This window comes from Muntiacus reevesi, chromosome 4 (genome assembly GCF_963930625.1).
Source record: "Muntiacus reevesi chromosome 4, mMunRee1.1, whole genome shotgun sequence".
NCBI lineage: Eukaryota > Metazoa > Chordata > Mammalia > Artiodactyla > Cervidae > Muntiacus > Muntiacus reevesi.
In genome coordinates this window covers 159849270-159912675 of record NC_089252.1, presented here as the reverse complement: position 1 = coordinate 159912675, position 63406 = coordinate 159849270, and the positions used below count along the sequence as shown (strand labels likewise).

The 63406-nt window shown below is 37.9% G+C and overlaps 2 protein-coding genes and 1 non-coding gene across 4 annotated transcripts in view; all 3 read left to right on the top strand.

Moving 5' to 3' along the window:
- Nucleotides 1-2680: 2680 nt before the first annotated feature.
- NUP107 (nucleoporin 107) lies at nucleotides 2681-52488 on the top strand. The gene is made up of 28 exons (XM_065934673.1): nucleotides 2681-2786; nucleotides 4669-4760; nucleotides 5280-5366; nucleotides 6217-6332; nucleotides 8192-8336; nucleotides 13301-13404; nucleotides 18270-18397; nucleotides 21171-21219; nucleotides 27257-27328; nucleotides 27730-27818; nucleotides 29989-30067; nucleotides 31570-31683; nucleotides 34096-34186; nucleotides 34331-34407; nucleotides 36270-36329; nucleotides 37095-37240; nucleotides 37367-37415; nucleotides 41008-41077; nucleotides 41384-41502; nucleotides 42203-42241; nucleotides 42559-42709; nucleotides 43027-43139; nucleotides 43756-43858; nucleotides 44447-44607; nucleotides 45202-45327; nucleotides 45710-45823; nucleotides 51545-51712; nucleotides 52305-52488. The coding sequence occupies exons 1-28, from the start codon at nucleotides 2779-2781 to the stop codon at nucleotides 52410-52412; spliced, it is 2778 nt and encodes a 925-aa protein (XP_065790745.1). The 5' UTR covers nucleotides 2681-2778; the 3' UTR covers nucleotides 52413-52488.
- LOC136168113 (small nucleolar RNA SNORA38) lies at nucleotides 40129-40260 on the top strand. The gene has a single exon (XR_010663263.1). It is a non-coding gene; the product is annotated as a small nucleolar RNA SNORA38 (small nucleolar RNA).
- Nucleotides 52489-58145: 5657 nt separating the features above from the next.
- The window catches only part of SLC35E3 (solute carrier family 35 member E3), a 17079-nt gene continuing 11818 nt past the window's right edge, over nucleotides 58146-63406 (top strand). Inside the window, exons 1-2 of one of the 2 annotated variants that reach the window (XM_065934670.1) lie at nucleotides 58146-58765; nucleotides 59597-59707. In XM_065934670.1, coding sequence (XP_065790742.1) covers nucleotides 58364-58765; nucleotides 59597-59707 — 513 coding nt within the window. In that variant the 5' untranslated portion in view covers nucleotides 58146-58363. The remainder of the gene's footprint in view (nucleotides 58766-59596; nucleotides 59708-63406) is intronic. The other variant, XM_065934672.1, reaches the window with a different exon arrangement.

Genomic DNA, 63406 nt, shown 5'->3' with positions numbered 1-63406 from the left:
TATGTAACAAGCAAGTCCCAAATGTCGTGGTGTAAAACTGAAACAGAACAGAATGGGGCAGGGTACAACCTTTTAAAAAATGAAATCGACTTTGAACTTCCCTGGTGGCTCAGTGGTAAAGAATCTACCTGCCAATGCAGGATACCTGGGTTCCATCCCTGGTCTGAGAAGATCCCAAATGAATAACTAGGCCCATGCATCACAACAACCGAGCCTGTGCTTTAGAGCCCAGGAGCCCCAACTGCTGAAGCCAGCGTGCTCCAGAGCCTGTGCTCCTCAACGAAAGAAGCCACTGCAATGAAGAGCCTGCACGCCACAACTAGAGAGCAGTCCCTGCACGCCACAAGGAGGGAAAATCCCACTCGGCAACGAAGACCCAGCATAGCCAAAAATAAATACATAAAATTATTATTTTAAAAAATGACACAGCCTTTGCGAATATGACATAAACTGTTAGAACCAGTTAGGTCCAAGATGACAGACGATTCAACTTCCAGTAGACCCTGAGCCTCATAAAGTGAAGTGAAAGTTGCTCAGTTGTTTCTGACTCTTTGTGACCCCATGAACTATACAGTCTATGAAATTCTCCAGGCCAGAATACTGGAGTGGGTAGCCTTTCCCTTCTCCAGGGCATCTTCCCAGCCCAGGGATCAAACCCAGGTCTCCCACATTGCAGGTGGATCTTTGCCAGCTGAGCCACAAGGGAAGCCTGAGCCTCATAAGCTCATTGTAATATAGTAGCATCTAAATAACAGTTGCCATGACAGTTCTGAGGCCCACCCACCATAAAAGGCCATCAAGTGGTGGTGGCCCAATTCCTCGAAATCCTCTCACTTTCCCCAAAATAGTTGAAATAATTCTTCCATTTGTTAGCCAATGAAATTACTGCGGCTGATTAGTTACTAAATCAAGTCTGAATCTTCTGGGACCTCATAGACTACAGCCCTACAGGCTCCTCTGTCCACGGATTCTCCAAGCAAGAATACTGGAGCGGGCTGCCATTTCCTTCGCCATGGTATCTTCCTGACCCAGGGATCGAACCCACGTCTCCTGCTTGGCGGGCAGATTCTTCACACTGAGCCACCTGGGAAGCCCCAGTCTATGAAATTACCCAGCCCATAAAAGTCATTCCTTGGGGGAAAAAAAAAAAAAATCATTCCTTTTTTCTGGGCTTGCCTTTCGGATGGGGCACTTTTAATTTTTTTTTTTTTTTTTTTTTTTGGATGTGGACCATTTTTAAAGTCTTTATTGAATTTGTTACAATGCTGCTTCTGTTGTTTATTTATGGGCTTTTTTTGTTTTTTCCTTTTTGGCTCTGAGGCATGTGGGTTCTTAGCTCCCTGACCAGGGATGAAAACTACACCCATTTCAGTGGAAGGCAACCTCTTAACAATTGGACCTCCAGGGTAGTGTCCTGGTACACTTTTTAAACAAATGTTCCCTCTTTACATATGAACTGAACCTTGGAGATAATCTTTTGCTCCAAACTGCTCTTCCCTTTTACTGTGTGCCTTATCACTGCAAATACATTTTATGAATAAACCACTTTACAGTTCATTTGCCAGGGGACACATGGCAAGAACCTGAAACACTGGCTCCTACTTTGAATAAATCTGATTCCAGTACTGACAAAAAAACGTTAAGACCACATTTCATTTTCCATTAAGAGACAAGTACTCTTTTGTACAAGAAAAATTAGAATATGGGAAAAAACGAGGGTACTAGGGTGAGATGATTCAAATAGTTATTGAAGGAGGAGAAAATTAACATTTCGGTGACTACTGTGTGCAATGCACATTTGACATCTCGTTTTAATCCTCCCAAGAACTCGGTGATGAACGCGTTATCTCCATTTTACAGGCGAGGAATCTGCAGCGCCGGGGTTTCTAACCTACACGGAGCTCAAAGCCACGTTTTTTCAAAACCCCACGCTGTCTCAGTGGGAATTAGGTATGAAGAAGTCCTCCTGGAACGACGTTTCCCAGGATTAGGGTGGAATATATCAACAAATGCCTACGGAAAATGTAAACCTATTCCTTTAGGGCTAGGATATACAGCTTTTTGACTGCTGCACTTTGAAATAGAGGGCGATACCAACACCTTTTATACTTTTTAAGACAGGTGATCACTCCAACTAATAAAATTAAAAAAAAAAAAAAGGTGATCATTTTCTCCTTAATAGGAAAATATACCAAGTAAAGAATAATTAGCCACTATGGAAAACAGTTTCAAAAACTGTAAGGGGTTTACACCACAGCTCAAACAAGGTGAGTATAGTCAGAGACATACAAGCAGACATATGAGGGCAGAGCCGGCACGTCTGAATTCAACGTCCAGGCTGTTTCTCACGGACTATGAGGAAATGGCTTCACGTTTTTCTACACCATCAACATACATCTGGACCTCCAGCGGAACCCCGGCGCCTGGACCACGCCCACAAATGTCAGTCAAGAAAGTGGCGGCCGCGCAGCACGGCCAAACGGTCAGGCCCCGCCTCCTACCGCTCCTGCCCCGCCCCTGGTCCGGCCCTGCCCAGCCCGGCGCCTTCAATCCCCGACACAGCTTTGCGCCTGCGCAGACCGCACGTGCGGTTTCCGGCGAAAGAATTTGTGCATGCGCCTAGAGGGAAAGTTGGTTCTTTTTCCCTCCTACCCCTCGCGAGAACTTGAGGACTTGCTTCCGGGTCGGAGGGTTTACTTCCGGAGAGCGGGAAGGCCGAAACGCGGTGGCTAAACTGTAGCTGAGTTTGCACCGTTCTCGGTGGAGGAGGCTGTAGCCATGGACAGGTGAGTTCTGGTGGAGACGGCTGAGCTCGGACGCTTTCCTCTTCAGCGTGTTGGAGGAATGAAACAGGTGAAACCCGACTCAGGAAGCAGAGGAGGGCCTGGGTGCTGACCCTAGGCCTCCTTTTCCGGCTGGGAGACTGCAGCTAAGGGAGAAAGGCCACTTGGGCCGGGGACGGGTATGGTTAATGATAATCTTCTGGTTCCCATGGCAACTCTGCCATCTACTCACTTTCGCGCTCCAGGGGTGGGCGAGGTTGGAGGTGGCCCGGCATTCGAGATGTTGAGTTACTGCCCGGGATCACAAAGCCAGACAGTGACGGAAACGGGCTCTCACCCCAGACTTCCTGATTACAGGTTTCAGCACCAGGTAGTTAATCTTTCTGTGACCTCGGAACGATGGTAGGCCCTGCATAAAGAAGAGTTATTCAGGGTTCTTGGCCTAATGACAAGTGTTTTGTACTACTTTGTTAGAAAACAAACGGAGCAATGAAGTCTCCTTGTCATGGAAAGTATCAGGAAGACCTCTCAAAGGAGGATACATTCTAGGTGGTCTTTGAATAGTGGCAGTAGCCTACATCCACTGCCTTAACCGCTTTAAATGTATTATTGTTGTTCATCGCTAAGTGGTGTCCGATTTTTGCGACTCCGTGAACTGCAGCTGGCGAGGCTGCTCTGTCCCTGGGATTCTCCATGCAAGAATACTGGAGTGGGTTGCCATGCCCTCCTCCAGAGGATCTTCCCAACACAGAGATCGAACTCGCGTCTCTTACTTTGCCGGCGGATTTGTGTGTGTGTGTGTGTGTGTTTGTGTGTGTGTGTGTGGAAGCATTTGTGATGGTATATTAGCTATTTTAATCCTTCTAACAATCCTATGAGGGTAGCTACTGTGATCCTCTTTTCACACATAACATTGAGGCTAAAAGAGGTTAAGGAACTTGATCAGTTAGGCAGCTAACAAAGGAAGCTAAGAAACAAGGTGCCAACCTGGATATGTTTTTCTAGACTCCAGGAGACTGTTTGATGAGTAAGTATTCACCAGATAGACCAAAGAGGTGAATGTAGGCCTCTGAAAAGAAGCATGGGTACAGAGGTGTAAGGATATGAAAGTGTAGCTGAGTGGTCACATGCAGTGTGTGTTTGTATGGAAGTGACGTTTGTGGCTGAACTGGTAAGCTGGGGTAAGATTATAAAAACCAAAACCATGGTAGGAAATTTGGACTTGATTCGGTAGGCCAGAGATATCGATCTGAAGATTTTAAGTGGAGGAAATACACATTAGATTCTTAAGATACAGGTCTCATAATACACACAATTTATTTTCTAGACGTTGGACTGAGAATGTCTGGGACTATAATAGTGCTGAGACAGGAGACACCCTTAGTGTACTCTGGGAAGAAAAGCTTGAAGGATCATTTCTTTCCAATTTATTAGGTTTATTTTTTACTTAGCCTCCCAAGTCACCAGCTTACACAATAGTATCCATGGTTTGAAGTACTTTGGAGACTACAGAATATCCTTTTAAGAGTTCCTGCAACTTTAGGAACCTCCTCAATTCAACGGAGAAAGCTTTATCTTCATGAAGCAATTATTTAAAGCAATGTTAGAATACAGATTTAGATTCCAAGTGTTAAAGTAATTCCAGAGGAGGAAAACATTAACAAGTCAGAGAAGACTTTATGCAGGTAAAATTAGAGCAGGACTTTGAGAGATAAGCTGGATTTGGAGCCAGAGAAGTATTAGCAACAAGAAAACAAAGACTTGGCAGTTGGGATGATCCGTGCCTTGACTGACTTAGGATCCTTTGCTCCAGTTGTAATGATAAAGGTTTTGCAAATGGTCCGTTCTCATTTCATTCACGGGAATTTGATTATTGCCATTTTAGGAGTGGCTTTGGAGAGATGTCATCTCCTGTGATCCGGGAGGCAGAGGTGACTCGGACTGCACGCAAGCAGAGTGCCCAAAAAAGAGCTTTGAGTATCCTTTGCATTTTAAGCATCAGTGTAAAAATTGTAACATGTTTGGAATTAGCATTACAGCCTTTTCATGAGCGATTTTAAACACTAGCTGTAATAATAAAATACTGTGGAAATTAATTTTTTTTAACTCTCCTGATGTGTTATTTGGCAAATATAATGTTGAAATTCAGTGAGATTCATATTTCCCTGAAAATAAGGATGTTCCATTTTAATGCTATCATATTGTGGTTAGCTTTTGCTGAGATTAGATTTTCTTTATTATTTGAGATCTAAGAACTCTTAGTTCAGTGTGTGGTAACCTAAGACTTGAGCTCTTAGTTCAGGACTGTAGTAACTGATAACTAGAATTTAAAGGGGAAAGGGAATTATTTACTCCTCGCATAGAAAATATGGTAGCTATGAAATACCTTGTCCTTGAAAAACGTATTCACGTATTTTGTATAGTATAAATATGGTTCATTCTAACTTTAATGATGTTTTTTTCTATACGAAAAACTTTCCTTAACATTTCCTGTAGTTCGGGCATCCCAAGATGAAATTTTTTCTAATACCACTCCAAGAAACCAGGTTATGCCCCGAACTCCCAGCTCATTTCGACAACTTTGTAAGATTTTGTTGCTTTTAAAGCATTTAATAATGATAACAGTAATAGTAGCTAATACTATAATATATATTATATTTTATAAGTTTTTTTTTTTTTTTTAAATATTATTTTATTAGTTGGAGGTCAATCACTTCACAACATTTCAGTGGGTTTTGTCATACATTGACATGAATCAGCCATATAGTTACACGTATTCCCCATCTCGATCCCCCCTCCCACTATATTTTATAAGTTGTTTTTAATTAAGAGCAAATAATAGGGATTGCACTTACTGTTTGTTGAACTCTTACCATGTGTAAGGCTTTACATAATTGCGTAATAGCTGTGAAGTAGATATTGTCTCTATTTTGCTGAAACTGTACTTGAGACCTAGAGAAGTTGATTAATGCAGATAAAATAGCTAGATAAGTATGTAAGTATGTATGAATTTTGGCAGTTGGGATGATCTGTGCCTTGACTGACTTAGGATCCTTTGCTCAAAATTCAAATCATAATCTACTTACTTTAGAGCCCATGTCCTCTATACTATAGTATGCTTTATAAAATTAGAATTTGATAAGTTCATGAACTCATGAGTGTCTTTTTTTTTTTTTATGTTCAGTTATGTTATAATGAAAACATCTCTTGTTTGCAGTAAAGTTTTTTTGGTGGGCTCAGTAGTACCAAAAGTTCGTATTTAGAAAAATAAGTTAAATCTTCATACTATAGAAATGTTAATATTGAAAGTATTTATTTGGTTAGAATCTAAATAATTGAAAAGTGAAAATTATTTGTTTTTATTTGCTTGTTTCATTTTCATGATCAATGCTCATGCGCTTCAAATTCTTTTTTACTAACTTCTTGCTTGTAGTTACTCCACCAAGCCGGAGCCTACTGAGGCAGCCAGATGTATCCTGCATTCTTGGAACTGGAGGGAGGTCTCCCCGGCTTACACAGTCTTCAGGGTTCTTGGGAAATCTGTCTATGGTATGTAGAAAAATGGGGCTGAAATTTTCTCCCTTTTTTAATTATGGTATGATATTTAGCTTAAAAACTTTAATTGAAGTCTTATTCTTAGTAAAAGTAGCTCAGTTATGTAGGTTGAAATCATTTTTTGGTTAGACTTCCAGAAAACTGAGACCCGTAAGCATCTCACGTCATAGGTGGAAACTGTGACACCAGCAGCAGTTAGATGCAGAGAAAATGTGTTAATCTGACAGTTTACTGATCAGAATAAATAAATTCTGATTGGTTGCTACCTTCTGTAAAAACTGAGCCCTGTTTTGAAGCATAGAAGAGGAGGCCAAGAGTAATCAATGAAGACTGTCATAAGGAAGAAGAACAAAGCATTAAAGGCATTAAAGGAGAGAAAAGAGAAAATTTGAGGAAAAGTAAGTTAGACACTCTTTAGGAATCATTATGGTACAGTATTTAAAATAGCAAAAGAAATGTCATATAGACTATAAATGCAGAATGACCTGACCTAGGTGCTTAAAATACCCTATAGAGAAAGAAAGAATTGTGTCTAACTGAGAAGATTAAAACAGAATAGTTTTGTTGGACTAATAAAGTATTATGGCTCATTTAGTTCCAAGAACAAGATGAAAAGGGCTCTTTATTTGACTCTGTGGTTATTGAAAAAACAGAGTTTTACACACACCAGAAATTGTCTAAATTATGTGTTTTCAAAGGAATGGTTTTGCATATTAAACCTCTCCTTGTCTTAGAAGGTTAAATCAATCTTTGAAATATTTTAGAGTGTTAGTATCTAACAGTGATCTAGTCATTGAACAGTTTTACTCTGGTTATGAAGCTGGTTTATTTTGGCAACGTTTATTCGTATTCTACTTAGAAACATGAGTGAATTGACTGCTTCTAGGTTTCAGCATAAGATGATGACTTTTATTATTTAGTGCTTCAGAACTGCAAATTTAATGGTAAAATTATTACTCTTCCAAAGGTCAGGATAGAGTAAATATGTATTGATTATTACAGAATGTTTGGAAATTACTTTGTAGTCAGAAATGTTTTCTTGATTTTGTTTTGCCGATTTTAGTATCAGTTGTGAGAGGTGGTTGAAGGAAGTACAATTATTTGTTACGTTGGTTGATTTTATCATGTGTTAACCTACAAAACATTTTTCTGAATGCAGAATATCACTACTGTGTAAGATTTTCAGTTTGATCTGGGTGCTAATGATGATGAGTACCCAGAAGGAAATCAGTCTTTTGGTAGCTGAAGCTAAACTCTTCTCACCCATAGTTACTATCTCATTAATATACAGGGTCCCAGCACCCATCTTTAGCATTTTCCCTTGGGGAGACTAATTTTAAATTAGTACATTTTTATTGTTGCTCATGCCTGGATTTTTTAACACATTGTATTTGCTTGGTATGTCCCAAGTATTTGAATCTGTAATTTTCTAAATCATCCTTTTTTTTCATTATCATTTATTTGTTTAAGAAGCTGAGTCATTTATCCCATAATAGTTCCCAAAATTAAAAATTTGATTTGAAGTAGTCCTAGAGCAGTAAAATGCAGAAACAGAGGAGTCCGGTGGGCTACAGTCTATGGGGTCAGAAGAACTGGACACAACTGAGTGATTAACACTTTCACTAGAGCAAAAAGGTATGGAGTGGGGCAAAGAAGAAAACAAAGCCATAATATCCTTAACAAAATAGTCACATGGCTATCTTTTCAGTATATTGCTGCCGAAGCGAGCACTTGTGGCTATCTTGTAAAAGTGAAAAGCACATGTTTTTTTAAAAAAATGTTAATAGTACTGAAGTCTTTATTCACTCAATGGCAATAACCACATTACTTTTCTGTATCTCCTTTATCTTTAGGTGACTAACCTGGATGACAGTAACTGGGCCACTGCTTTCTCATCACAGCGTACAGGGCTCTTCACAAACGCAGAGCCCCACAGTGTAACGGAGGACGTGACCCTCAGTGCTGTAATGTTACGTGAGGATGATCCTGGAGAAGCTGGTAAGATAGCTTTGGACTTTGTTTGTAGCACAATAGTTTGTCATTTTACTGAGATCAATCAAGGAAATTATCTCCTATTCCTGAATATTAAAAAATATTTTTTGTTATGCTTATTTGTTCTGGTAATGGCTCTGCCACTTGATGATAATGGGTTAGCTGAAAGTTTGTTTGGGTTTTTCAGTGGAATTTTTGGCCAACCCAGTAGTAACTCTAGAAAGTTGAGAACCTCACCTTCGTTCTCAGTTGGAGCAGCATCTTGCCATTTAATCTTTTCAGTGTAAATAGCTGCCTCTCAGGTTATTAGACTAGTCACTGATGCTTTTATTCTTTCCAAACTTGTGCTGTTGAGAGAGCTTCTCTTTTTGTTTCATTTTTATCTGACATTGTTGACATGTTTTATTTTGGCCTGAATGCTAATGCTGTTTCTTCAAATAGTATTGTGACCATTCTGACTTTAGGCTGGTTATTACCATTCCCTTTTGGGAAAAAGCATTTGCTTTTAATGTGCTTGTACCTGCATATTATAACATAGAGTCTCATTAATTTATCATCATAGACTAACAAGCTAGTCAGTATGCTTACCACTGTATGCACGTTAACTCATTTCATGGTCCATTAAATAGATACAATAACTATTTCATTTTTGTGGAAAGGGAACAGCTGCTCAAAAAAATTCAGTAACCTGTTTGAGCTCACCTGGCTAGGAAGTGATGGCACCAGGATTTGAAACTCAGCAGTTTCATTTCAGCACCCTTCTCCTTAACACTGGGGTGACCACTACTTTGTAGTATATGCCAGTGGTAAGCATTCAAATGAGTAACTCAAAAATACTTTGTACTTAATATATAAAATATAAGAATTTCATGTTTAGTATGAAGCATGGCTGAGGCCTTAGATATTATACAGTGTTATAGTAGGGTGTATATATTTCCCTGAATAAAGCATGTCATTTTAGAACCTGCTACAACTTTCCCAGTTACTTTGTTATGGTGTACTTACAATGTAATTCAGGTGTTTTAAAATGTGGCTCATGTTTTTGTAGTAATTGTTGACAGACTAATAACTAATATATCTTTGGAATCTTAAAAGACTTGTAGGTGACAGAAGACTAAATAGATAAATTGGACTACATCAAAATATGGGTCAGAAAATCTAGTCAGTAGAATCAAAAGGTAACAGAATGTGAGGATATATTTGCAAGTCATATATCTCAAAAAATTAATATTCAGAATATAAAAAGAACTACAACTCAACAGTAGCAGAAGACAGTCCAACTAAAAAGTGGGCAGAGAACGTGTATAGATATTTCTCCAAAGAAGGTACAAAAGTAGCTATTATGCACATGAAAATTTGCTCAGTATAGCTCGAGTGGTAAAGAATCCCCCTGCAGTGCAGGAGATGGAGATGCAGTCCCTGGTCAGGAGGGTGCCCTGGAGAAGGAGATGGCAACCACTCCAGGATTCTTGCCCGGGAAATCCCGAGGACAGAGGAGCCTGGTGGGCTGCAGTCCAGGGAATCACAAGGAGTCGGACACGACTGAGCACTGGATGGATGTAGTAATCATTAAGGAAATGCACATCAAATCCACAGTGAGGCAGCATCTCACACCCATTCAGATGGCTACTATCAAAAACAAAAAAATCCCCAAATAAACTGGAAATGGTAAGTGTTGGCAAGGATATGGGAAAATTGGAACTCTTATATGTTGTTGGTGGGAATGCGAAATGGTGCAGCACTGTGGCAAACAGTATGGTCGTTCCTCAAAAAATTAAAAATAGAATTACCTTATGACTTAGTTCTACCTCTGGGTATATTCCAAAAGAAGTGAAAACCATATTTTAAAGAGATTTGTATTTCCTTGTTCATAGCCCTGTGAACAAAAGATAGAAGGAACCCAAATCCCATTGATGGGTAAAGGATTAAAATATGATTAATAACTTTTTAGTGGGATATAATTTAGACACATGCTACAACATGAATGAACTTTGAGGACTTTATGCTTGATGAAATAAGCCAGTGGCATAGGGACCAGGTACTGTATGATTTCACTTATATGAGACACCTAGAGTAGTCAAACTCATAGAAAGTGGAATAATGTTTGCAAAGGTCTAGGGACAGGGGAGAATGGAGAGTTATAGTGTTAGGGTTTTTTGTTTTTGTTTTTTATTTAAATCGACATAACATTCTGTAAGTTTAAAGTGTTATGACATATTGCTTTGATACACTTGCATATTGTAATACTATTATTAGTGTTAGCTAACACCTCCATGGTACTTTTGCATTATATAATTGTCATTTCTGTGATAAGAACATTTAAGATCTCATCTCTTAGCAACTTTGAACTATGTAGTGCAGATTTATTGACTATAACAATGCTGTGCGTTGGATTTTCAGAATTTACTCATCTTCTTACTGCACGTTTGTGCACTTTAACCAACATCTCTCAGTTCTTATCCTCCAGACCCTGGAAACCACCGTTCCAGGCTCTGGTTCTTTGAGTTTAGCTTTTTTAGATTCCTCATGAGTGATACAGTACAGTATTTGTCTGTCTGTTAAATTTATTTTACTTAATGCCTTCAGGCTTTATCCAGGATCTATCATGTTGCAAATAGCAGATCACTTTTCCATGGTTGAAAAATATTCTGGTTTTGTATGTGTGTGTTTATGTATGTATTAATATGTTGTTGTTTAGTTGCTAAGTCATGCCCAACTCTTTTTGTGACATCATAGACTGTAGCCCGCCCGGCTCCTCTGTTCGGGCAATTTCCCAGGCAAGAATACTGGAGTGGGTTGCCATTTCTTTCTCCAGGGGATCTTCCTGAATCAGGGATCGAACCCACTTTTCCTGCATCAGCAGGCAGATTCTTTACCTCTCAGTCACCAGGGCAGGCCTATATAGATAGATAGATAGATAGATAGATAGATAGATAGATAGATAGATAGGTGTATATACACACAAACCCCACTTTTCTATCTGTTTATCTGGTGGTGGACACTTGGGTTTTTTCCCTATCTTGGCTGTGGTGAGCAATGCCGCAGTGAGAATGAGCGTACCGCTGCCTTTTCCTTTTATTTATTATTTTTGGCTGCACTGGGTCTTCATTGCTGTGTGCAGTCTCTCTCTGCTTGGGTTCTTTCTCTGGTTGGGTTAAGGGAGTTGGGACGACTGTTCACTGCAGTGCACGGGCTTCTCGTTGCGACGGCTTCTCTTGTTGTGGAGCGCAGGCTCTAGGTACATGGGCTTCAGTAGTCGTGGCCCACAGGTTTAGTTGCTCCATGACATGTGGAATCTTCCCAAACAAGGGATCAACCTGTGTCTCCTTCATTGGCAGGCAGGTTCCCATCCACTGTCTCTATAGGGAAGTTCCTGTAGATACCTTTTTGTTAGCCAGTTTTCATTTCTTTTGAATATATTCCCAGAAGTGGTATTGCTAGATCATTTGGTAGTTTTATTTTTAATTTTTTAAGAAACCTTCATACTGTTTGCCATAGTGGCTAAACTCATTTACGTTCTCACCAGTAGCGCACAAATGTTCCCTTTTCTCCGCGTCTTCACCAACACTTGCCATTTCTTGTCTTATTGATTGATGATAGTTCTTATAGATGTGTGGTGATATCTCACTGTGGTTTTGATTTGTATTTCCCTGCTGATTAGTGATGTTGAGCATCTTTTCATGTACGTGTTAGCTATTTGTATGTCATCTTTGGAGAAATGTCTGTTCAGTTCCTCTGCCTATTTTTAAGTCGCATTTGTTTTTGAGTTTTATGAATATTTTGAAGATTAATTTTTTATAAGATACATGGTTTGCAAATATTTTCTCCCATTCCATAGGTTGCCATTTCATTTTGTTGATTGTATCTTTTGCTGTTGATATAGAGCTTTTTAGTTGATATAGTCCCATTTGTTGATTTTTGGCTTTTGTTGCTTGTGCTTTTGGTGTCATATCCAGAAATTATTCTCAAGACAGGTGTCAAAAAGCTTTTTCCCTATATTTTTTTCTAAGTGTTATACAATTTCAGATTTCATGTAAGTCTTTCTTTTTTCCTCCAAGTTTTGGCTGTGCTTGGTCTTCATTGCTGCTCGTGGGCTTTCTCTACTTGTGGGAAGCTGGGGCTGCAGTCTAGTTGCGACGCATGGGCTTCGCATTTCGATGGCTTTGCTTGTTGCAGAGCATGGGTTCTAGGGCCCAAGGGCTCAATCGTTGCGGCACATGGCCTTCAGAGTGCAGACTCTGAAGCTGTAGCTGTGATGCACAGGCTTAGTTGCCCCGAGGCATGTGGATTCTTCCCAGACCAGGGATTGAATCCCTATCCCCTTCATTGGCAGGCAGATTCTTAACCACTTGACCACCAGGAAAGTCATCATTTAAGTCTTTAATCCATTTAAAGTTCACTTTTATGAGTTGTGTAAGATAGAGATCCAGTTTTGGTTTTCTGCATGTGATTTTCCAGTTTCTTTGGCACTGTTTATTAAAGAAACTACCCTTTCTCCATTCAGTACTCATGGCTCCCTTGTCAAATATTTCTTGACTATATATGTAGGAATTTGCTTCTGGATTCTCTATTCTGTTCCATTGATTTGTGTGTCTGTTTTTATGCCAGTACTGTTTTGAATACTAGCCTTTGTTGTATAGTGTGAAATCAGGAAGTGTGATGCCTCCAGCTTTGTTCTTTCTCAGGATTGCCTTGTTTCTCCAGGGTTTTAGGTTTGCAAAAAGCAAAGAGTTCTGTGGTTGGATGGTGGTTATGGGGGCACAGCTCTGTGAATGTACTTTCTGCCACTGAATGCTTAAAAATGGGTAAAATGATAAATTTGGTTACGTGTATTTTATCACAATTATGTACTTTTAAAAACACAGTAGTTTCAAAAAAGGATTTAGAGCTATGTTTTACGTTTTCAAACAAACAGAATAACTTGGAAACATGTCACTTAATTTGTTCCTCTTCTGCTTATTGTGTTCTAGCATCCATGAGTATGTTTTCCGATTTCCTGCAATCTTTTTTGAAGCACTCTTCAACTACTGTTTTTGACCTTGTAGAAGAGTATGAGAACATTTGTAGTAGTCAGGTAAGTTATTTCACTTCATTGTTGGTCAGACTTGAGTAATCAAGTTTTTTCTGAACAACATTAGCTTGTGAATTTCCTTCCTGTATTTGAGGAGGATGTCTTAGAGATGTAGCAGCAGGCATGGAATAGTTAGAAAGTCAGCCAGAGCAGATCTACTTTTTACACATTGAGAGTCTTTATAGTATTTCTTTTAAGGACAAAAGGGTTCTGCAACTTTGAGAAAGGAAAACCCAAAGTATACAAAGAACTTAAAACTCAACCATAAGAAAGTGAACAATCCAATTAAAAAATGGACAAAACATGTAAACAGACACCTCATCAGAGGAGATCTGCAGATGGCAAATAAGTGTATGAAAACATGTTTAATATCAACACAACATTGTAAATCAACTGATATAAAGTGAAGATTGAAAAAAAATTTTTAAAACACATCATGTGTCATTAGGGAGTTGCAAATTAAAACAAGATGCTACTATACACCTATTAGAATGATTAAAATCTGAAACAGTAACAATACCAAATGCTAACAAAGATATGGAACATGAATTCTCATTTATTATTTTTGGGAATGTAAAATGATAGCACTTTGGACCATAATCTCTCAGTTTCTTAGAAAACTAAACATACTCTTGCCATATAATCCAGCATTCATACTCTATGATATTTACCCCAAAGATTAAAAAATTTATGTCCACATAAAAGCTTACACATAGATGTTTATAGCAGCTTTATTCATAGTAACCTGAATTTGGAAGCAATCAAGATGTCCTTTAGTAAGATAATGGGTAAATCAACTGTGGTTCATCCAGTCTGTGGAATCTTACTCAGCCCTTGAAAGTAATGAGCTATCAAGCCATAAAGAGTTGAGGATGGACCCTGAATGTATATCTCTAAGTGAAAAAAGCCGCTATGCAAAGGAACATATGGCGTGATTCCAACTGTATGATATTCTGGCAAAGGGAGAACTTAAAGAGAATAGAAAGATTGGCAGTTGCCAGAATTCAGGGAGAGATAAGGATAGAAAGTGAAGCACAGTAGAGTTTTAGGGGAGTGATATTTAATGAGTAGAAGTAGGATAGGTAGGAGATGGTAACCCGTTCCAGTATTCTTGCCTGGGAAATTCCAGGGGTAGAAGAGCCTGGTGGTCTACAGTCCGTTGTGTTGCAAAGAGTCATATGAGACTGAGCGCATTATAATGATATTATATGGTGGGTACATCATTACACGTTTCTCAAACCCAGAGGATGTACAGCACCAAGAGCGACCCCTTCTGTGAATTATGGACATTGGGTAATGATGATATGTCAGTGTAGTTTTATTGATTGTAACAGATGTACCACTCAGGTACTGGATATTGATAGTTGGGATTAGAGTGTGTGTATATGGGGCAGAAAGCATTGAGAAGTCGCTGTACTTTATTCAGTTTGCTGTGAATCTAAAACTGCACAAAAAGTTGTCTATTTTAAAGAAAAGGAAAACAGCTTCAAGAATAATTGAAATAATAGTAATAGCCAACCTTTTTTGAGCATTTAAATCAAGAAACACCTGGAGTAATAGGCAAATTTGGTCTTGCAGTACAGAATGAAGCAGGGCAAAGGCTAATAGAGTTTTGCCAAGAGAATGCACTGGTCATAGCAAACACCCTCTTTCCAACAACCCAAGCGAAGACTCTACACCACCATGGACATCACCAGATGATCAACAGTGAAATCAAATTGATTATATTCTTTGCAGCCAAAGATGGAGAAGGTATATACAATCAGTAAAGACAAGACCGGGAGGTGGCTGATCTGGCTGTGGCTCAGATCATGAACTCATTATTGCCAAATTCAGACTTAAATTGAGATAAGTAGGGAAAACCACTAGACCATTAAGATATGACCTGAATCAAATCCCTTAAGATTATACATTGGAAGTGAGAAATAGATTTAAGGGACTAGATCTGATTGACAGAGCGCCTGATGAACTATGGACAGAGGTTTGTGACATTGTATAGGAAACAGGGATCAAGACCATCTCCAAGAAAAATGCAAAAAAGCAAAATGGCTGTCTGAGGAGGCCTTACAAATAGCTATGAAAAGAAGAGAACCCACAAGCAAAGGATAAAAGGAAAAATATACCCATTTGAATGGGTTCCAAAGCAGAGTTCCAAAGAATAGCAAGGAGAGATAAGAAAACCTTTCTCAGTGATCACTGCAAAGAAATAGAGGAAAACAATAGAATGGGAAAGACTCGAGATCTCTTCAAGAAAATTAGAGATACCAAGGAACATTTCATGCAAAGATGAGCACAATAAAGGACAGAAATGGTATGGACCTGACAGAAGCAGAAGATATTAAGAAGAGGTGGCAAGAATACACAGAAGAAAAGATCTTCAGGACCCAAATAATCACAAAGGTGTGATCACTCACCTAGAGTCAGACATCCTGGAATGTGAAGTCAAGTGGGCCTTAGGAAACATCACTATGACCAAAGCTAGTGACAGTGGTGGAATTCCAGTTGAGCTATTTTAAATCCTAAAAGATGATGCTGTGAAAGTGCTGCTGTCAATATGCCAGCAAATCTGGAAAACTCAGCAGTGGCCACAGGACTGGAAAAGATCAGTGTTCATTCCAATCCCAAAGAAAGGAAATGCCAAAGAATGCTCAAACTACTGCACAATTGCACTCATCTCACACACTAGCACAGTACTGCTCAAAATTCTCCAAGCCAGGCTTCAGCAGTTCGTGAAATGTGAACTTCAAATGTTCAAGCTGGTTTTAGAAAAGACAGGAACCAGAGATCAAATTGCCAACATCCACTGGATCACTGAAAAAACAAGAGTTCCAGAAAAACATCTATATCTGCTTTATTGACTATGCCAAAGCCTTTGATTGTGTGGACCTCAACAAACTGTGGAAAATTCTTCAAGAGATGGGAATACCAGACCACATGACCTGCCTCCTGAGAAATCTGTATGCAGGTCAGGAAGCAACAATTAGAACTGGACATGGAACAACAGATTGGTTTCAAATTGGGAAAAGAGTATGTCAAGAATGTATGCTGTCACCCTGCTTATTTAACTTATATGCAGAGTACATCATGAGAAACGCTGGGCTGGATGAAGCACAAGCTGGAATCAAGATTGGCGGGAGAAATATCAATAATCTCAGATATGCAGATGATACCACCCTTATGGCAGAAAGCAAAGAACTAAAGAGCCTCTTGATGAAAGTGAAAGAGGAGAGTGAAAAAGTTGACTTAAAGCTCAACATTCAGGAAAGTAAGATGGCGTCTGGTCCCATCACTTCATGGCAAATAGATGGGGAAACAGTGGGAGACTATTTTTTTGGGCTCCAAAATCACTGTAGATGGTGATTGCAGCCATGAAATTAAAAGACGCTTACTCCTTGGAAGGAAAGTTATGACCCACCTAGATAGCGTATTAAAAAGTAGACACATTACTTTGCCAACAAAGGTCCGTCTAGTCAAGGTGATGATTTCTCCAGTGGTCATGTATGGATGTGAGAGTTGGACTGTGAAGAAAGCTGAGCGCCGAAAAATTGATGCTTTTGAACTGTGCTGTTGGAGAAGACTCTTGAGAGTCCCTGGGACTTCAAGGAGATCCAACCAGTCCATCCTAAAGGAGATCAGTCCTGGGTGTTCATTGAAGGACTGATGTTGAATCTGAAACTCCAATACTTTGGCTACTTGATGCAAAGTGCTGACTCATTTGAAAAGACCCTGATGCTGGGAAAGATTGAAGGTGGGAGGAGAAGGGGATGACAGAGGATGAGATGGTTGGATGGCATCACCGACTTGATGGACGTGGGTTTGGGTGGACTCTAGGAGTTGGTGATGGACAGGGAGGCCTGGCATGTTGCAGTCCATGGAGTCGCAAAGAGTCAGAGGAGACTGAGTTACTGAACTGAACTGAATGTTATTTCAATAATGAGTTTCTGAATTGTTCCATTATAAAATCAATAGCTTTGTTACATAACAAAAGCAATAATAATCACCTAGTGAATCACTGGAGTTTGGATTCCAATAGAGGATTTATTAAAGGAATGAGAAGTACAGGTAGTACTTTTTTTAAACACTGACCTTAATACAGAAGTAACATTACTTTGTGAATCCACTTTTAGAGGTGGGGAAACCTGTTGTTTCGGTGATTTTTCTTCATTTTCTGAATGAGACCAATCCTGTTTCTTAATTGCCCTTGATAATAGGTAATATTCACAGCCTTTGAGAAAAGTTTCCTTTACCCTGGGTTCTTAAATCTTGTTAAGTAATTTGGTGTGTGTTTGTGGAGAATATCTGTATGTTTCATTAGACTTTCATAGAAAGTCCTCAAGTGGTAAAGAACTGCTGTTTTACAGCAAGGAGGGATTTTGGTTAAGTTTTGACGAAAAAAAAAAAGGCAATGTTTTTGTACCAATCTTAGGAAAAGACTGGTACAACTTTGTACCAGTCGGAGAATATTAATTTTTTTTTATATGGTACAAATTTTTCAGATTATTTGAAAGTATCTTATTTTTAATGTTCATTCTGCTCTGTTGGTTCATGATATATGATTTTACCAGGCATAGGTTAGATTTAGCTATCTTCTGGTTGATCTACAGGGAGAAAAATGTGCTCATGGCTGTTACTATTGAATCTGAAATCTCAAGTATGTTAAACTTCTACATACACACTCACCTAGACATAGTTTAGTTCAAATTAAGGCCCTTTCTAGTGGGAATGTTATATTACATTTTATTAAAAAAGGCAGTAGACAGGAAAGATTTGTAATGTAAATATGTACTTTTGGCACTATGTACTTGAAAAATACAAAGTTGTGACTCAGAGTTACAGAGAACCTCTTTACATTTGTGTCTTTAATTCAGGTAAATATACTGAATAAAATAGTGAGCCGAGCAACACCTGGACTTCAGAAGTTTTCAAAAACAGCCAGCATGCTCTGGCTTCTTCAACAGGAGATGGTCACATGGAGGCTGCTGGCTTCTTTGTATAGGTAAAGTTGTGTAGGACTCAAAAATAAACTGGCAGTTAACTTAGAAGTTAGAATGAGGTGTGTTTGGAAATAGGTTCTGCCATTTTATGATGCTTATCAAGTCTAATACCTTTAGCAGTCAGAGGTAAGTTAGGAGGAGAGAGGGGAATATTAAATCATAAAGTTGGTAACTACCAAAAATTGAATATTTGGAAAGATTTAAGGAAAGTGTTAAAAACTCAGCAATATTTAGAAGATAGATTAAGGGAAAAAGTGACGGATATACTTGATGTAATGTAGAAGTCTGAGAGAAGTTAACCAGATTTTTCTTAGATGCTCCTTGGTTTTGGCTCTCATTTTGTTGTTCTTTCATCCCCGTGAGAATACCTGAAGAGAAAATCATATTTTTTTCATTTTGGCCATGTGAAAATGTTACACTGAAAAGTTAAGTTTATGCATTAGCAGGTGGCCATCAAAGACTTTGTATTGTGTTTATTTTTAGTAAATACTATTTCTGTCAATAAATATGGAGAAAATCTCCACAAAGTGGAGAAAACCACTAGCCCATTCAGGTATGACCTAAATCAAATCCCTTATGACTATACAGTGGAAATGAGAAATAGATTTAAGGGACTAGATCTGATAGAGAGCCTGATGTACTATGGGTGGAGATTCGTGACATTGTACAAGAGACAGGAATCAAGACCATCTCCAAGAAAAAGAAATGCAAAAAAGCAAAATGGCTATCTGAGGAGGCCTTACAAATAGCAGTGAAAAGAAGGGAAGCAAAAAGCAAAGGAGAAAAGGAAAGATATTCCCATCTGAATGCAGTTCCAAAGAATAACAAGGAGAGAGAAGAAAGCCTTCCTCGGCGATCAGTGCAAAGAAATGAGGAAAAAACAGAATGGGAAAGACTAGAGATCTCTTCAAGAAAATTAGAGATACCAAGGGAACATTTCATGAAAAGATGGGCTCCATAAAGGACAGAAATGGTAGGGACCGAGCAGAAGCAAAAGATCCTAAGAAGAGGTGGCAAGAATACACAGAAGAACTCTACAAAAAATGTCTTCATGACCCAGATAATAACAATGGTGTGATCACTTACCTAGAGCCAGACATCCTGGAATGTGAAGTCAAGTGGGCCTTAGAAAGCATCACTATGAACAAAGCTAGTGGAGGTGATGCAATTCCAGTAGAGCTATTTCAAATCATGAAAGGTGATGCTGTGAAAGTGCTGCACTCAATATGCCAGCAAATCTGGAAAACTCAGCAATGGCCACAGGACTGGAAAAGGTCAGTGTTCATTCCAATCCCAAAGAATGGAAATGCCAAAGAATGCTCAAACTACCACACAATTGCACTCATCTCCCACGCTAGTAAAGTAATGCTTAAAATTCTCCAAGCCAGGCTTCAGCAATACATGAACCTTGAACTTCCAGATGTTCAAGCTGGTTTTAGAAAAGGCGAAGGAACCAGAGATCAAATTGGCAACATCCGCTGGATCATTCTAAAAGCAAGAGAGTTCCAGAAAAACATCTATTTCTGCTTTATTGATTATGCCAAAACCTTTGACTGTGTGGATCACAATAAACTGTGGAAAATTCTGAAAGAGATGGGAATATCAGACCAACTGACCTGCCTCGTGAGAAAGCTGTATGCAGATCAGGAAGCAACAGTTAGAACTGGACATGGAATAGCAGACTGGTTCCAAATAGAAAAAGGAGTACGTCAAGGCTGTATATTGTCACCCTGCTTATTTAACTTATATGCAGAGAACATCATGTGAAATGCTGGGCTGGAGGAAGCACAAGCTGGAATCAAGATTGGTGGGAGAAATATCAGTAACCTCAGATATGCAGATGACACCACCCTTATGGGAGAAAGTGAAGAGGAACTAAAGAGCCTCTTGATGAAAGTGAAAGAGGAGAGTTAAAAAGTTGGCTTAAAGCTCAACATTCAGAAAAGTAAGATCATGGCATCCAATCCCATCACTTCATGGCAAATAGATGGGGAAACAGTGGAAGCAGTGGCCGACTTTATTTTTTGGGGCTCCAAAATCACTGTGGATGGTGATTGCAGCCATGAAATTAAAAGACGCTTACTTCTTGGAAGGAAAGTTATGACCAACGTAGACAGCATATTAAAAAGCAGAGACATTACTTTTCCAACAAAAGTCCATCTAGTCGAGGCTATGGTTTTTCCAGTGGTCATGTATGGATGTGAGAGCTGGATTATAAAGAAAGCTGAGCGCCAAAGAATTGATGCTTTTGAACTGTGGTGTTGGAGAAAACTCTTGAGAGTCCCTTGGACTGCAAGGAGATCCAACCAGTCCATCCTAAAGGAGATCAGTCCTGGGTGTTCATTGGAAGGACTGATGTTGAAGGTGAAACTTCAGTACTTTGACTACATGATGCGAAGAGCTGACTCATTTCAGAAGACCCTGATGCTGAGAAAGATTGAGGGCACGAGGAGAAGGTGACGACAGAGGATGAGATGGTTGGATGGCATCACCGACTTGATGGACGTGGGTTTGGGTAGACTCTCGGAGTTGGTGATGGACAGGGAGGCCTGGCGTGCTGCGGTTCATGGGGTCGCAAACAGTCGGACACAACTGAGCTACTGAACTGACCTGATTTTTGTCAATATTAGAGTCAGAAGGCATTTACTACTTGATTCTTGTTTTTAAAGCATGTTGGCTGAGTTACCCCAGATGGAATGCAGGTTTGTGCATTAATGGTGATTTCATTTACTCTTGTGAAATCAGGCTTTTTCATTTTGTGTTGTTTTCCCCCAGAGACCGAATACAGTCTGCATTAGAAGATGAAAGTATGTTTGCAATTACTGTAAGTTTTATATTGTTTTTTCCTTTATAAATGCTTAAAAATTTAAATGGTTTTAATAGTAGAATTTTATTTTTGACCCTCCATCTAGAGTTTCTCCATTTTAAAAATTTTATAAGTAAATAAAAGATACAGTAATCAAAGCTGAGGTCCACTGTAGAGTGAAAGGTGTAAGTTCTGCTTTAGCCTTCGTACTGTTCAGTCTAACAATTTAGTATGTATCCTACCAGACTTTTTCTTTGCATCTTTATACATATATATATATACACAGAAGTTTTATGGGTGTTTTTTAAGATCAAGTTGAGAATGTCATTTTGAATATTTAGTTAAACCTTGGGAGGAGCAATCACAGTGTTCTAAAAATGCCTTCCTTCAGACAAAGGACCCTCTAAGACAGTGAAGGGTGTGTTTCATTGAACTTGAAACACTGAATTTCTAGGAAATTTGAAGGAGTTGTCCCTTAGACCATTCAGCAGAAGCTTTTTTTAGTGCGGTTTGGGTAGGGTGTTGCAGTGAGTTGGTCCCTAGTAAAGCTATTAGTTGTTGTTCAGTTGCCAAGTCGTGTCCTACTCTTTGCAACCCCATGGACTGCAGCACGCCAGGTGTTAGTCACGTTGTTAAATTACGCAGAGTTGTCTGCAGTGCTGAATGTATTTTGTCCTCTCCTAGAGACTCCAAGCAGAGAGAAGATAGAGCTTGAAGGGATTGAGTCACCTGACTCTCTCTCATTCTGTAAATCGTCTTCTCATAGTTTTCTTCACCTCCCAGCAGACCTGTGGGAACCTAGCCACTTTGCCCCCCTTCAGAAGTCAGCACCTTCGGCAGCTTGCTCTTGAACAACATGGGTCCACTTGCACATTTTTTCCCCCACTAAATGCATACTACAGTATTACGCCATCTGCAGTTGGTTGAATTCTCAGGTGCAGAATTTCCAATACAAAGGAACCAGCAGTATACAGAACCAACTGTAAAATTATATTTGGATTTTCGAGTACAAGGAGGCTCGATAACCCTAACTAACCCTTGCGTTGTTCCAGGGTCAAATGTATTTCTTTTTTTTCTTTTAAAGCAAAATAATTTTCAAGTAGCGTAAGTCCAACCTGTCAAAAGTCAAACCCACTCTTATTTTTCAGTGGATAGCACCATGACCAATGAACATTCCTAAGCCAGCACTTATCAAACTTTGTTGTGCACATCAGTCGCCTGGGGATCTTGTTAACGTGCAGATTCTGACTAGGTAGGTCTGGGACGGGCCTGCAAGTCCGCATTTTTAACAAGCTCCCAGATGGTGCTGGTATAGTTGGTCTGTAAACTGCACTTTGAGTAGCCAGGGTCCAGACTGATGTCTGCCTCGTCTCAGAAACAACTGCACATTGCATATCGGACTTTGCTGACTCTGTCTCCTGTTGCAATTCTGATCTCTCATCTTGTTTCTGTTGCCACCACTTAAGCCAAAACTTCCATCATTTTTCTTAGGAATTATGACAGTAACTTTTGTCTAGTCTCCCTGGCTTTCGTTTGGCAGGGATAGTTTGGGTGGGGGGAGGGGGGGTTCTCTTTTTTCTGTTGTTTTTTTATCATATAGTATACTCTCATTTAAACATTATACTGAGAGTTTTTATTTTTTTAATTTAAAATTTAAAAAAAAGTTTATTATATTTTTGGCTGCCCTGGGTCTTCATTGCTCTGTGCGGGCTCTCTAGTTTCGGTGAGCAGGCTTCTCACTGTGGTCACTTTTCTTGTTGAGATGCGCAGGTTCTCAGTGCATGGGCTTCAGTAGTTGTAGTCTGCAGGCTCAGTAGTGGCGGCTCAGGGTCTTAGTTTCTCTGTGGCATGTGGAATCTTCCTGGATTTAACCTGTGTCCCCTGCATTGGCGGGCGGATTCTTATCTCCCAGGAAAGTCCACTGAGAGTTGTTATTATTCATTATTTTTTAGTTTTTTTCATGTCAATTCATATAAGTTTATCTTATTTTTTCATAGTATGCTAAAGTATAAATGTACCATAATTTTTTTCAGGCATTCTGCTGGACATACTTAAATTGTTCCCAGTATTTTTATTATAGTAATTAGTGCATTGAACATTCACACTTACCTACATATTCGAGGATCTCCTGTATTTCTGGAAGTGAAATCGTTGGGACAGAGTTTGAGAGATTATTGTGTTGGCTTCCCAATGAAATGTACTAGTTCACACGGTCCTCGTACAAGAACATGTTTGCTCTGCTGTCCGTCATTTGATTTTGCCAGTTGGAGGGGAGTACCTCATTTTAATATGCACATCATTAATCATTAATAAGATGGAGTGTTTTCATTCTTAAGTATTTATATTGTATGAATTCTATTCTTTGCTCATTTGTCTGTTCATTGTTTTCTTTTTCTTTCCTCAACATGGTAAAGATCGTCTTTATGTCACTTGTCTTTCACCTTTGTTTCAGGGGTCTTTGTCAAGCAGGCATTTCCATCTTTAACTGATCAACATCCGTCATGCTTTCCTTTATCATTCCTTTATCTTTTCCTTTATCATTTATTAAGGAAGGCCTTTCTTACCCATGTGAAATTATTCTCAATGTTTTCTTCTACATGTAGGTTTTTTTCTTATACAATAAGTTAATTTATCTGGATTGTTTGTGAAGGGAGCAAGAGAATTTATCTTTTTCCCAATGGACGTCTATTTATCCTGACAGCCTTTATCATATTTATGAAAGTGAAAGTCGCTCATTCGTGTCTGACTCTTTGTGACCCCATGGTCTGTACAGTCCATGGAATTCTCTAGGCTAGAATACTGGAGTGGGTAGCTGTTCCCCTTTCCAGAAGATCTTCCCAGTCCTGGATCAAACCCAGATATCCTGCGTTGCAGGTGGATTCTTTACCAGCTGAGCCATCAGGGAAGCCCAAGAATACTGGAGTGGGTAGCCTATCCCTTCTCCAGTGGATCTTCCCGACCCAGGAATCGAACTGGGGTCTCCTGCATTGCAGGTGGATTCTTTACCAGCTGAGCTATCAGGGAAGCCCTATCATATTTATACATAGATCTTTTTTGTTTTGATTGCTTTATTTGAAAACCAGTACTACACAACTGAGTCACTCTAGCTCAGGAGTTTTGATATTTTGTAGGGAAAGTCTTCTCTTCATTTTAAAAACACTTGGGAGTTATTTTTGCATACGTTTTCCCAGATAAATTTTATCATTTCCTTTTTTAAAAGTCCTTTTAGGAAATTTATTGAAATAATACTGAATCTGTATATTAATTTGGGAAGACCTGACATCTTTACTATGTTGGATTTTTGTATTCATGAATATGGCATCTCTAATTATTTAGATCTTTTATAGATTATATAGATTTGTCCTCTTCATAAAAGTCATTTATAAAGGATTTACATTAATCCTGTTGAGAATGTTCCTTTCCTATTACATTTTTTAATTAATTATCACTGCCAAATAATGATTTACATGTAAAGCTCATATTTGACCATCTTTTGGACCTCATTAGCTCCAGTAAGTTTTAAATTTGATTTTATTGGGTTTTCCCTGTTGGCAGAAATCATCTACTAATAATTTCTTTTAATCTTTCTACTCTGTTATATTTTTCAGGAACGTTTTACTCTTTGTTTTTATTTTTTAACTTTGCTTGACTGTGCTGGGTCTTCCTTTCTGTGCGTGGGCTTTCTCTGGTTGCAGCGAGCGAGGGCTACTCTTGGTTGCATTGCCTGGGCTTCTCATTGCTGTGGCTTCTTTTGTTGTGGGGCATGGGCTGTAGGCGAGTGGGCTTTAGTAGTTGGGGTACACAGGCTCAGTGGTTGCAGCCTGGGAGCTCTAGCACTCAAGCTTAATAGTTGTGGCACATGGACTTAGTTGCTCCACAGCATGTGGAATCTTCCTGGACCAGGGATCAAACCCATGTCCCCTGCATTCTCAGGAAGATTCCTATCCCCTGTACCACCAAGGAAGTCGATAGTCTGTTGTTCCTCTTACTTGCCTTATATCATGAACTGAGAGCTCCCTTACAGTTATATCAGTGATGGCAGGTATTCCTTTCTTGTACTTGACTTTTGATAAGAATGATTTTGTTTTTAGTGAAGAATAAGAATTTTTTTTCTCCCAACTAGCTAAGAGTTGCAGTCAAATGATTTTTATCTTCTGTAGATACCTGTTTTAAATTTATTTTATTTCTGGCTGCACTGGGTCTTCTCTAGTTGCAGTTCATGGGCTTAGTTTGCGTGGCATGTGGAATCTTCCCAGACCAGGGATCAAACCTCTGTCCCTTGCATTGGCAGGTGGATTCTTAACTACTGGACTGCCAGGGAAGTCCCATAGATAACTGTTTTAATTTATTAGCATAGTGGTTTGCATTAATAGTTCTCCTAATGTTCAACTATCCTCAAACAGAATAAACTTTGAGTCATGATATATTCTTAAATGTGCCACTAAATTTTATTAGCTGATTTTTTTTTAGAAGTTTCCCAAATATATTTTCTTTCTCAGTGACGTTTTCTTATCTAGTTCTAGTGCCTGGAATTGTGCCAGCTCTGCACATCTTCCGTCTGTGTGTGTGTGTGTGTGTGTGTGTGTGTGTGTGTGTGTGTGCGCGCGCGCGCACGCATGCGTGTGCTTTGTTTCAATATTATAGTAATTAACCTGTTCTTTGAATCCTTGGTAAAAATATGCCTTTAAAACCATAAAGAAAAAAAAGAGGAAAAAAAAAATAAGACCATAAAGACTAGGTGCTCTTTTAAGGTTTAATTATTTTTGTGTTCTCATTACAAAAAGTAACCTATGTTTAAAGCAACTATGAATAGTCAAAAAAGAAGAAAAGAAAAAAGAAGAAGAAAAGATACTTTTATTTTATAATAAATTATTTCAACCATGTTTGTTAATTTACTTTTTCACTTAAGATATTTCAAAATATTTTTTCAATCTTTTATTTATTCTACAAATACTTATTTTATTCCCAGCCAATGAGATGCACATCTTGGAAGATTATTTATCTTATGTTTGGCTATTTATTGAACTCACTTATACGTTTTAATAGTTTTTTGTTGGTTATCATGGTATTCTAGGTAGGCATTCCTGTTAATCTACAAATAGTGATGACTGTGACTCTTTTTCCATATAACTACTTAGTGCTTTTTCTGGTTTTATATATTAGCTAGAACTTTCACAGTAAATTTGAATAATTACAGCAATTCTTATTTTTTCCATCTTCTAAAAGGAGTGTCTCTCTTTATAGTTAAGTATATTTGCTATAGGCTTCAACTATTAATAGATACTCCATTACATTGGCAAAATATTCTTTTATTTCTAATTTGTGAGGGTATTTTTATCAAATGACATTTGGTATCTTACAAGATCTCCTGGAGAAGGAAATGTCTACCGACTCCAGTATTCTTGCCTGGAAAATCCCATGGACAGGAGCCTGGAGGGTTACTGTCCATGGCGTCACAAACAGTTGGACATGGCTGGGCACACATACATGTTCGCGAGATTCATGTGTTTCTCTTTTCCTTGAACCATGAATAAGATGAATTAATTAATAGATTTGGTCATTGTGTGTTATCCTTTTACTGTATTGCTTGATATAACTTGTTAATATTTATGTCAAGTTGTCTAAGTCGGTCTTTAGAACCTTGGATTGTTCTTAAGTTTTATCATCTGTCAACTTCTGTGTAGAATGGAAAGATTTAAAAATTTTTAAATGTTAATTTCCTAATATGCCTCATGACTGCATCCTACCCTTTATTATGAATTGTTTCATTTTGCTTTATATTTTATTGTTCTCTAAAACAACATCTCTGGAGAAATAGAACTTAAAAATTTTAAGTGTAACCAAGAATTAAAATATCAAGTAAGAGTAGCTGCTCATTGAACTAGCAGTTTGAAATTTATTTATAAAAAATTTTCAAAGGTGGATATACAGATTTGCTGTCTTAAAATAGTTATGGATGATGAAATATACTTATTTCAGATTCTCTTACCATTCTGTTGAGATAATGTTCCTTGAGTATCTTCTTTTCTTTTTTTTCATCACATTTTTAAAATAGGCTCTTAATGCCAGTGAAAAAGCAGTTGTGGAAGCGTTGTTTCAGAGAGATTCACTTGTCCGACAAAGTCAGGTATGACTAGAGTTTTTACATTTTGGGGTTGAAATATGGAGAAAAAGTAAATGACATTTAAAAAATAAAGTTTTTTAGGTTTGAAACTTTTTTCTTAAATTTTTTTCTTTTTCATCTTTTAATTTATAATTATAAGGAAGTAAGCACCTTGTTTTTTAGTTTTCAAATAATAGCCCTAGCATTTACAGGAATAGTCTGTTAACTATTATTCTTCTAGAAAATTTATTTTGCCATAATATTTATACATCTTTAAAAAGTAAAAATAGTGGTAGAAAAAATTGTTACTTGGTGTTTTTTGAATTATAAACCTTTTATTTTTTTAATTGTAGGAGTAGTACTACTTCAAATAAAATCCTTAACAAAATTTATAGTTAATGCTCTTTTTTTACCCTCTTCCCTAGCTGGTGGTAGATTGGTTAGAAAGCATTGCCAAAGATGAAATTGGAGATTTTTCTGATAATATTGAATTTTATGCAAAATCAGTATATTGGTAAGTCACTAAACTTTTATTCCTGAATTTTGTTGATTCACCTTTCAACAAACATTTATTCACTTCTTGCTGAATTCGGTCTGTGAGCAAAACAGATAAAAGCCCTGCCTTTATAGGATTTATAATTGTGTAAGACAGCAAATAAATATATCCTGTTAGGTGTTAATCGCTTTGAAAGAAAAAGGAATCAAGAGTTGATGGATAGAGGATAGTAATGGGAGTTACTTTAAGTAGAAGAGGTGGCCGAGGAAAGCCTCTCTGGGGAAATAAGGTTACAGGTGGTAAGAGTAGAGGCTTTTCAGAAATAAAGGAGGTCAGGCAGGCACAACTTGAGTGACAAGCGCTCTGGGCAAGAGCAGGAACTGCGGAGACTTTAAGAAGGTAAAGTATTTGCACATGAAGGCCAGTGTGAACACAGCAAGGAAAAAGCACAGTAGTTAATGAGATTGAAGAGAGCCAGCTAGTATAGGACTTAGACAGTCAGCCGAGCTAAAGGTTTGGAACTTTATCCTAAATGTGATAGGAAGCCTCAAGAATAAAAGAATGACATGATCATGTTATCAAGCACTCACTTTGTTATATTTTCTAAATAATCATAGTTTGAGCATTAAGAAATTTCTACCGTGTTTCTAGCTACTTATGTGTGTGTTTTTTCCCCCTTTCCCTATATTCTGCAATGCTTCTAATTTATTGTTAAAACCTTGAAACCAGAAAGCAACCCCCAGGTTAAAGGGACAATTTATTTTAAGAGTTAAAGAAAAAGTTCACTAACTGGGAAGGAACTCAAAAAAGAGGGGATATATGGACACGTGTAGCTGATTTACTTTACTGTACAGCAGAAACTCAATATTGTAAAGCAACTGTGCGCCAATAAAAAATAATATAAAAAAGACGTTTAGTTTGCCTTTGAATTCAGTAACGTGTGTAAAGTCTGCAAATCAATTTTTTTTCTGCTTAACTAGAAAATTAATGCTACCAAATGTATATTTTTTTAAAAATCTTAAATCTTGATTAGTATTGATTTTTCTGAAGGAAATCTCAATTTTCAGAAAAATTTTTAAAATGCTTAACTATGTGGCATGTGAAATCTAGTTCCATGATCTGGGATCAAACCCAGGCCCCCACCCCTGCATTGAGAGTGTGGAGTCTTAGCCACTGGGCCACCAGAGAAGCACCAGAAAAAATTTTTTTTTAATTATCTGTTAAGATTTTTGCAAGTTTTTACCTGTTGGTCTCCTTTTTTTTTTTTTTTTTTTCCAATCAATAAAAGAGAATAGAGAATCCTAAAACAAAGCCACACGTTTATGGTCATTTGATTTTTAATAAGGCATTGAAGCAGCCCAGGATGGAAAGAAACGTTTCTTTGAACAAACCATACAGAGAAAACTGCGTGTCTGTGTGAACAGAGATTAGCCTTGGTACCTCCCTTGCATGCTAAGTCGCTTCAGCCGTGTCTGACTGTGTATGACCCTGTGGACTGTAGCCTGCGAGGCTTCTCTGTCCATGGCATTCTCCGGGCAAGAATATGCGAGTGGGTTGTCGTGCCCTCTTCCAGGACATCTTCCTGACCCAAGGATTGAACCTGCATCTGTTAGGTCTAACCTGCATTGCCAGGTGGGTTCTTTACCACTAGTACCACCTGGGAAGCCCCCCTTGCACTGTACCCAATAGTTAATTCAAGATGGATCATAATCTCAGTTGTAAAAGCTAAAACCTAAAGCTTTTTAGAGGGAAATATAAGAGGACATTTTTGTGACTTGGAGAATAAGTGATTGTCACAGTAAACAGTAATAGGGAAAGAGTGATTTGACTTTACCAAAATTAAAAATTCTTATTAAAAGATATAATTGAGAAAATGAATTGGTGGCAAGCCACAGATTGGAAGAAACAAAGAACCTGTAGTTCATAAAGAACTCCAACTTGTAACAAAGAGATAACCCAATAAAAAAGACAAAAGATCTGAAGAGATAACTTACAAAAGTGGATAAATGGTCAATAAGTCATGAAAAAATGTTCAACATCATTAGTTGTCTGAGCTAAAATTGCCCTTTTGTGTTTAGTGTTTTGCATGTTTTTTCTGAGTTGGTACTCTTATTGTGACTTGACTTGATCCTTTAAGTAGACCTATACAAATTGTTCTCCTAAAAAGAAGTTGTACATATATTTTCAGGGAAAATACTCTGCACACCTTGAAACAACGGCAACTGTCTTCTTATATAGGAAGTGTCCGTCCTCTTGTCACTGAATTGGTAAGTGTTCTTTGAAATGAAAGTTGCCCTCAAAGTTAAGTGATTTTCTTAAAGACAGAATTTTCTTCTCTTGAATCCTTGTTTTAGATTTCTGAAGGACTGCATATACTGTTTAAATCTTAAGAAGTACTAAGTTGCATTTGAATTTAATGGCATGTATTGAGCCCATCTGTGGCCTATGGATTGTAAATTGTAAAAGAGAGTCTAGAAAGTATTTTTGATTTGCCAGCATTAAAACAGATTAATTTTGACCTTATAGCAAGGTTTAACTCTTTAATTATAACATGGTGACCTGTGAAGGTTCTTCTATGTAGAAAGCAGGAAGAGAAAATAGAGCTTTGTGAATTAGCTTGAGGTTGGAAAAAAGTGATTCTAGGATATGAGTAATGGGAGTAACAGTGGGTTTGAAAAAACTGAGAGTCTAATAACTGTAGAAATGACAAAACAGCTTTGTGGTAGGTGGAGGCATATGAACTGGAAGTTTATAGTGAAGAGTGAGAGAAGTAAGTAAGAACTGAAAAAAATGGGTAAAACTATTTCATAACAAAAGTGCATTTTGATGAAAATTATTTGGAAACCACTGACAGTGCTTATAATAAATTGTAGAAAATTATCCCACAACAAACAACTAAAAATCATTTATCCTTAACTTCTGGAAAGTGATTTCCTTTTGTCAGAAAGAAACCATCTTCCAAAATTGAATGATTATATCTGCAAAAATATTTGTGGAACTAGCCAGTTGACCTATTGTGCATTCCATTTTTTGAACTGATACTCATATTACTCAGTAACATTTGGAATAAGAATTACTTCCTCTCTTTAAGTCATATTAAAGTAGCTTTTCATCTGAAATTCATCATGTAGATCATGTGTGTTCTTTGCCTCAGAAGTGAGGCCAGTGTTATCCCTAGTGTTTAAAAGCACATTTGTTTCTATTCGTGAAAGGTAGTTAGGAATAACTGTTGGAGGGTAGAGGTATTTATCAGAAATCTATTTTAAAATTTCTTTTGTTGGACATGGGTTTATTTTTATGTAGTTTTAATCCCATACTGGGCTCTCTTCTCATACATTCTCAGAAGGAACCAGCTATGCACCTTATAGTCGTTGCCTGCATTGTGATTCTCGGAGTTTCTCTGCTCATTCTCCATCTGGGCCTAATTCTACTTAGGGTTAACTTGGCCACATAGTTGCTACAGCAGGGTAGAACTCAAGTCTACTTAAATTATGAGTAGAATTTCTAGAGTTTCTGGGCTGAGCTAGTGATATCTCTGCCTTGCCTTGACTGAGGCATGCAGCTTTGTGGACCAATGGAGTCTGTTTTGAATGGGCAGTAGACAGTTATGTCTATTTGGAACATTTATGACTTTTTCATTCCCTTTGTTACCTAATTAAATTAAATTAGTTTATTTCAGTATATAAACTCAGACATTTATCATGTCTCAGTGATGTTTAAATTATATATGCATATAAAGAATTTATAGTTGATTAATTAATTTTTGTAGGACCCTGATGCTCCTATAAGACAGAAGATGCCACTTGATGATCTGGATAGAGAAGATGAAGTCAGATTACTCAAATATCTTTTCACTCTCATTCGTGCTGGAATGACCGAAGAGGTAAATGATACATACCCTGCTTGTCCTGTGTCAAAAAGTCAGAGAGTAAGTTAGAAGGGATTTTTGTGACAACTTAGTATGCTTCCTCAGTGCATTAATGCTTTTCACAGTATTTCTGGGTCTAACACCTAACATTTTCAGTGATAAAGAACACATTGTTTCAGAAAGCAGTGCACTTCAGTTTGCATGTCTCTGGTATAAGAAGTCAAGCTTTGGCTTCCCGTATTTGTACTTCATACTCTAGGCATAGCCTCATTATTTCAAGTTTGGATTTTTAAGAGTTAAGAATAAATCTGACTCTGATTGCTCTTCTAGTTGACACTGTGTAGCATTTGAAGACTATGGTGCCCTCAAACTTCTTCCTTTTAACTTCACCTCTTTAAAATGTAACCTCCTTTGTGACAGTTAAGATTTTGCATGTAGGATGTGAAGTATCTAATAACACAGCTTACTGAATGGTTTTGTGAACTCCTTTAAATGAGATAATCTGATGCATAGGTGCTTCAAGCATCAAATATTATGTTGTACCTGTTTCGCTGTACTCTAGATGATGTTCTTTAGATAGAAATATGTTAGTTCAAAGTGTTGTTTGTTCTTCTCTGTTACATACCACGGGCATATATTAAATAATTTCTTACAGTAGTAACCCTTGGATTATTAAACATCATTCTTATTTTTTAATTAAGAAAAGAAGCAGCATATATTCATTTATTCAGAAAATATTTAAGGCCCAGCCACTGTGCCAAGTTACGTGCAGGATATAGGAGTCACAATGGCAAACGAGGTATATTTTTGATAACAGAAAACAAAAATATAATCACCTTACTGAGAGGCTTGAAAACAAAAACTTTTAAGGACCTACTACTTTTGCATAATCACAGATAGTGAGGTTTTAAATAAAAATTTACTTACAACCCTTTTTCTTTTTTACCTGTTTTTAACATAATTGTAAACATAGTACACCTCCAGGTATTTTTTTTTAATCTTTATGGAGATATAATTCAAATACTGTACTGTTCATCCACTTCACGTGACTAACTCAGTAGTTTTTTGGTATATTGCATTATTGATTTTTTTGTTATGATAAAAGATATATAACAAAATTTGTCATTTTGACCATTTTCAAATTTAATTTCAGTGGTATTAAGTACTTTCAATGTGTTGTGCAATCATTACTACTGTTTGTTTCTAAGACTTTTTTGTCACTCCAAACAGAAACTCTGTAATCATTATGCAATAATTTCCCATTCTCCCTTCCCCTCAGTATTTGGTAATCCAATCTACTTTCTGTCTCTGTGAATTTGCCTATTCTAGCTATGATGTAAGTGAAATCATACAATAGTTGCCCATTTGTGTCTAGCTAATTTCACTTAGACAAATGTTTTTAAGATTCTGCGTTCAGATTTTGTCCTGCCTTTTTTTAGATAACATATCACATATTTAAAAAATTAGTTTTAATTATAGCTTTTATAACTTTTATGAGCCATAAATTCAAAATATGTTTGGAGTATGATGCTTTTTAACTGGTTGCAGTAATGAGATTCTGTAGGTTCAAATGACAGAAACCTAACTCAGATTACTAACAAGCAGGGAATTGATTGGTTCCTAGAACAGAGAAGTGTAGAGGGTTATAACTGGCAGGATCCAGGGACTCAAAAGATGTCACTAGATAATGTCCAGGCTCTTGACTCTGCTGTCCTCTCAGTGACTTCATTCTTAAGAAGCCATTTGTGTCAGTAATAGCCACCAGCAACTCCATCCTTGTATCTTCCTGCAAGTGAGCAGCCTCAGCAAAAGGAGTGTCTCTTTCCCAGTGTCTCTGGCAATAGTCCTGGGAATGACTCTTGTTAGATCATATGCCTAATGGTTGAGTTCAGAGGTGGAATCATATGATCTACTCAAACCATGTGAACTAAATGGGGGAGAGATCGTTCCTGAAGAGACTCTGGACCAACAAGCCTGTGTCTTATCTCAGTGGTACATCAGGTGCCTCTGACTGGTCACATTTAACATAAAGACATACCATGTTTATGGCCTGAAGGACATACCATGTTTATGGCACCCCTGTCGTTATAGAGACTGAATATTTTTACATAAATCGAGGGTCATCAACCTTTTTAACCCATTTGTCTTTAGCAGAATTAAATGCTTGCGGGCACCATGAGCACCGAGTGGTGAGCCCAAAATCAAAGAGCAAAGGGATTATTAGGGAAAGGAAGACAGGGAGGGACCTCAGAAAGACATGCATATGTGAAATGCTGCTACTAATTTGCCCACACCGTCCTTTGTGACATCTGTGCCGTAAGTTGTCTAATCCTTTGTGAAATCACTTACATTTTCCTACACAGCACGCGTATTTCTTTGGTACTGCATTGGTTATATGGCCAACCGCTCTTTTCCTTGTTTCTAAAGGCACAGCGACTCTGCAAGCGCTGCGGCCAGGCGTGGAGAGCTGCAACTCTTGAAGGCTGGAAGCTCTACCATGACCCCAATGTTAATGGAGGTATTTTAATAGATCTTATTCTGAGAGTTGGGATATATTTAACTCTAAATAGCGATTTTGTGAAGTATAGCTTTTGTTTTTAGAAATTGTTGAAGTAAGATTTCATTTTAAACTGTAAACTTTATTTCTTTTACTGTTTTATAGGAACAGAATTAGAACCTGTTGAAGGGAATCCATATAGATGCATTTGGAAAATAAGTTGTTGGAGAATGGCAGAAGATGTAAGATAAAATATTTACTGATACTGATTTTTACTTTTAATACACTGAAGGCCTGCTGAAAATGCTGTGGATATTTGAGAGTAGTTAAGAACTAAAGTTCCTGTTTTTTAGAACTTTCAATCAGACTGAAGAATAGGGTAGGCTTTACTGATCAGAGTTATTCAGACACTGAGCATCAAGAATTAAGCACTGAAATAAGGCAAAAAAAAAAAACAAAAAAAACAAGGAGTTGCAAATGAAGTCACAGAATAAGCACTGGGCTGGGTTCCCAAGAGAGAGCTGAATCGCTCTTTTAAAAATTTGAGTTATTGGTCATGAAAAACAGAGGAAGGAATTCTAGATAGGATACCTAGGTTGGGAAAACTCAAGGGAAAGTAGGTCTATCAGGTTGGAGCAGAAGGCTCATGAAAGGAAATATTGTCAGTTCTGTTGTGACATGACCTATGCATTCCTAGCAGTCATTGCAGCAGGACAAATGGTGCAGAAAATGCAGAGCTTTGAGGGAAAATGGAGTTAAGAGCACAACACTCAAAAATCATCAGTAATACTTAAAAAGATAAAAACTTAATAAAAACCACACAGTTTCACTCTGTTAAAGAAACAGGAAATACATAAGTAACTGCAATAAATATGGCAGTTTACCTTCAAAAAGAACTGGAGTTTGCTTGTGATACTGGATATCAGAGGGTTGCAGCTTATGAGTTACTGAGAAGTGATAGCTGGAGGCTATCTGAAGTCAAACAACATTGTAACAATTGACGCAAAGGGATTTAGTTTAACATACACCTGGAGAGCCCAGGGGGCTGGTAGGTGTTTGAGGAGTCTCAGTTTTGTGTATTTCTAAGTGGCTTGGTTCAGTTAGGTGTTGTTTCCTGTATTTGACCAGTGTTTCTTGTGGATGAAATTGTGCATAAAGAAATGGGACGTTTGTATTATGTTCAAATTGTTCCTTGATAAATCAATTGCATTGGAACAAATTCACATTTTCAAAACAAGCACTGTAGCAGAACTGACTGTAATGGGAAGATGATGAAAAACATTAAGAGCAGGCAGTGGTGGTTCTCAGACGTTGCTCCAAGGAATGGGAACTTTGTACCATAGAGAGTAGTGAACCCTCAAAACCTTGAGGGCCCGTGACAGCAGTGCTTTAAGATTAGCATGGCAGTGGAAAATAGGCTTAAAATTGAATGAACTAAAGACCGAGAAACTAGTTAGAAGCCTGTCACAATTATTCAGACACAATAAGGGCCTGTCCTCAGTTAATATGGCGAGTAGAAAAGAAAGGAACGAGAAATGATCAGGACCAGAAACTGGAAATAGAAGGCAAAGGAAGACTCAGTTATGTAGTGAGAATCTCTGAAGTCTCTTGTTTGGATGGTGAGAAAACAGGAAATGTCATTAATAGAATCCAAAAGTAAAATGGGATATTTGGTGAAAATAATTAATTCTGCTTAGGAATTTGATGCAAACTGGTACAACAAGGGCCTTGTTTTGATGTTGTTTTTAGATCAGTATCAGTGTTAGGTATTTAGAAATTTTATAGGAGAAAACATCTATGCAGATTCTATCTGGAATACAATTTCACTATAAAATAATCAAAGCATCCATTAGAGTTGAATCTGCTTTCACTCTGTATTTGAAATTTAGCTGTTTGACTTTTCTGGAAGATTTCAGCATTGACTACATCAAACTAAGGGATCCTTCCTTCTTAGTTCCCCAGTAGATCTTTTACTAAAGTTTAGAGACTGTTCGGGAACAAAAAGTTCAGTTAAGAAGATACTGCAGAATTCCAGATTATGAAAAAAAATTGACATACTGAGATAAACAATAATTCAATTTTATTTATATTCATTGTATTTCAGGAGCTTTTTAATAGATATGAGAGAGCAATTTATGCAGCTCTAAGTGGGAATCTCAAGCAGGTATGCAATGTATTTTAATAATTCTTTTTTCCTATGGAATGGAATCAGCTGCATGAAATATTCTAATAGAGTAATCATAGAGCTTAAGCTAGTTTCTAAGAATAACAATGATAAGATAATTATGAAATAGAGTGGTAACTTGAGCTACTTAATTTGATGTATCCCATATACCAAATGATGTTTTAATCTGTGCAGACTTCAGTTTCTCAGAATTGTAAATATAATTACAACACACATTTATTTATAACTTTTGTTACCGTAGCTTTATCCAGAAATGTACCACTGAGGCACAGTGTGACTGTTAGAATTGTCTCACATAGAATTGTGTGCTTCTCACAACTCCCTCTGTCCCTACATTTTATAGTTATTTTGAGGGATGTTATCCTAATTAGTTGAAACACCGTCTTATATCAGCATGGAAAATTGATGCTACGAGAGTCCAGACTTGTTAGAAGGTGTGGCTTGACGGGTTTCCCTGATGGTCTGGTGGTTAAGACTCTGCACTCCCACTGTAGCAGCTACTGGTTCCATCCCGCTGTTCCATGTGGGAACTGAGACCCCACATGCTGCCCACGGGGGCCCCCCACCAGAAGAAGTGGTGGTTTGCAGAGAAGGGGGAGACACGGGGTTATTTGCCATGATGGTTTGTGATCCATGTGTTTTATGTTATTGTAGTGATTGTATAGTTCATATCAAGAGGCTCAACTGCTTTTCCTTTTTTTTGTTGCCTGTGTCTGCATGTTTCCGTTTTGAAACGGGGTAAAGCTGCTTCCTGTCTGTGACACTTGGGAGGACACAGTGTGGGCCTACTTTAGGGTGATGGTGGACAGTCTGGTTGAACAGGAGATCAGGACATCAGTAATGACTCTGGATGAAACCGAAGAACTCCCTAGAGAGTATTTGGAAGCAAAGTGAGTCTGTTGGTTAGTTTTTCATCATGAGGATTTGTAGCATGCTCTGAAGTTTTATTCTGTAGTGTTTGTTCATTTTATATATTAATGTTACTTTATCCATTTTCTTGATTTTTGTTTCAAAAGTTGGACCTTGGAAAAGGTTTTTGAAGAACTTCAAGCTACTGATAAAAAGGTAAATATTAATATTTTAGGATAATTGGAGTCGGAAACTAAATGTTACGTTGTTGTGTACCATAGCTGAAAGGCACAAAAGTATGTGGAATCTTGTTATATCCTCTCTTCCTTTCCTCACCACTTACTCAAGTAAGAATATGCTTTAAAAGGAAGAAACTTAATTGCATATTTAAATGATACGTCATTTCTGTTTATTTGGTTTAGAATTTATTTCATTGAAATACATGGCATGCATGTATGCTGGTTGATTGATTTCTTCTTGAAAAATTAAAATTGGAATGGAAAATGAACAAAACTTTATTTTCCTAGATCTCAAAATAATCTAGTATTTTTTAAAGTAATATTCTTAAAACTTTTAAAAAATGACCTTAGATATACTTGTAACAAAATAATCTAAAAATGTATTATATAAGAAAGACCTTTATAAAATTTCCTCCCAGCCTCTTTATGATTATTCTCATTCACTGAGATGATAAAACATGGATATGTATCCTTCATATCCTTCTGCATACTCTTACAAATATATGTAGATATTCCAATATAGGATTTTGTTTTTTTGAGTTTGTTTTTCACGTCATTCTACCTACATTAGTTTATGGCTCCCTCCTTGGCATGCCCCCCCGCCCTGTTTAATGAGACTGTCTTTGAGTTAATGGATATAAATTTAATAACCTAGCTTATTATTTTTAATAGGTACATAATATTCTATAGAATGATATATCCTTTTTTAATCATTCCTCTTTTGGTAATCATTTGGGTTACTTGTAGCATTGCAGTGAATGTTCTTGTTAGTGTTATTTTAATTCCCTGGTTATAGCAATTAATTCATATTCCTACAAATAATTTATTAATATGACCATTTCCCTGCCTTCTCACTAGTCTCACATGTCATAGTTTGTTTTTGCCAACCCATCAGATGAGGTAGGAAGTAGAAACTCACTGTTCTTCTCATATTTCCCTGTCTATTCATAAGGCTGAGCAAGTTTTCCTGTGTTTATTGACCATTTTTGAATTTCCTATTTAAAACTTTCACTTATTTTTCTGTTGAATTTTATCTTTTCCTTTTTATTGTGTAAGATGTCTTTGTATAGTGGGAAAAAAAGTTAATACTTTCTCTATCAAATTTTTCTTTTTTTAAATCAGTCTGTTTTGGAGATTCTAGCAAATGAAAATAAAACAAATGAAAGTCATTTTATTTTCCAGCAAATGAATAGATACAAATAGATACAAATCTAGAAAGAGGGGAACATTTACACATGATAAAAGTATAAATCTTGAAAATTGTGACTCAATAAGTTACTATAATTAAGAGAATTTTTAAAGTATCTAAATTCAAGATAAAGTTATGAAAAAATTATAGCCTTTTTGTACTTGTTACAGCTAATAAGAAAAGGATTTCAGTTCAGTTCAGTCGCTCAGTCGTGTCCGACTCTTTGCGACCCCATGAACCGCAGCACGCCAGGCCTCCCTGTCCATCACCAACTGCCAGAGTCCACCCAAACCCATGTCCATTGAGTCGGTGATGCCATCCAACCATCTTAACATCTGTCATCCGCTTCTCCTCCTGCCCTCAATCTTTCCCAGCATCAGGGGCTTTTCAAATGAGTCAGCTCTTTGCATCATGTGGCCAGTGTATTGGAGTTTCAACTTCAACATCAGTTCTTCAATGAACACCCGGGACTGATCTCCTTTAGGATGGACTGGTTGGATCTCCTTGCAGTTCAAGGGACTCTCAAGAGTCTTCTCCAACACCACAGTTCAAAAGCATCAATTCTTCTGCACTCAGCTTTCTTTATAGTCCAGCTCTCACATCCATACATGACTACTGGAAAAACCATGTGCTTCACCCAGCCCAGCATTTCTCACGATGCACTCTGCATATAAGTTAAATAAGTAGGGTGACAATGTACAGCCTTGAAATACTCCTTTTCCTTACTGCTTGGAAGGAAAGTTATGACCAACCTAGACAGCATATTAAAAAGTAGAGGGTGGTGTCATCTGCATATCTGAGGTTATTGATATTTCTCCCAGCAATCTTGATTCCAGCTTGTGCTTCCTCCAGCCCAGCATTTCTCATGATGTACTCTGCATATAAGTTAAGTATCCCCCAAAAGTCTCTTTTAAATTACTGACCAAAACTGTAAGATGCCTAGGAATAAATAACCAAGAGTTTGAGTGCTTCCATAAAAAAATCTATAGAATCTTATTGAAAGACACAAATAAATAGATTTAGCACATTCCTGGATGAGATGATTTGTTGTTAATATCAGTCATTCCAAAGTTAATGTTGAAAGCTATTGCTCTGGGGTATTAATTCTGAACAGAAAATTCCCAAGTAACAGAGAAGTGAGAATAGAAATAAGATTTAGAAAAGAACAGTAGTTATGTTGTTCCTCAATAATAAAATAATATAAAGATTTAATAAAACAGAATGGAATTGGCACAAGAATAAATAGATCATCAGAACACAAAAGTCTGTATTACATTCAAGTATATATGAGAACTTAATAAAGGACAGATGACCTTTCTTTCAGAGAAAGAGGGGTGGTTTATTTACATACATGGTGTGGACATAATTGGTTTTCCATCTGAAGTAAAAACAAAGCTAGATCTCTGCCTCATGACATGCATTACAGTCAGTTACAGGTGGAGCAAATATTTGTAAAAATGAAAGACTGCTGGAAGAAAATTTAAACAAATAAAAATTAAAACCCTCCTACAAAGGCAGGTCTATGATTTCCTATCTTTTGGATACATAAGAATTGGAGGCAAGGAAATGTGGATTTGGAGAAGTCTTGTGCCAGCTTCCTTGCTGCAGGCTCAAGATCAACTATCCCACATAGAAAAAAAAAAATTGACCAAAAATATAGAATTACTTTTTTAGGAAGAAATCTAACAGCAGGTTACTTGTAAATTTGTTCTACTCTGTGCCTAATCACTATTTTGATGGATTTTATTACTCTTAGTGCCATTTGCAGATGAATGCTTTAAAAAACCCAAAGAATGCTTTCAAAAACCACTGTTTATGTTGAAGGAAATCTTATAACTTAGTTGGCTTTGGTCACCTGTGCCCTTCTCTTCTGGTTCACCATGGACTGTCAAGGAAAACAGTAAAATATATTAAAGATAAAAGTTTCATAACATTCACAGAGATTAAATGTTTTATCACAGTTCTCTGTTTCAAAAATAATGTTCAGCCTTGAGTCCCAAAGGCAGTATCTTTCTCATACTTGATTTAGGTTTCCTAATACCCTTCATTTCCAGCCTTTTCTTTGTATGCATGCGTGTCGTGTCTGACTCTGCCTCCCCATGGACTGTAGTCTGCCAGGCTTCTCTGTCCCTGGGATTCTCCAGGCAAGACTACTGGAGTGGGTTGTCATGCCCTGCTCCAGGGGATCCTCCCGACCCAGGGATCGAACCCATGCCTCCTGCGGCTCCTGCATTGCAGGGTGATTATTTTACTGCTGAGCTACTGGGGAAGCCCTTTGTTTGTATATGTTCCTTCAACACTTTATGTTTTTAGCTTACCAATGAGTATATACTATAGAATGACCATAATAAATTTACAGAAAATGTAAAAAATTTTTCAGAGAGTTCTAGAAGAGAATCAAGAACATTATCATGTAGTTCAAAAATTCCTTATCCTGGGAGACATTGATGGTAAGATATATTTTATTTTACTTTGCTTGAGTTCTTTGGTATTTTTAAGTAATTTTGTAAAAAGTTATCAAAACAGTGCATATAACTTACCACATCTTATCATCTCTATAAATATCAACCTGACTGCAACTATATAATTTTTAAAAAATAAAGTTTGAATTTAATCCAGAGGCTGTTTTATGTGGTAGTTCATAACAATAAGACAGTGAATTGATAGAGTGCTATGTGAATATAATAAATGTCCTTGGACAGTGTTTATATCTCTTGATTTGTATCCATCTAAATCTTTGCTTTAATGACTTGTAGGTTTGATGGATGAATTTAGCAAATGGCTTTCTAAAAGCAGGAACAGTCTACCTGGACACCTCCTCCGCTTCATGACTCACCTCATTTTGTTTTTCCGCACTCTGGGACTACAGACCAAAGTAAATAAAAATGAGCTGTATACTCTTCTCTGCAAGGCTGATGCTTTATACACCTGTCGTCAGGAAAACATGCTACTTTCTGGTTTTTGTTTTCTAGAAATGGTGATCATAGTCTCACATTGTCACTCAGTGATAACTCACTGCAGATGACTCATTAATATTCTAATCTGTGACTGCAGAGTACTGATGATTACCTGGTTTGGAGAGTTTATAACTTCAGTCCTCATCAGTACCCAACTCTGAATCAACCAGCTGAGCTAGCTGAACCAGACTTAAGTTTTCTGTGGGATTTTAAACCTTTGTTTTCTTTGTTTTCTTTTTCTTCTGTCCTAAATGATTGGTAACATTTTGGGCAGAGTATGCATAGAAGGCCGAATGACGTAGTAGTTGAAAGCTGGGTTTTGGATTAAGAATCTTGGATTCACATTCTTATTCAGAAGCTTCTAGTGGTGTAAATCTGGGTAAATAAGACCTCTTTAAGTCTTATTTTCTTCCTCTGAAATGTGAACAATAATAGTAATTACCCACAAAGAATTAGGGTAAGTTAATACAAGAAATTTGTTAAGCAGTTACCCTGGCATGTAGTTATTGCTCAGTGGTAAATACTGAAAATCATTATGGCAGGATTTTTATTAGATATATTGGTGGTACACATAAACAGCTGTATTTATAATTTAATTTTTTTTTTTTTTCTATGAAGGAAGAAATTTCCATTGACGTTTTAAAGACATATATACAGGTAAATTCTGGTAAAACAGGTAAAATCAAATCCACAATTTGATTCTTTTTTTTCCTTTGACCATTTTAATGAAAACATAAGTCAGAATGATAGTATTTTAATATCTAGTGGCAGGAAGGTCATCAGAATACATAAATATCTTAATTATCATAAATACTTTCTTATGGAATTTAAAATTAATCCTGTTTAGCAGTACAACTCTGTCTGTATGCATCTCTCCTAAACATGTTTAAAATTTTGAATTGAGTTGCGCTATTGTTCCTAGAACTTGCTTTATTATTGACATATTAACATTTTGATCCTTTTCTATTTTTCAGCTTTTAATAAATGAGAAACATACAAATCTCATAGCATTTTATACCTGTCATTTGCCTCAAGACCTTGCTGTTGCCCAGTATGCATTATTTTTGGAAGGTGTTACAGAGTTTGAACAGCGCCACCATTGCCTGGAGCTGGCTAAAGAGGCAGGTAAAAATGAAAGGCTTCATCTGTTGGGCTCTGTAGGCAGATTATCATTTTGTCTTAGTAACATATATCCTTCCAGTTTTAAATCCTGTTTCTCTTGAGAGGGAAAGAAGGAATGAAGTTTTCAATGAAATTGTGTTTTGGAATGAAATAACTCATACTGTAACTTGTGTAAAATATCTTTTAATTATGGCATTTTTTTAAATAATTTCTTTCATATTTTAAAGAATTGTTATCCCAGATTTACTAAATCATTGTGATTAAAGAATATTAGTGTGAATGATTAATCCTTGTTTTTGTCCCTTCAAAAAATTCTTTAGATTTGGATATTGCAGCTATAACAAAAACTGTAGTTGAGAATATTCGAAAGAAAGATGATGGTGAATTCAGTCATCACGACCTGTCCCCAGCGCTGGATACGGGGACTACTGAGGTAATATGAGGGTAAAAGAGGTGTATTATGTAATTCTGAGTAATCCCTCATGTTATGCTTTTCTCAATGTCTACTTTAAAATACTCTGGCTTCTTTCTTTTTTTAAGAATTTTTCTTTGTCAACCAAGTTATGAAAATTGGCAGCAAACTTAAGGTCTTGTGTAAGGAATTGCTTAGTAGTAGTGTTATGTTAAAGGAACCTTCTTTAATAGTAAAACCTGAGCATTGGATTTTTACTCATCAGATTTTTCTAGATACTTGAGCAATTAACTAATTTTTATGTAGTTTACTTATTCCTTATTTTCAGAAAAGAATAGAAAGTTTTATCTAGGAAAGAAAAAGTTGTAGAATAGCACTTAAAGGAATCAGATAATTAAATTGGTGGCACATCAGATATATAATTCCAGACTGACAGTCCAGTAAGTTTTTTCTGTAATTTAATAGAGAGCTATTAAACGTGAGAATAAACCAAGAAAAGCTATTTTCTCTCATAATTTGTATAACCTGAAGGAAAACATTCATTAGTTGTACAGATGTAAGCCAATTCTATGAATGTGCAGAGTATCTTGGGGAAAAAGCACAACTGACATTTCTTTTTTCCCAATTAAATGAATAGGAGGACCGATTAAAAATTGATGTAATTGACTGGCTGGTGTTCGACCCAGCACAGAGAGCAGAAGCACTAAAGCAAGGCAATGCGATAATGAGGAAATTCTTGGGTATGTTCTACTTTATATTCTTTTTTCAAAGTTTTTTTTTCCTGTTCTTAAACTTTGTTGTTCTTCTAACCCTTCCAGTAGGGTAAGGTACAAAATACCCACTCTTATGGCTGATATTGTGAAACAAAACATATTTAAGTGACCTTTTATGTCCCACTCAATTTTATATATAATCTCAAGGTTTTGAAAAACGGAATTTTTTTTAAGACGTAGTATGTAAAAGTAGCTGCGGGATATCTTGGTACTCCAGTGTTTAAGACTCCATGTTCCATTGCAGTGGATTTGGGTTCAGTCCCTGCTTGGGGAAGTAAGATTTGTCATGCTATGCAGTGCAGCCAAAGATTGAAATAAATAAATAATGAAAACAAAAGTAGCTACATTTAATTAATCCTTTATGTCACTGTCACACTGAAATAAGGAAACGCCCAGCCATTAGGTAGAAAGATCACCCAAACCTTTAACAGAAGTACCTTGGGACCGGAAATGGTTACAGATCGCTATGAAAGTTGCAAACTAATAATTTGACTCCTTTAGAAACCACTACACAGAAATCCATATATATTGAAAAACTGTATATCTTTTCCACAGCCTCAAAAAAGCACGAAGCTGCAAAAGAAGTATTTGTGAAAATTCCTCAGGATTCAATAGCAGAAATCTATAACCAGTGGGAGGAGCAAGGAATGGACAGCCCACTTCCTGCTGAAGATGATAATGCTATCCGAGAACATTTGTGCATCAGAGCTTACTTGGTGAGATTGTAGAGAAAACCATGAAGTGCCCTTTATGATGACTTTCCTGATTCACTCTCAAACCTTAAACTACTTTTTAAAAGTGGTGATTGACTATCTTGCCTCCCTTGTGACTGTGGGATTCACTGTCCCTAAGAACTTGGAAGTCCTGACCTTGCTTTCATGTGCATGAGCCTCTAATCACTGTTAACCAACACACAGTGTGTTTTCTTCAGATTCTTTGAATTCTTAACTCAACTTTAGCATTTCTGCTTTTGGCAACAACTGAAAAAAGAGCAAGATAATCTGTATTATGACTAAAATAATAGCATGCTCATGCAAAAGTCATTCAACAAATAATGAAGTGATTAGCTAGGTTTTAGGACTAAGTCTGAATTTCTTTCCCTCCCTCTGGAAGCTAATAGGCTCGTCAAGGACACAGATAAGCATGTGAATATCACAAACATATTCGTAATTTTTTTGTATAAAAAAGAAATATTGAACAATTTTATTTCTTACTACTGCAAAATTACTTCTAAGAACCAAATTTTTAAAAATTTGTTGAACATATGTGAAAAGTTTTCATTCTTTGTATTTTTCTATTTTATATTTTAGGAAGCCCATGAAACCTTTAATGAGTGGTTTAAGCATATGAATTCAGCTCCACAAAAACCTACCTTGACAACTCAAGCAACTTTTACTGAGAAGGTGGCCCATGAACACAAAGAAAAGAAATATGAAGTAAGTTAAATGTAGATGAGACATGTCTCATTGCATCTCAAAAATACAAGTCATATATTTAAGGAGATCATTTCTTCAACCGTTATATTCCAATTATAAGAGTTGATCTTCCTTATTACTGTTCTGCTTTAAAGAAAGAAATCTATTTAGTTACCTTTTTGTAGATAATTAAACAAACATGAAACGTACCTTCAGGTGATAATAGTGTTCATTTACATGGTAAACATTTTAGTGTTTTATTGAACTGCAGTCTGTTGATGTTTAGTTTATATTTGGCTTACTGAATGTCAGTTCTTTAGAATGATGTTCCATATATGTACATCTCTGTACTTTGCAAATATATTATAGTCTGTTATATATCTGCCTTATATCTGTTTTCCAGATGGATTATGGTATTTGGAAAGGGCATTTGGATGCCCTAACTGCTGACGTGAAGGAAAAAATGTACAATGTCTTGTTGTTTGTTGATGGAGGGTGGATGGTGGATGTTAGAGAGGTAAGCTCTGAGCATTGTTTATAGCTAAAAGCAAAATCAAACAAGCTACATCTTTTTTTTTTTAAGTTCTTTCTCTGAATAGGAGCAATTACAGATCTTGTATAACCTTTGTACTATATTATAACTGAACATCCCATAATTTAAGTCTAACCTGAAATACTAGTTAGGGAATATATGAATGTCTGACTCCTGGGTAAACTGTTTCTCCATATTTAATATGTTCACTCAGTATAGTAAAATCTAATTTTAAAATTCTGGACCAAAAATCAATTACTCATGTATTCAACTCAGTCTTTTGAGGTGAAGATAAATCTAGTAGAGTGAATAAGACATACAGAAAGTGGTGGCTCTCACCTCTGAGCTGTATTTAAATGACCTGGAGAACTTTTAAAAAATACTGGGTTGATTGCACTAGTGGCTACCAGTGGGGAGAGGGAAGGAGGGCAACATAGGGGTTGTGGGGAGGTGGGGGCACAAACCACTGGGTGTAAAGTAGGCTAGGAGGACTTATTGTACAACATGGGGAGTAAAGTCAGTGTTTCGTATTAGCTAAATGGATTGTAACCTTTAAAAATTGTATTAAAACAAAAAAACCTTTTAGAGTCCCCAAAGACATGACAGTTAAATACAACATGTGATTCTAAACTGTATCCTGTGTTGGAGAAAAAAAGATGCTATAAAGGACAGTGTTGAGTCAGTGATGTTAAGGTATTTTATCACTGTTAAATTTTCTGAAGTCGTTAACTGCACTGTGACCATATTAGAAAAAAATTCTCCTTATTAGGAAATAAACTCTGAAGCATTTAGAGATAATAGAACGTGATTATGCAACTTGCCCTCAAAGGGTTTTCCAAAAAAATGTGTTTATAGATGCACATACAGAAGCAAATCATAAAGTAGACAGGGTAAAGATTGAGCAAAGCCGGGTAAAGGGTATTGAGATATTCTTTGTACTGTTGTTATAATTTAGTTTGTTTGAAATGATTTTCAATTTAAAAATATTTTTAGATACCAAAAAGAAATACTGGGTTTCACCTCCACAGATTCTGGTTTAATTGGTCTGAAGTAGGGCTGGGCTTTAAAAAAAGAAATTAAATTACCTGGGGAGCGTGGATGTGTAGCCTGGGTTGAGAATCTGTTACAGAAGTACTAAATGCCCCCCAAAAAGCACATATGAAGTATTTTGTGACTTCAGGAAAAGAAAAGCTTGCTTCTACCCAGAGGAGATCTGGACGGAATGCTTTAAAGGTACAGCATTTGACTGAACCTCGAATGAGGGGTAAATGTGGATGAGTAGAAGTGGGGGAAAGGGAGAATGCTGCAAGTAATAATGTTGTGAGGGAGAGGCATTGAGGCTCGCTCCTGGGGTGTGACAGAAGCAGTGCATGTAGCTCAGTTCCAAGGACTGTAAATGCTGGATCCTTGGGTAACGTTATTTTGAATAGGAAAATCCTGAGTGCTTTTGGTATCTTCCCTTCTGCATCCCCTGATCCTCATATAGTCACTTCTTCCTTATTGTTTGTTTTGTTTTTTGCTACTGCGTTTTTCCTCACTTTATTGGCTTCCATTTTCTGACCAGAAGCGAAACATTAAGGACAGTTTGCTATTTAAATACTAAAAAATACTAAAGCTTCCCAGGTAATTTAAATACTAAAGCTTCTCAGGTAATTTAATTTAAAAAACAAAAAGCCCAGCCCTACTGCAGACCGTTAAGGCAGAACCTGTGGAGGTGAAGCCCAGCACTGCTTTCTTGGTTTACCACTGCTGGTTGCTGCTACTCCTCTTGCAGTGATAATCCTAAGTCTCCACATCTTACATGTGAATTCATAGTAGAACCCTGCTAACTTCATAGCTTTGAACCTTTTTGTGTATGTGTGGGTTCCTTTTATTATTATTACTGAATTAATTCATTAATTGATTCTTTACTGCGCTGGGTCTTCATAGTTGCACGGGCTTTTCTCTAGCTTCGGCGAGCAGGGACCACTGCCTGGTTGTGCGTCAGCTTCTCTTTGCAGTGGCTTCTCCACTGGGGAGCACGGGTTCTGGGTGTGTGGGCTCCGTGGTCGCGGAGCACGGACTCAGCTGCTCCGTGGCATGTGGGACCTTCCTGGACCGGGGACCGAAACCCGTGTCTCTGGCCCTGGCAGGCAGACTCCTCAGCATTGAGCTGCCAGGGAAGTACATTAGTTGTGAATCTTCAGCAGGTTCCTTAATGGTAAACTTTTCTCTCCTGATTTATGTTGGTGCTCATGAAGATAAACTGTCAGTGTTGCAAAATGCTGTTGTGTATTTAAGGTCTGAAAAGACTCAATGCCTTATTTATACTTATGTATTTGTTATTCTAAGTATTAATTAATCTTAGTGAAAGTCACAGACACTTTGGAATATTTTTAAAATGGAGTTGGAATGGAAAATTATGAATGATATCATTTTGCTTACAAACATTTTATTTTATTTTATTTATTTTTTTTACAAACATTTTAAAATCAACATTCTGTGTCAATCACTTCTTCAAATCTAATCCAAATAAGAAGCGATTTCTTAAACTAATTATAAAGGATGATATTTTGACTTGAGTTTTGCTTAATACTCTTACATAGTAATTCAGCAAAGCAGAAAATTATTCAGGGCTCCTGTTAGCACTTACGTAACTTGTATAAGAATTAGGAAGTGGTACCCATTCTCTCACACAGATAGATTCCATGTCAGGTGCACGTGACCTGTAGAAGGGAGCACGGGTTCGATTTCAGCAGCCACTCCTTCACTCTCCAGCACCGTTGCGCAATGCACAGCTCTTCAGCACAGCCCTGACCTGCTGTCTGGCTCTTACATCTGCACCTCACTCTTTACGGAACTGCAGGATGGTCCCATCCACGTTGGAGGCCGCTGGCAGACAGGCAGGGATGGCAGAGCGCGTGGAGCAGGCAGGCCACCTCTGTCTACTCTTCACCTCTGCCGCGGCCACATTCTGCTGGAAGCACCAGCTGTCTTTGCCTTGCTTCCACTCTCCCGCATGCAGTCCCATCATATAGATCAGCTAGTAATCCTTTTAAAATCAGAGAGATAGCACTCTCCTCCTCTGATCCTTCTGATGGCTTCTCATAACACTTGGAATAAAAACCAAAGTTCTTTTCTTGACCAATAAAGTCACATACACTGGTCCTGACTGCCTCCCCAGTCTTTGCATCCTACTGTCCTCCCCTCATTTGTTCTAACTTTCTGGCGTCCTTGATGTTCTGCCTACAGTGCTCTTTCCCTGAGATATCTGCATGGATGACTTCCTTCCTTCCTTAGCAGCGTGCTGCAGTGTTGTCTCTCTGTAGGGACCCTGCTGCAGCCCCACCCCCCATCCTCAGTAGGGTACATACATATATATACATATCGACACATCCCAGTTAATGATTTTTTCTCACATATAAGACACTGTACATCCCTGATAGAATCTTTTTGTTTTATATATTTACAAGATTTCTCAAAGCTTTTATTCATTCAGATGAGGAAAGTATCATAAGTGGGAGCAGAGCAGTTCTGTTTTCCTCGTGGCAGACTGCTGGCCCATCAGGCATGATTCTGGATGCTTGATGGCAGCCAGTCTGCTGGTGCGGCAGGCGCCTGCGGTCAGCAGAGGGGCTCACACCCTAATACTCGGCAGCAACAGGACTTAGGAGAGGCAGGTGCCAGAATCCATCCTGTGAGACCAGGTTATCAAAAAGCCAGCTGCTACTTTGAGCTGGTAAGAGATCTAGGAACCACAGGTACTCTGCCTCTTTAGCATAGGGGAAAAGAGTATATTGGAGCACAAATGGAATGACCCAGAAAGAAGCGGTCCTCTCATTCTTACTAGGCTTCAGGTAGGAATCACCAATATGAATTATGAGTGAGGCCTTGAGGTGTTATTAAATCTACCTCTGAAGGGAATGAGTGCTTATTTGAGAAAATAAAATGAAGATGCTTTCTCTTTTAAAGCTAAGAAAATACAAAGCTTGCATTTCTTAATATTTGCTTCCATGTATCTGTATCTCAAAACAGAACAAAAGATTGATAGTAATTTTTCCTATGCATAGAAACCTGACATATGTCAAAGTTAGTACAATTATTCTTTGGTATAATTTCCAGATTACATTCTGTTGCTTCACACTTCTATTTATATCTACCTTTGAAAAATGTTTTAACAATTTAATCTCTCATGTGATCACATTTTTAATGATGAATATAATTGTCATAAGGAAAAAATTTTAATTAATTAGATATCTTATTAGGCTTTTCAAAGGAGCAGTTGTTATTTTTGTTTGTCCCATTTTCTTTTACACTATTATGCAGGACTTCCCTGGTAGCTCAGCTGGTAAAGAATCCGCCTGCAATGCAGGCTGACCCCAGTTCGATTCCTGGGTCGGGAAGACCCCCCCTGGAGAAGCGATAGGCTACCCACTCCAGTGTTCTTGGACTTTCCTGGTGGCTCAGACAGTGGAATCCGCCTGCAGTGTGAGAGACCTGGTTCAATCCGTGGATTGGAAAGATCCCCTGGAGAAGGGCATGGCAACCCACTCCAGTGTTCTTGCCTGGAGAATCCCCATGGACAGAGGAGCGTGGTGGGCTACAGTCCATGGGGTCACAAAGAGTCGGACATTACTGAGCGACTAAGCATAGCACACAACATGTGATACATGTTATTTTTTGTGTCTTGCCTAGCTTGCAGGATCTCAGTTCCTCAAGCAGGGACTGAACCCAGAACATGGCAGTGAAAGCCCAGAATCCTAATTCCTGACGAGGCCACCAGGAAACTCCTTATGTTTTGTTTTACACTTAGTCCTATGGATTTCCTTTCAAGTTTTAAGATTATTTCAGAAATTTTGGGTACCTTTTTATTATTTCAATTATTTTACTTTCCAACTTTGTTATAAGAAAATATAGTGAACCTAAGAGGTCTATTCTTTTTTCTGAACTCGAGTGTCTACAGAACTTTTTAGAAAGATCCCTGTGTACTTAAAAAGAAACGCTCATTGTTTCTCTACAGTAAGTTTTCTCATATATGTTAGTTCTGTCCCATTCACTGGATTATTCAGATCTTTGCATTCTTTTAATTTTTCTATTTTTAAAAAATTATACAAAAGCATCATAAATTCATTCTAAGTATTAAAAAAAGTATTTGCAGTGAAGCTGTCCTCCCTGCGCACCTCTCCCCTCATCCTGACCCTTCTTCCCAGCAGGAACCACGGGGTGTGAAATGCCCTTGCAGGATGCCTGGTATCTGCCTGTTTCCTTCCATGTATGTCCAGGGGAATAGTTATTATTTTATATTCTGATTTTTGCTCTAGTCTTAACATTTTTCCTTTTATGCAGTTGTCTATTTTAAGACATAGTAAATACAGTTTCAGAAGCATTTTGTTTTCCTTATCAGACTTGTGACTCCTCTGAAGTGTATTTTGTTCATCTTCATGTTTTTTGCCAAAAAATTGTGTCTACTCGATACTGTGATTGAAACCTTACGTTGGGAATATCTTCGTGGTCCGGTGTTTAGGACCCCAGGCTTCCACTGCAGGGAGCACAGGTTTGATCCCTGGTCAGGAAACTAATATCCTACAAGTCAAGTGGCACGACTGAAAAAAAAAATAGAAACCTTGAAAAAAAATAGAAACCTTGCCTTGTTTTATTTTTAATGCGCCTAATAAGCTTTACAGAAACTCTTTAGCTTCTACCTGTTGCATTTTGGTTTGTGTGTAGGATGCTGAGGAAGACCATGAAAGAACACATCAAATGGTTCTACTGAGAAAGCTTTGTCTGCCGATGTTGTGTTTTCTGCTTCACACCATATTGCACAGTACCGGTCAGTATCAGGAATGCCTGCAGTTAGCAGATATGGTGTCCTCTGAGCGTCACAAACTGTATCTGGTAAGTTCTAGAGCTCTTGCACTTTTAAATTTTAATGATTTGATGTCCTTTGTAGTAATATTTGGGGCGTCCCAGGTAGCATTAGTAGTAAAGATCCCGCCTGCCAATGCAGGAGACATAAGGGACTCGGGTTTGATCCCTGAGTCAGGAAGACCCCCTGGACAAGGACATGGCAGCCCACTCCAGTATTCTTGCCTGAGAATCCCCATGGCCAGAGGGGCCTGGTGGGCTACAGTGTGTAGGGTTGCAAAGAGTTGGAGAAGACAAGTGACTTAGCATGCACGCACGTAGTAATATTTAATTTTGTGAGATGCATATATTCTTTAAATGTTCTTAGATTTTCTTCAAGTAATGATCCAGTTTTAATGTTTGTGCTTTTCTATACAGAATATGTTTACATATCTAAGCAGTTGGAAGTTTATAGACTGGCCCAGAGAAGTTGCTTTGAGCTATGCTAATATACTGACCTCTGGCTACATAAATCTTAGAGAGGAATTTCTTCTTGCATTAAGCTAATCAGGTTGATTAGGTAACTATAAGTTTACACTCTTCTTTGTTCTCATTCTTAACATTTTCTCTTTTTTAAAAACAGGTGTTTTCTAAGGAAGAATTAAGGAAATTGCTACAGAAGTTAAGGGAATCCTCTCTAATGCTCCTCGACCAGGGCCTTGATCCATTAGGATATGAAATTCAGTCATAATTCATTCAGTCTTTGTAATCTAGATAATTTCCATGATAAATGGAGTTTTTTTGTAAAATATATGTATTTATAATTACTGGGTTTTTTTCTTTTCCATTACCATGGGGAAAATGTAAAATTTAGGCATTGAATTTTGTACTTTTAAGAATATTATGGTGAAACTTTGAAAATTTAATGTATTATATCATTTCCCTGTGTTTATTAATAAAGCTATATAAAAACTAAAATTTTTGTTCATATGAATTCCAGGAATGCCCCTCTATGATGTAATAAGTTAAATTTTCTATTCTCCTTTTTCCCTGTGGTCATAAGTACTCTGAAATCTTAAAATTATAAAAATAGAAAGTCCTGATACATTTTTAAGCCAGATACATAATTCCTCATCATAAAATTTAGTGGTTTTTAAATATTAGAATTAATTAGACGAACAAAGCAAGAATGTTTTCTAAAATAATATTATGTTGTTATCTTACTTTGAAGCCACTTCTGGTTGATTAATTCTCATTCAGTAAACCTTATCTCATAAGTTGCAGCATGTAAAGTCTTAGCATCTTGTCTGGCACACGGCAAACACTGAATACATTGGGGACTATAAAGTGAGTAAGATCTTATCTAGCCCTTCTAGTAGGGGAAATACAATAGATATGTCTTTTAAATGCCATTAAAAAATACAGGTAATCTGAGTAGGAAGGAACGATTTCCAGCTAAGAGACTTCTGGGGAAGTAGTATTTGAGCTGGAGCCTGGGTAATGCACTGAAGTTGCAAAGACAGATCAAGAAAGGGAAGGCACTACAAGTTTAAGAGCAAGTGTGAGCAAGGCCTGCGAATGACGAGTGCGTGCTTGTGACTCAGCATTTGTGCCCAATTGACTAGCGTGTAGGACTCATAAATAGGAGATAACCAAAAGGGAGAATGTGGCTCTAAGAGGAAGCGACATGTAGATTAGCAGCTCCCAAAGCGGGTTGTTCATCTGACTTGTCTGGTGAGTTTCTTGTATGTATTTACAGATGCTGCCCCAGGAGCCTGGGATGGGAGTCATAGAATTTGTATTTGGCGTAAATATAATACACCGTAAGTGATCTTAACACACCATAAGTGATCTAAGTTCAGGACATTCTGGCTTAAATCAGAGATGGGTGTTGATCCTTCTGTATCCAAGACAAACCGGCAGTAGTTGACTATGAAACTGGCCTGGCATCACTTGGAAAGAGGTGTAGAGGTTTCAGACTCTGCCTCAAGTTTTGATTTATGCTAGTTCAAGTGTTCCAAAGATGAATTGTTTACCTAACAAAACCTCTTTAATTCTTATACCTAATACGCATCCATTTAAAAAATGAGGTAGAGCAGTATGAACCGACGTGAAAGTGTAAATCTAACAAAATGTGTACAGGATTTTATTCAGAAAACTACAAAATGCTAATGAAACCAAAGGAGCAAAATAAGTGGGGAGAGATACCATGTTTATTAATTGGAGATTCAACATAGTAAAAATTTTAATTCTCTCTATGTTGGTATACAGGTTTAACACAATTCCTATTAAGTGCTAGCATAAGACAGTATATAAATTGGTATGCTGGAATTAATGCTAAGTTTCTTAGGTGTGATACTGGTATTGTGGCTGAGTAGGAGAGTGTTCTGGGTAGGAAACATACTGAAATATTTAGAAATGAAAGGTTATGAAGTCTGTACTTTACTGTGAAATGGTTTAGCTTTAAAATAAAAGTCTACATAGATGAAGCAAATATGAAAAATGTTAACCAGTGAATCTATGGGAAGGGCATAGGATTTAAATTTTTTCAAATAAAAAATTGGGGTGGAGTTTAGTAAATTATGAGGAAAACAACTGAATATCTGTATGGAAAATAGTCAACCTTGACCCTTAGTTGATACTGTACACAAAAATCAGTTAGATTATAAACCTGAATAAAAACACTAAAACTGTAAAACTTTTAAGAAAAATAGAGACTATCTTTGTAACCTAGAGGTTAGGTAAAGATTTACTAGACAACAGACAGAAAGCAATTACATTAAGGAAAAAGATTAATTACTTAGACTTCATCAAAACATAAAATTTATGCTCAGATATGCAGATGACCCCACTTTAATGGCAGAAAGTGAAGAGGAACTAAAGCGCCTCTTGATGAACGTGAAAGAGGAAAGTGAAAAACTGGTTTAAAACTCAGCATTCAGAAAACGAAGATCATGGCATCTGATCCCGTCATGGCAAACAGATGAGGAAAAAGTGGAAACAGTGACAGATTTCATTTTCTTTGGCTCCAAAACCACTGCGGATGGTGACTGCAGCCATGAAATTAAAAGACGCTTGCTCCTTGGAAGAAGAACTATGACAAACCTAGACAGTGTATTAAAAAGCAGAGACATCACTTTGCCAACAAAGATCCATATAGTCAAAGCTGAGGTTTTTCCAGTAGTTATGTTCGGATGTGAGAGTTGGACCATAAAGAAAACTGCTGAAGAATTGATGCCTTTAAACTGTGGTGTTGGAATAGATTCTTAAGAGTCCCTTGGACAGCAGGAAGATCCAACCAGTCAATCCTAAAGGGCATCAACCCTGAATAGTCATTGGAAGGACTGATGCTGAAGCTGAAACTCCCAATATTTTGGCACCTGAGGCAAAGAGCTGACTCACTGGAAAAAAGTCTTGATGCTGGGAAAGATTGAGGGCAAGAGAAGGGGGCGACAGAGGGTGAGATATTTGGGTGGCATCACTGACTCAATGGACATGAGTTAGAGTAGATTCTGGGAGATAGTGAAGGACAGGGAGGCCTGGCATGCTGCAGTCCATGGGGTCACAAAGAGTTGGACATGACTTCGTGACTGAACAACAAACAACAATGCTCTTTAAAGATACCATTAAGACAATAAGGCACGGAGTGGGAGAAATATTTGCCAAAGAATAACTGGCCAACAAAAACCTTGTTTCCAGCATATATAACGAACTTGCAACTCACGGCAATTTTCTGTCGGTCTCAGTAGTTAGGACTCTGCGCTTCCATTTCAGGGGGCCTGGGTTAGATCTCTGGTGGGGGAACTAAGATCTTACACCTTGCAGCGAGGCCAAAAAATAAAAAATATAAAAAGGGGCTCTTACAACTTAATACAAAGACAAAAAAAAAATAAATACTAGAACAGATGATTCTTAAAGTAGGGCAAATACCTAACCAGTGTACCCATGCTCAGATCAACGGTCAACACAGATTAAAACCATGAAATGTCACTACACATCCATCAGAATGGCTAAAATCAAAAAAACTAACAACCAAATGTGTGAGAAGATGTGGAGTAACTGATTTGGACACAGTAAAATGGGTAGTCTTTGGGGGAATATTTTAACTATTATAATCACTCTTTAACCTAGAAATTTCATGCCTACATATTTACATGAGAGAAACGAAAATAAATTCCACAAAAAGACCTGTACAAAATATTCATAGCAGCATTGTTTATAATAGCCTCAGATTGGAAACTCAAATGCCTATCAATAGGAGAATGACTAAACAAAAAAGTACTACTCAGCAACGTGAAAAGTAAAGAACTGATCTATTCAGCAAAACCTAGCCGCAAACAGTAAATACTATATGATAATTTACATGAAGTTCTAAAACAGTCAAAACTAATCTAAGGTGAAGAAAAATTAGAACAGTGATTTCTTCTTTGGTGTGGGGTGGGGTGGGGATTTTCTAGGGAATTTGTGTGGTGATGGAAATGTTCTATACCTTGAGAGGGGTGTGGATTACAAAGTGAATCCAAGGGTCAAAAACTATAAGATTTGTGCATTTGAATGAATGTAAATTGGCTGTTTAAAAATTAAATGTGGGAGTGGGTATACAAGAAACAAAAATGGCAGTTTGGTGAAGCCAGGAGATGGGTACAGGAAGGTTCACCATACTATTTTAATTTTGCATATGTTTGGAATTTTTCATAATGAAAAGGAGGGGAAATGGGCCGGAAGCTATAGAAATTTGGGTTTGAATCTTACTCTCATCTATTCTAGCTGCAAGATAACACTCATGACCGCTATTTCAACATCTGTCAATGAGACTAAGGATAATAATCACATTTCAGGACTAGTAAGGATTAGGGCTCTTGTGCTTTGGTGAAGAAGGTAGAGAAAGCAACTTAACCAACTACATCAGCCTTGGAGATGTACAAAAGTTCTGAAACAATGGGCAACTGGGTGAATGTCAGAAATTGAGGTTAGGCTCATGGATACCTCGAATCAAGGCAGTTGGAATCCATTAGATATTTTTACCCAAATTTCAGAGTTCATGTTTTAACTTCAAATATTCTAAGAGAAATAGAGGAGTGATAAAAATAAAATATCAATCATGTTAAGATTATCAGTCTAAATCTGTTATCACAAGGAAACAGTGAATTGAGTAGACTAAAAGAAGACAGGCTATCTAAGGCTAGGCTCTTAACTGGGGAGCAAATGAGGGTAAACAGTAAATCACTGGTAGGGTTCTGCAGATCCAAACTGGAAGAGAGGATGGCAGTATAAACATACAATTGAAAAGGCACACAATTCTAGTAAGAATTGGTAGAGTTTGGTGGCATGACGGGAAGAAAAGCGTTATCGGGAAGACCCTGATAGGAAAGCCAGACTTTAGACTTTACCTAATTAACTTCTCATCTTAATTTGAATCATTTCCTTGGGGGAATTCCTTGACCCAAAGGATTCTTGACTTCCTCCCCAAGTTAGATCAGGTTCTCTTAGTACACATTCATAGAATCATATTTTGTTACTTCTTCAGAACTTTCATTTGCGTGGTTTATAATTGTATGTCTTCTCTCATTGACATCTATGAGAAAGGGTTTTGTCTGGCTTTACTTGCCAGGATCTCCCAAGTACCAAATACAGTGCCTCACACAAAACAGGTACTCAATATTTGAATAATTCTGAATTCAAAGAATTCAACTGTCAAACTAAAGAATTAAGGAAAATGAGAATATTATGTTGTCCTGAAGACTGTGTGCAAAGCTTTTCTAAAAGAGGAATCTCACAGCTTTACATCTTTCTATTTTTAAATAAAAATAAATGAATTAAACTTTCTATTGAATAAATCAGGAGAGAATGAATGAAAAAAGTAATGAAACAAAATCAGAATTTTCAAAAAGGCCAGTAAAATAGTTACCCACAAGGCTAATCAAAGGACAAAGAAAACCAAAATGCATGTTTGGAATAAATAAAGTGATGTAACAACAGATGAAATAAACTGAAAATATGGTAAAACACTATGCACAGTTCTGACGAAATACATTAGAAGATCTAAAATGGACACTTTTCTAGGACAATGAAAAGCCAAGCTTTTAAAAAAAAAAAATCTGAATAGCAACTATGATTGAGTATATACGTAGGTTCACCCTACAGTCTACTCTTCTGTATGTTTAGATTTTATAAATAAAATGTTTAAAAATATATTTTCAAGAAGTAATGATTTCCCCTGTCTGCTAAGGACTAAATTTGCTCAACACTAACAGCAGCTAACAAGTCGATCCAACCAACACACAGGAAATGTCCAGTAAAGGGGTCCCAGATTGGTACAGCAGGGTTTAGCCGACTCGGGTGGTAGGGCAAGGAGGATTCCGCTCGCCGCACCCGGAGCGCCACGCGCCTGCGCAGGTGAGGCTGCTCCGCGGGCTGCTAGAGGGCGGAAGCGCGGCTGCCCCGAGCCACGTGACCAGGGGTGGGCGGGGCGGGGCGCGCGGGACGTGCCGCCGCGTAGTCGCGGGCTGAATGGGCGGCGGCGGAGCTTGTGTGCCTCCCTGAGGGTGCTGCTCGGCGGGGACCCGAAGGTTGCATGTCTCTCCGCAGCCGGACCGTGACGCCGGCGGCTGCGAGAACGTGGCGGCGGCGAAGGCAGAGGGCAGCCGGAGGCGGGCCGGGAGCCCCTTCCCGAGGCTGACGGCCCCCGGCTACGCGAGAGTCATGGCATCGCTGGCGGATCGAGTCCGGGGCAACGGGCGCATCGCCGCCGGGCTCCTGCTCAACCTCCTGGTGTCCATCTGCATTGTGTTCCTCAACAAATGGATCTACGTGCACCACGGCTTCCCCAACGTGAGCCTGACCCTGGTGCACTTCGTCGTCACTTGGCTGGGCTTGTACGTCTGCCAGAAGCTGGACATCTTTGCCCCCAAAAGCCTGCCGCCTTCCAAGCTCCTGCTCCTGGCCCTCAGCTTCTGTGGCTTCGTGGTCTTCACCAACTTATCCCTGCAGAATAACACCATAGGCACCTACCAGCTGGCCAAGGCCATGACCACGCCGGTCATCATAGTCATCCAGACCCTCTGCTACAAGAAAACCTTCTCCACCAAAATACGGCTCACGCTGGTGAGTGGCTTCAGCCGGGTGAGGTGCGCCTCTGACAACTCACCTGGACCATCTTTCTCCCCCCGGGGAAGTGTGAATGAGGGAAGTAACCTCGCGCCATCCTCTTTCCCATGATCCTAAAATCCACACTTGAGTCATTTGTGAACTTCACGCTTATTTGGGAAAGGTGACAAAAAGCCTTCTTGGCGCTCTGTTGGGCTTTCAGCAGAGTAGAGTGTACCTGTGTGAGTTTTAGTAACTACTGTTTGGTGGAAATCCTTATGCTCTGATTTCTGAGTAAGAAAGAAAGCTGTATTGAGTGATGCAAATCTGTATCAGGTTAAGTGGAAAATCTCAAACTGACTTTATGATAAACGTTAAATGTCTCTCCGGATATGGTTGCATTGACATACTGCAGAGATTCATAGTCTTTACATAAAAAAAGATGGGCTAAAATAATCTTAGTACTTCATAACTTACAGAACTTAAAATCTTAATGCTTTTGCTATACCCTTGCGTTTATATATTGTTTAGACACTAGTTTTGTAGTCCATTTACTCCGATGTGCTCGCATGTGGTATTTTCATGCAAAGTGCAATGCATCGACTCATTGTTTTACTCAGAATTTTAGATAAAATTAAATGTGAACAAAAATATAGAATTATTTTATTCAACTTTGAGGAAGTAGGATTAACAGTTCTTTTTTTTTTTTCACATGGAAGAATATTTGTAGAGGTTCATTGTTTCCTAGTGACATTTTTATGGTTAACCTTGCAAGACACTGTGAGAGGAATACTAATTTTATGTCTCATAAATTTAATCTGAACAACGTTTACCTCTTTTTCTTTACAGATTCCTATAACTTTAGGTGTAATCCTAAATTCTTATTACGATGTGAAGTTTAATTTCCTTGGAACGGTGTTTGCTGCTCTTGGTGTTTTAGTTACATCCCTTTATCAAGTGGTTGGTAATTTTTTTTTTTTTCTTTATGTGCCTTTTAGCAGATTTCATAAATTTTGAAGCTGTGCCTCAAGGTTTAGGCAATACAGTATAGAAACAATAGACTGTTGGGAAGAAAGCATATTTGCATAAATTGTCTGACTCAAGTCGAAGAGAAGAAAGGAGACAGAAACGTGGGTGTATAGTGTTCACCAGGTATCTCCCAACTTGTTTGTAAGTGTATAATACCCACACTTTACAGTCTGAGCTTCGGGTGATGGTATAATGTTTTTTGGGAAATCCTTATAAAATGAGTAATGAGACTTTTTTACTTGAGGATTGTGTTCACGGGTTTTATCATTTACTCTTTAATTATTATGTTAATATGAAGGAATAAGTACAGATCCAAAAAATTGAACAGGAAAGGAAAATTTCAGATTTATAAATCTTTGCCTCAAGATGTGCTGCTGTTACAGCTTGTATATTCTAATTATTTGTCTCTGTCAGTATTTTATAGCAATGAGTATTTCACTTCTTGCACTAGCCTGATGCCTTGCCTGTGGGAGGCATTTACTGAAAGCTTGTTCATGGATTTATTTACTTCATTACCGTAAAATCTCAACAAGTATTTTTTGTTTGTTTCTTATATAGTGGGGAAAGAATAATGAATGGCGAAAGGTACAGTGAAACAGTATTTTCTCTATACTGAAGACCTTGGACTGAAAATTCTGGGTGTGCCTGCATGGGGAATCAGAGCCAAATGTGTGATCAACTTTACTTTGTTCACAAGCATCCACTAGTTGTAAACTAAGGCATTTTTATTATGAATGTTAGGAATTTAATAATGCAGCCTTAGCATATTCTAGTACTGGTTAGTTCAGAAACATTGTTATGTGAAAATTCTGAGGTTGAATAAATTTCTTAGTGGCAGAGAAGCAGTTTAAATACAAGAGAGCAGTGACATGAAAGGATGGAGTACCCACTCAGTCTTGTCACTTGGCCCCAAGATATTCTTTTACTACAGAGAGAAATCAGAGGAAGTTCAGGTTTGTGCTTTAAGAAAACTGCATTTGGGCATACTTCAATGAGTTTAAATTTTTAATTAGATACTATTTATCTTTTTTTGTTAAATGGACTTTTTTTTGATTCAGTATGAATTATTTGTTAGAGCAAGAAATTTTATTTGTTGAATGTTAGAATTTCTTGTATCCTTTATGTATAACTTCAATTCAGAGTACTCACAGTACTCACTGGCCATGCCAATATGACCATTTTTGTTCAGAGAAGTTTCAAAATTGCTATAGATTGGAATCAAAGAATTCTGAATTTCTCAGGTAGATATTTGAAATGAGATTGACCAAGGAATGATTGTAGACTAGACTAAGTTATGGGCAAAGTTTTTGATTATTGGTAAGTGGTAAAAGTATGGTTACAGAATAGACGTATCCCCCAAAAAATTCATTTTAAGGAAAGTTGTATTTTCCTATTGTGTCCTTGTGTAATTTCCAAGTTATTTCTTCTCATACTACTATGGCATTGAAAGGAATTAAGAGATGAGTTAAGAGCTGAATGAGTTAAGATGAATTAAGAGCTGTTAGATTTAGTTGTAGAAAGACGATTGAGTCTTTCATCCATTCAGCAGACATTTCTTCTGCTTTATACTCAACCTTGATACAGAGATGAAAAGCAGCTATAATCCAGTATCGAAGAAATACATGGAGAAAGCTGATCACAGGTAGTATAGCTCAGGGTATGAGGAAGATTCTGAGGAACATCACGGAAAGAGACTGTTCTGCAAGAAGGTGGTGGTGGGGTAAGGCTCTATGGGAAAGTTCAAATTGAAGAACGCATAGGAATTTGCTTAGCAGAGAAATATAGCAGAGGTCTTTCTTTGCAATGATGTGTGAAAATACAGAGAATTTTTGGAGAAGTTGGTTCTTTTGGTGAGACTGGACTGTAGTTGCATGGTGGAAAGACAAGGCTGAGAGGTGGGTGAGACCAGAGGGCCGAGTCTTGAGTATCACGTGGAGGAAGTGTGCCCTTTATCTTGCAGGCACCAGGACAGGAGTTCAGAGAGGGCAGTGACTTGATCATTCCCTGTGTTCTAGAAACTTCTGGGGGCAGTGAAGGATGAATAAGAGGGAAGACAGGTTGACAGGCAGAGCAGTCAGGAAGTGCTCCATGGTTTAAGGGGAAGACTGGAAGGACATGAACAAGGATAGTGGTCCTGGACATGGAAAGGAAAAAACAAACTCCAGACACCTTTTGGAGAAAGAGTTAGTAAGACCCAACTGAATGTGAGAGTGCAGAGCCTACTGAAAATGAGTCTGATCCTTGGAGGAGATTATATCATGAATTATTGGAGCAACACAGGAGGAGCTCATTTGGGGAAAATAGTAATCAGCTTAATCTTAAATAAGCTCCTGCAGATGATCTAAGTGAAATGGTCAATAAGCTGTTAAAGGAGTGACCTAAAGGATGCTCAAGGAAGAAGGTCAGAGCTCTAGGTGTCAGCGGATAGGAAAAGATAAGTTGGGGAGGTCAAAGGAAAGCCAGACATCTCCCTTACAGATAGAAGGAAGAGGTGAGTGAGAAAGGCGCACAACCAGAGGTCAAGTTCTTCCAGGAGCAGTTGCAGGTTCTGCAGAGGGCTCCAGCTGGAAGGGGGCCGAGGGCAGTCCATCAGCGTGGCCGCTGGAGGTGAAGGTGCCCTGTCTGGGAGCAGTTTCATGCGAAGGGTGACCGCAGAAGTCAGGCTGCACTGTAGTGAGGGCAAGTGGAGGCCTGAGAGTCCCCACCCTTCCAGGCCTGCTAGCTCGTGTCAGATGCGCAGCAGCCCATCGAGGCTGCTAAGGCCACGCGGGGCTGTGCATACACCCTCTGCATTCATTTTCGCTCACTGTGGTGTCCCAAGCAAAAGAATCAACTCTTTGTCCTTCATGTTCACAACAGACTCTTATTAAGGCTGGCAGGAGTATGCTTCACATTTCCCGCTCTTCTGTTTTTGTCTTGGTGAATTTCTATAGACTTAGCATTTGTGTAACAGGATACCCGGACCTACAGGAAAAAGAATTATGTAGGAGCAGTTACTCAAAAAAGCCGGGCTGTTCTTGCCAGGTCTTATATTCAGACAGTCCTATCAAACTTACTTTAAAACCTCTTTTTCAGTTACATTTGTGAAGCATTTTGAGAACTGAAAGGGTTTGAGGCTGTGGAGTGTCTGTTCTAAGGATAGCCTTTTCAGGGGTTGTGATTATCTGTAGTTTATTGGGGGGGATTATTTGCAGAAAAGTCAGCCATAGAGAGGGAAGTTCCTTCTACTCTGCCACTGATTGAGCTTTCTGAAGTTAACGAAAAGCCCTCACATACCTTTCTGACCACACACGTTGGTGGCCACCTGGGATAAATGAGGTTTCTGTTAGTCTCCAGTTAAGAGTCCGCCCTGCCTCCCAGTCTTCATTTTGGGGGCCATTTTTAGAAAGAAATGAAGTCTGACAGTGCATATGTGTTCCTGCTTATCCTGCTTATGAAGATTAGCCTGCTTATTCCTGCTTATAAATATCCATTCCTGCCTAATTTTCCCAAGATCTCTGATACCTATGCATTGATTTTCCATATTTACTAGGATCTGGAGGGAAGAGAGGATTTTTTTTCCTCCTTTCATAGTAAGAAGAAAATTGATGACCAGACATGGAATATAGAAAACTCCTTTTATCCAAGGAG

Bases quoted from the DNA above. Each gene is read 5' to 3' on its own strand.
- NUP107 (XM_065934673.1), top strand. The intron at 37,416-41,007 runs GTAAATATTAAT...AAAATTTTTCAG, and splicing joins TTCAAGCTACTGATAAAAAG to AGAGTTCTAGAAGAGAATCA. The intron at 43,859-44,446 runs GTATGTTCTACT...TCTTTTCCACAG, and splicing joins GATAATGAGGAAATTCTTGG to CCTCAAAAAAGCACGAAGCT.